Raw genomic sequence first — 68,084 nt, 5'->3', positions numbered from 1 at the left:
ATACATAATCTAAGAGTATCGTCTTTCTTCTTAACAAACAAGACTGGCGCTCCCCAAGGCGACACACTGGGTCTAATGTACCCCTTATCCACAAGTTCCTGTGACTGAACTTTTAACTTCTTCAGTTTCGTTGGTGCCATCTTATATGGTGCCTGGGATATACGTACTGTACCTGGGACTAACTCAATAGTAAACTCTATTTCCCTGTCAGGTGGTAAGCCTGGTAACTCTTCAGGGAACACATCTAAGAATTCTTGTACCATAGCTACATCCTCAGGTCTCAGCTTTTTATCCTGTGAAACTGATACATAGGCTAAATAGGCTTTGCATCCCTTACACAGCAGCTTCCTAGCCTTCACTGCTGATATTAAACTTCCTGGAAGTATTCTTTTACTTCCTACCAGGGTTATCTCTTTTTCACCTGGTTTTCTGAACACTATTTCTCTCTTAAAACAATCCATAGTGGCATAGTGTTTACTTAGGAAATCCATACCTAAGATAACATCAAACTCTAGTAATTCTAATGGAATCAAGTCAACCCATAAACTCCAATTTTCAAGAACTACTTCACAATTCCTGTAATACTCATGTACCACTAAAGTATCTCCTACAGGCATAGAGATAAACAAATCCTCATTCATACGCTCAGGCACTCTATCTATATGTAATGCACACATTCTAGATATGAATGAGTGTGTAGCACCAGGATCAAATAATGCATAAGCGGATTGATTACATAAAGTTATCGTACCAGTTATGACATCTAGAGCCTCTTCCGCTTCTTGGTGTGTCATAGTGTATACTTTACCCTGTTGCTGTTGCGGTTGGGGTCGTCCAGCTACCCCTTTCTGCTTAGTTGCACCGGATCCCTCACCTCTAGCTCCGGTTGCTCTAGGTTGGTCTACAGTCTGGGTACATCCTCTTTGCTCACTTTGTGCTCTGTGACCTACCTAGGGACAATCTCTCTTGAAATTCCCCTCTTGTCCGCACAGAAAGCACACATTCCTATTGCCATAACATAATCTTGTATGAGGCCTACCACAGTTTACACAAAGTGGTCTCCTTCCTGTACTAGCTACTGACTCGCTAGCACGATCCGATACTGATCTACCACTCGGTCTAGCTACAAGTCTTGAGCTCTTTCAACCTGAACTTTGTTGGCTCGTGCCTCTAAAACTTCTCATACCTGATTGTTCAGAGAATGGGGGTCTAAAACTCTTACCTCTCGTTTCTCTGGGCATCCTAAATTGTCCCACATCTAGCTGGAGTATATCTTCCCTCGCTACACTCCGCTTAACTCGGATAGTAGTCTCAACCAACTGACTGAAATTCACCCAATTAGATGTAGAGGTAACGAGTGTACGTATCTTCCTTCTTAGGCCATTCTCAAATCTTCTACACCTCTCTTTCTCTTCTGCAATGATCGGAAGGACATACTGAGATAACTCAGTAAATCTTTGCTCATACTCAGCAACTATCATCACTCCCTGACTTAGCCTAAGGAACTCCTCCCTCTTTGCTTCTTTAAAAGCACTAAGGTAGTATTTATCCTCAAATACTTGTCTAAACTCAGGCCAAGTCATTGATTCCGAACTACTCCTTCTGGCCTCTATCACTTTCCACCACTTCTCAGCCGCTTTCTGCAGCAAGAATGCTGCTAACCCAACCTTACGGTCCTCAGGGCATCTCACAACATTAAAACATTTCTCAATCAAGTCCAACCAGATCTCAGCATCTACTGGATCTGTGGCTCCATCGAACGTCATGGCACCTAAAGCTTTCAGCCTCTTGACACCGAATTCTCTGGATCAGTCTGAATCGATTCTACACTCGTCGCCAATCTCTGAGCGATTCTATCAAACACTCAAGCCTCCAAAATGACCAAAGATCTTTTACTGGAAAAGTTCTTAGAGCCAAAGAACCCTTAGGTCTAGTACATTCAGACCTTTGTGGTTTGATGAATGTTAAAACAAGAGGAGGGTATGAATATTTCATCAGATTCATGAATGATTATTCAAGATATGGCTTCATTTACCTAATGCATCATAAGTCCGAAACACTTGAAAAGTTCAAGGAATATAAGGCAGTGGTTGAGAACCAATTAGGTAAAAAGATAAAAACATTTTGTTTAGGTCGAGGTGGTGAGTATATGGACTTAAAATTTCAGGACTACTTGATAAAACATAGAATTCAATCACAACTCACAACACCTGGCACACCTCAACATAATGGTGTAGCAAAAAGGAGAAATAGAACCCTGTTGGACATGGTTCGTTCTATGATGAGTTATGCTCGGTTGTCAAGTTCTTTTTGGGGTCACACAATTGAGACTACGGTGTATTTATGAACATGGTTCCCTTAAAAAAAATTTCAGAAACACCTTATGAGTTATGGAAGGACGTAAAGTTAGTTTACGCCACTTCAGGATTTGGGGATGCCCAGCACATGTGTTGGTGCAAAATCCAAAGAAGAAGGAACGTCGTTCAAAAGTATGCCTATTTGTAGGTTATCCTAAAGAGACAAAAGGTGGTTACTTTTATGATCCTCAGGAAGATAAAGTATTTGTGTCGGCAAATGCAACATTCCTAGAGGAAGACCACATTAAAAATCATCAACCTTGTAGTAAGCTAATGTCACACCCCGCCCCGAGCCCGCACTCCTGAACCCGAGGAGAGGCGTGAGGGGACATCGGCAGATACCACCCTTTTGCGATACCTACTGCCCTTCTGAACCTCTTTACTACACCTAGTAAATTTAAGTCAAGGAGATAACAACAACTGATTAAGAGGCCCATTTTTTACAACAATGTACGTTTATACAACTCCAAGACTTCACTACAAAGTTTACAACAACACTGTAAAACCCTCTGGAAGTGTAATTGTGGCTTGTGGTAGACCTTGACCTTAGCAGCACCCGGAACTTCTTACCTTTCGCTACCTGGGAAAAGGAAAACATGAAAGAAAAGAATGAGCTTCACAAAGCTCAGTGAGTGGTAAGAAACTTTCTAGAGTCCAATTCAACTCATAAATAACAAGCATATCATAAATACGAGATTACATTCAAACCTCAGCCTTAAATGAGTTTGTTTCTCAAATCTATCTACACGCATGGTAGATAGCTAAACTGATAACTATTTAGAATGAGTCTACCTACACATACGGTAGATAGTTAACTAATACTAATCATGAACGTTTACTCTACTGCATTCTTTTGTTTATGTCTTGTCCTTATGTCTTCTATGTGCACATAGCTCCCGCTCATGGGCTCAGAACTAGGCCTGTAGCCCTCTGACCATTCCATACGAGGTTCCTTCCCACAGACTCAGGAAGTAGACCTCTCGGTCCCTGACCATCCCCTGAGGTTTGGCTTTCGGGCTCAGGAACTAGGTCTTTGACCTTCTGACCATCCCGATCAAATAATTTCATTCCCATGCTAGATACTCATTCATAACATAAGCATATACAATTTACTTTAAAAGAGATTCTTTAAAATTAAAGGAAATTACCACTCACCTTGGTAAGGATAGGAATCTCTCTTAGAAGTTCTTTGATCTTTCGGGCTCCTCTTTTGAACCCTAAATTCCAGATTCAGCTTAAAGCTCAGATTACTTATAGTTCCAAACTTATTTTAAGATACTTCCTTCTGCAAACATGTTCTAAAATTTTTCAGGAAGCTTACCCTAAAATCTTAGCTCAGTAATCCTCGTGCTTTAGTCGAAATCGTCAAAACATCAGACTGGCTCAGCTTACCCGATAGCTCAACCCTTCTGTCTTTTCTCATTCTCCAGCTCGATTCCTTGGAGTTTCTCTCTTCTGTAGCCCTACCTGAAAACTAGACTCACTTTTAGGTGGCTTTAGAATCACTCCAAACGCACGAGTATTCTGGGAGATATCCTCATCCCAAGTTGATGCTACTTCCTGTCCTTTCTGTCCGACACATCTTCCCCTCTTGGAACCTTTTGACCATGCATGGTCTTGCTACCACGCGCATGCGTTCCTCCATCAACGCATAGTCTCTTCCCAATCAGCCTTCATACACTCTTCTTAATGTCCTTTGAAGAGAATTTGAGTTATGGTCTGAAGTCCTTGGCCCTATTTATAGGCGTCCAGAAATCTCTCAAGGCCGACACCTCCTACTTGGCCGCATGTCCAAGTGTCTTTTCCTTACACTATTACGCAATCTTTAAGTCACCGCAACCCAAGGTGTCTTCCTCTTCCTTTAGCCAACACATAGCCCTCACATTTGCATGTCTTCTTTGTGCATCACCTCATTTGCTTAAGGCTTAAGATTTCTCCCCAACAAGCCACATGTTCGGATGATGACCTTGAATGCATCCATCCAATCTCCTATGTGCCCATCTACCGCAATGCGTCCATTCACTCTCATATGCGTTCATCCAACGTCATATGTGTCCATCCAACTTGATATGCGTTCATCTTCATATGCGTTCATCCTTCATATGCGTTCATCCTATCTTTGCGCCCATGAGGTTTTTTTAACCTCAACATAACATCCTTCAAGCTATTGCCGCCTAGCATCTTTCCCCATATGCGACTACTAACCTCGATTGTGCCATTTCCAATTAATGCAACCTTACCTTGTGCATCCCATTGACCAACTTGGTCGCATATACTAGATGCTCGCAAAGCTCTTCCTTGGTCGCATGCCCTCTACCATATGGCTTACCTTTGCCTTATGCACTCAACTAGATTATGACAACCCTCTTCACCGCATACCATTTGCTCAAGCCTTGTCCTATGCGCACATGCCCTCGGATGTCCTTGCACATAGCACATCACTAGTGCATAACAACCTTTGGGTCAACCTAGTTCTCAACTCAACACCTCATGGTATACCTTATCATCGCCTTGGCTCTTGCAACGCATTCCTTATAACCAAGGCATATATGTCCTTGTTTCCTTCAATGTCCATAGTCCTCCTTGCTCAAGACCAACGAAACCAACCTCATAAATCTTATTACCACAAGCCTTAGTAACGCAAGGACAATTCACCATGCGTCCACCATAGCTTGTTTCATCACCTAGCTTATCCTTTAGCAAGGCCGTCGCATAGCACCATCGCATAATGTTGCCACATACCATCGTGTAGCATCGCCGCATCCATCGCGTAGCATCGCCGCATACCATCATGTAGCATCGCCACATACCATCGTGTAGCATAGCTGCATACCATCGTGTAGCATCGCCGCATCCATCGTGTAGCATCGCCGCATACACGATCAACCCACGCATGCATCTCCAGCGCCTTGTGCCTATGTTCGCACAACTTGAAGCTACTGCATGCTCTACTAACCTCTCAAACATAGGCTGCTGCATGCTTGTCCTCGCATAGCCTTTCCTCTCGGCCATACTATAGCCTTTTTTAACGCCCAAATAACATCTCAAATCTTCATGGCCAACGCATGGCACCACACCAACGCTTAACACAAGGCCAATGCATTGTCAAATACTTAAACCATTTTTTTCTTGGCTTCCAACACATGGTTATACTTAACCAAATTTTCACCAGTCAAAGCTTATTTCAAAGCTACTTAATGAATCTATTTAAACACTTAGAAATTTCCTTCACCTCAACATAGGATTTAACTTTCACTTAGTTAATTCCCTTAATCACCTGCTTAAATAGGAAGAATGGAAATCCGGGTTTCACAGCTAATATTAAGTGAGATGTCCAGAGAAACTACAGATAGATTAACAAGAGTTGTTGATCGAGCAAGTCCTCGAACAAGAGTTATTGATGAAACCAGTACTTCAAATCCTTTTCAATAGTTGAGAATGCCTCGACATAGTAAGAGGGTTGTGCAATAGCCTGACCAGTACATGGGTTTAATCGAAACTCAGATCATCATACCTGATGATGGATTAGAGGATCCATTGACTTTCAAACAAGCAATGGAAGATGTGGATAAGAACCAGTGGATAAAAACCATGGACCTCGAAATAGAGTCAATGTACTTCAATTTAGTTTGGGATCTTGTAGATCAATCAGAAAGGGTAAAACCCATTGGTTATAAGTGGATCTACAAGAGAAAGCGAGACCAAGCTAGTAAGGTACAAACCTACAAAGCTAGACTTGTGGTAAAAGGGTTTATCCAAAGAGAGAGGGTTGACATGAAGAAACCTTCTCTCCGATTGCCATGATCAAGTTAATTAGGATACTCTTATCCATTGCCGCTTTTTATGATTATGAAATCTGACAAATGGATGTCAATAGAGCTTTTTTGAATGGCTATCTTGAAGAAAGTATCTATATGTCTCAACCAGAAGGGTTTATTGAACAGGGTCAAGAGAAAAAGGTTTGCAAGCTTAATAGATCCATTTATGGGTTAAAACAAGCGTCTCGATCTTGGAATATGAGATTTGATATTGCGATCAAATTTATGGCTTTGAACAGAATGTTGACGAACCTTGTGTTTACAAGAAGATTGTCAACAAAACTATAGCTTTTCTAGTTCTGTATGTTGATGATACTCTACTCATAGAAAATGAAGAGATGGCTTGCAACGCAAATCCAAATGAAATATTTGAGAGAAGCACGGTATGGTCTTGGGATCCAAATAGTTTGGAACCATAAAAACAAAACTCTAGAATTATCTCAAGTATCTTATATAGATAAGATGTTGTCTAGATATAAAATGTAGAATTCCAAGAAAGGTATGTTACCTTTAAGGATGGAATTCATTTATCTAGGGAATGGTGTCCTAAGACACCTCAAGAGGTTGAGGTAATGAAACGAATTCCATATGCATCAGCAGTAGGGAGTTTAATGTATGTCATATTGTGTACTCGTCCAGATATATGCTATGCAGTTGAAATCGTTAGCAAATATCAGTACAATCCTGGATATGATCATTGGACTGTCGCTAAAAAAATCCTTAAGTATCTTCGGAGAACGAATGACTATATGCATGTGTATGGTGCTAATTTCCAGACCAATATAGATTCTAGGAAATCTACTTCGGAGTTAGTATTCACTCTGAACAAAGAAGCTATAGTGTGGAGAGTATAAAGAAAAGTTGTATTGCCAACTCCACCATGGAAACTGAGTATATAGCTGCATGTGTAGCAACCAAAAAAGCAGTATGGCTAAGAAAGTTCCTGACTGATTTGGAAGTAGTTCCAGATATACATCTACCAATTACTTTGTATTGTGATAACAGTGGAGCAGTTGCTAACTCAAAGGAACCTAGGAGCAGTTGCAGACTCGTGGCAAAAAGTTTTACCCAAAGAGAGGGGGTAGACTATGAAGAAACCTTCTATCCTGTTGCCATGATTAAATCGATCATAATACTTTTATCCATTGCCACTTTTTATGATTACGAAATACGAAAAATGGATGTCAAGAATGTCTTTCTGAATGGTCACCTTGACGAAAGTATTTTTATGTCTCAACCAGAAGGGTTTATACAATGGGGTCAAGAGCAAAAGGTTTGCAGGCTTAATAGATCCATTTATGGATTGAAACAGGCGTCTCAATCCCGAAATAGAAGGTTTGACACTACGATCAAATCTTATGGCTTTGAACAGAATGTTGACGAACCTTGTGTTTACAAGAAGCTTTCTTGGTCTTTTATGTTGATGATATTCTACTCATTGGGAATGAGATAGGATTCATTGTTGACGTAAAGAGATGGCTAGCATCGTAATTTCAAATAAAAGATTTGGGAGATGCACAATATGTTCTTAGAATCCAAATTGTTCGGAATCACAAGAACATAACGCTAGCACTATCTCAAACATTTTATATTGACAAGATATTGTCAAGATATAACATGTAAAATTAAAAAAAGGGGACGCTACCTTTTAGACACATAATTCATTTGTCTGAGGAATAGTGTCCTAAGACACCTCATGAAGTTGAGGAAATGAAAAGAATTCCTTATGCATCAGCAGTAGGAAGCTTGATGTACACTATGTTATGTACACTTCCCGACATATGCTTTGCAGTTGGAATTGTCAGCAGGTTTCGGTCCAACCCTGGACATAACCATTGGACTGCTGTTAAGAACATCCTCAAGTATCTTTGGAGAACGATGGACTATATGCTCGTGTATGGACCTAAAGATTTGATCCTTATAGGATACACTGATTCTGATTTTCAAACTGATGGAGATTCTATGAAATCTACTTAAGGATCAATATTCACTCTTAACGAAGGAGCAATAGTGTGGAGAATCATCAAACAAAGTTTTATTGATGATTCTACAATGGAGGTTGAATATGTAGCTGCATGTGAAGCAGCTAAAGAAGCAGTATGGCTCATAAAGTTCCTGATAGATTTGGAAGTGGTTCCAAATATGCATTTTCCGATCACTTTTTATTATAATAACAGTGGAGTAGTTGCTAACTCAAAGGAATCGAGGAGCCACAAATGCAGAAAACACATTGAGAGAAAGTATCATCTCATCCGGGAGATAGTACACAAAGGATATGTGATAGTCATGCAAATAGCCTCTGAAGATAATCTTGCCAATCCATTTACGAAGGTCCTCTTGGCTAAAGTGTTCGAGGGTCACTTGGTCGGACACAAACTACGAGCTTCATAAATTAGGGCAAGTGGGAGAATGTCAAGGATATTTAGATGCCCTAGTTTATTGTATTTTCTCTAATCTCAACATTATACATTTGTATATATTAGTAACTCACTAGAATTTTAGTCCAAGTGCAAGTTTGTTGGGAATGTCTTAAAACTCGCAGTTCGTAAGTCCTTGAAACATATTCTATTTATAAATGAAAGTTTTATTAAAGTTTTTTTCAATAAAAGTGTTATTTACATTGCATTATGTAATAAAAATCCAATAAACGAATCCATGGCTATTGCATGAATACTGTAACTTTATGTAGAGACATAAAAGAGGAATAAGTTATAGTATATAGCCAAAAAGGTCTATAAGTATATGGATGAGATTCGGTATCTCATCCTAGGAACACTATGGATGCGGCCTACTTTGTATAATGATACAGATGACGTGATCCTAAAATCATTCATGTAGAGATATGTGAGTAGGGGCATCCTATACAAAAGAGTTTTGCATAAGACCGGACCAAGAAATAGTCACTTTTCTTTATATCGATTCTTCACTATTAAAACTGACTATTTCAATTCGATGATCTAAAGTAACTCGATCTTAATCCTGAGTTAACTATGAACTCCTGTTTATACGGGATTATCCTTTGATCTAAATAGGTGAGAATTGTTCAACAGCACTGCTCAACAAGCCTCCCACTTTGGGGATAAGACCGGATAGATAGTTGGGGACATAGTCCTGCAGGATAGAATTCACTCCTACCCATTTTAGGGTTAGCAGATAGGTTGTTCTCTTAAGTACTGGTTCCTAGTCTTGAACAAAAGGGCCCCGCCCTCTCATGGCCGAGAGGAATATGGTTTATTAGTTGGACTATAAACCAATTATTTAATAGAAGATCAGTGGGGGCTTAAGGAACAAGATGTATTTATAGGGATAAAATGGTATTTTTGACCCAGTTGTAAATATGAACGACCTGTGAATGATTGACTTACTGATTATGGTTAAATCAAGTGGACAGAAATATATCTACAATAAGGAGAGTACAACCATCGAGCTATAGCAGTATGTCTTGATGGTTAATGAATATTGATTGACTCGGGTTAAAGAGTTTAACCGATTAATCTCAAATCATTAGAGCTCATGATCTGTAGGTCCATAAGGTCTCTTTACTAGCTCGTAAAACATTAACACCTTGGATTAGAAAAATTAAGCGAATTTGAAGTGTTCAAAATTCGAAATTAGGGTTTTGAATTTGAAATATTAAAATTCAATATTTTTAGGGTTTGGATAATTATATTTGATATAATAAACATTTTAATTTGTTGAAATTAAACGTAAATTTGAGAGTTTAAAGTATTTAAATATAGATTACATGAATAGGATTCATGTTTAAATTATGTGCTTTATTAATTTAATATTTGATATTAAATTATTATTATTTAATTAATTAATTAAATTTGTTTAATTAATTATTTAAATAAATCATTTTCAAATTTGATAAATTTAATTTTAGGAAATTGAGTTTATTATTTAAATTCATTGAAATTAATTTAAATAAAATTTTATTCTCAAGTGGAAAAGTCCCACATTGTGTTTTTAATGGGATTTTCCAATCTTTGACACCTAGGCCACTCACTTAGTGCTTATTGAGGTGTCATTTGGTTGTATCAATGAGTGCTTGCATGTTTAAGCTTGTTAAATACTTCATAAATCAAATTTAAAAACTTCATGCAATTAAAAAGTTAATGGATTTTTTTTAGAATTCTTTTTACTCTCAAATCTCTCAAACCCTTTCAAAATCCTTCTCAATTGAGAGCTTTCATCACTCAATCCAAGGCTGAGAATAGTAGAGAAGACTCTCTTGGTAGTCTACTACTGATTTGAAGGTCAATTTTGTAGAGTTGAGCAAGGATTTGAAGAGTTACTACAAAGGTATAATTCTATGAAACCCTTTTTATTGTAAATCCATTTGATACATGCTTTTAAATTTAAATTAAAATTAATTAGAGTGCTTATTGATTTTTTTTGCTTCCTCATTATGCATATTTACTCCATCATGCCGCTAGTCTACCGCGCAGATTTACCCTTACCACGATTTTTGTCGGATTCTTGTTTTCGGTTGTTTTGGAATACCCATTAATATTGAATTAAGTCTTGGCCAATGATTGATTTTTACCCAAAATTTTGAAGTTCGATATCGAGGTTTGAAGGCATTAGGGTTGTCCACGGAATTCGAAAGTGTTTGTGTTAAAGTTTGGTGATGGGAGGGTTCTCTTGAATGCCTTGGGAGTTTTGGTTTCAACTTGTTGATACCCAATGTGTTTTTTCGGTAAAATCTTGTGTTTTTAGGTTGTATAGATTGGGGTCCTCGTGCTAAGGTGATTGTTGGAGCAAGTTTTTAGAAGATTTTTGGGGTCGTCACGCATTTGGCTAATGAAGTTTGGGTTAATCTATAGGCCCATGTTTGGAATTTAATTTGATTATAACTTTTATTAGGGACTTAATCTAGAATTCAAGCTAGGCCAAAAGAAAGACTAATTCGGTGACAAGCCTTTCCAAACATCAACGCATACGGTGACATGCCTATGGGTATCATAAGCAGTCCTATATGCCCACAAGGTATCGTCAAGTTTCATGGCCCAGTCCTTCCGTGATGGATTCACCACCATTTCTAAAATCAACTTGATTTTTCTGTTAGAAACCTCGGCTTGTCCGTTTGTCTGGGGGTGATATGCAGTGGCGATCTTATGGTGGACATTGTATTTGATCAACAGTTTGTTAATGATACGATTCACAACGTGGGTCCCTTCATCACTTATTATGGCACGTGGAGTGCCAAAATGAGGTGAAGATGTTTCTCTGTAAGAACTTGGAGACTGTTGCCGCATCGTTTGCAATGCATGAAACCACTTCAATCCATTTGGAAACATAATCGACAGCCAGCAGAATGTATTTATGACCATTTGACGATGAAAATTGTCCCATGAAGTCTATACCCCAGATGTTGAATAGTTCCACTTCCAATATGATGTTCATTAGCATCGCATTTTTTTCTGAAATGTTTCCAGTGCATTGGCACTTATCGCATTTCTTGGAATATTCTCATGTGTCCTTAAACAGAGTTGGCCAATAATACCCACTTTGCAAAACTTTTGCCGCTGTGCGCTGTCCCCCAAAATTTCCTCCATAGGGTGATTCATGACATTGAAAAAGTATGCGCTGAAAAGCAATCTCTGGAACACAGAGTCTCAATATCTGGTCTAGTCCCCTTTTGTAAAGATTTGGCTCATCCTAGTAGTAGAATTTGCATTCATGAATGAGCCGCTTCTTTTGATGGGATGTGTAATTTTTCAGAAATTGCTTGCAGACCAAGAAGTTGACAATATCTGCATACCAAGGTAGTTCTTCAATTTTAAGCAACTGCTCGTCCGGGAATGATGTGTTCACCTCCGACTGGATGCGATCCACTTCCGGGTTCTCTAACCTTGATAAATTGTCAGTGACCTAGTCCTCTGTTCCCTTGCGGTCGATTATCTCCATATTAAATTCTTGGAGTAGGAGAACCTATCGGATTTGTCTCGGCTTCGCATCTTTTTTGGTCATTAAATATCTTATTGTCAAGTGGTCGGTGTGGACTACAACTTTTGATCCCAACAAGTAAGGTCTGAATTTTTCAATCGCAAAGATTACCACTAGAAGCTCCTTCTCGATGGTGGAATAGTTTGCCTACGTGGAGTTCAATGTTCTGCTCGCATATACGATGGGGTGCAACATTGTCTTCACTTTTTGTGCTAAGACTGCCCCCATCGCATATCCATTGGCACCGCACATCAGCTCAAATGGCTTTGTTCAATCAGGTGCGATCAGAATTGGCGCTATAGTCAATACGTCCTGTAGTGCTTTGAATGCGGTGAGGCAGTATGGATCAAAGTCAAAAGGTCTGTCGGCTTCCAACAATGCATTCAACGATCGAGCTATTTTGAAGAAGTCCTTCACAAATCGTCTGTAGAACCCCGCATGTCATAAGAAACTCCTTAAAGCTTTCACATTTGCTGGAGGTGGAAGTTTTTGTATGGCTTCATTTTTTGCTTTGTCCACCTCTAGCCCATCCTTTGAAACCTTGTGCCTAAGCACATTTCCTTTTTTAACTATGAAATGGCACTATTCCCAGTTCAGCATCAGATTAGTCTCTTCACATCTTTTCAATATTTTCTCCAAGTTTTTCAGATAGATTTTATATGTTTACCCAAAGACTAAGAAATCATCCATAAAGATTTCAACTGAGTCTTCAAGGTACTCGGAGAAAATTGTCATCATACACCTTTGAAATATGTTGGGCGCATTGCATAGTCCAAAAGGCATGCGACGAAAGGCGAACGTTCCATATAGACAGATGAATATGGTCTTTTCTTGATCCTCTGGTGCGATCATAATTTAGTTATAGCCTGCATACCCTTCAAGGAAACAGAAATAGTCATCTCTGCTAGTCGGTCGAGCATTTGATCAATGAAAGATAAGGGGAAATGATCTTTCTTTGTCGCCGCATTGAGTTTCCTGTAGTCCATACAGATCCACCAACCTGTGACGGTCCCCATGGGGATCAACTCGTTGTTTGCATTGGGGACTACTATTACCCACCCTTCTTGGGAACGCATTGCACGGGGCTAACCCACGTGTTATCGACGATAGGGTATATAATGTCGGCATCTAACCATTTAATGATTTCTTTTTTAACAACATATTTCATCGCAGGGTTTAGTCTGCGTTGAGGTTCTATCGAGCCTTTTCTGGTTTTCTTTAACCGAATTCTATGCATTCAGTACGTCGGGCTAATTCCTCTGATGTCTGTGAGCGTCCATCCGATTGCTCTAATATATTTCTTCAGAATACTAAGTAGCGCAATTTCTTTTTCTTTGGGTAACGCAAAGGATATGATTACTGGCAAGGTTTCATTCTAGCCAAGGAAAACGTACTTCAGGTGATTTGGTAGAGTTTTCAGCTCCAGTGTAGGTGGTTGCTCTAAAGAGGTTTCTGTGTTTTTTTTTCTTCATCCAAATTCAACATTTCTTCATTGTTCACTATTTCTGTTATTGCATGGCAGGTTTCTAAAGATGTTGTCTTATCCTCTCTTTCTTCATTTTCTTCCTCGGACTCCCAATCTTCAATGCAAGTGTGTTCATCGTCGGAATCTGATAAGCCTTCATCTTCTAGGAACTTCATTGCCTTGATAATGTTAAACCTGAGCTTCTTTCCATTGATGCTAATTGTGATTTCTCCCTTGTGCACATCTATTTGAGCACGACCAGTAGACAAGAATGGTCATCCCAATATGATTGCACATCTTTATCCGCCTCATAATCTAGAATGATGAAGTCTACAGGTAGAATGAATTTGTTGATTGTGACCAAGACATCCTTCAATTTTCCTTCAGGGTGTACCAGGGACCTATCTGCAAGTTAGAGAGTCACCATTGTGGGTGTTAGCTAACCTACATTCAATTGTTTGATGATTGACAGGGGCATTAAGTTTATGCTTTCCCCAAGATCGCATAAGGCTTGACCAATGTAGATCCCTCCTATCGAGTAGGGTATTGTAAAGTTTCCTGGGTCGCGCATTTTTTGTGGGATTATAGTATTTGATTCTTGTGTTAATGCCACCGATTTTCCTGTGCTTCTCTTCTTCAAAACAATATCCTTCAAAAACTTGGCATACACTGGCATCTGCTCTATTGCTTCTATAAATGGAATATTGATGTGTAGTTGTGTCAATATTTCTAGGAAGCGATGATATTGACCTTCATCGTTTTCCTACTTTTTCAGTCTTTGAGGGAATGGAGGTAGTTGTACTTTCACTGTTCCATGGTCTGGAGGCTTGGAGGTGATCGCATCTTCAGGTTCCATAATCTTAGGCTCCTTTGACTTAGTTTGCGTCAACGGTTTCTTCAATTCCATTATCGGTTGTTCCTTTGAATCGGTCTTGCTAGGTTCCTTCCTAACTTCCACTATCGCTTTTCCACTTCTTAGGGTGACTGCTTGGCAGTGTTCTTTCCATGTGTTGCGTGGAAGCTCAGTTGAGCTAGGTAGCATCCCTTCCGGTCTGTTCTTCAGCTTTTTTGCAATTTTTCCTATTTGGATCTCCAAATTGTGGATGGAAGTTGCTTGGTTTTAGAGGACTGTTTCATTCTTTTCAATGTATTGTTTTAATAGGTTCTCCAGGGATGATGATGGTGGTGTTTGAAAGCTGTTGTCTTGTTGTTGCTGTTGTCCGTTACTTCTTTGAAGAAATCCTGGTGGTCCTTCTCTCTACGCCATAGGTTGACAGCCTTGTTGTTGATTGTTTTTCCAAGCAAAATTAGGGTGATTTCGCCACCCAGGGTTGTACGTGTTTGAAAAAGAGTTGTTTTTGAAAAAGTAGATTGACTGCAGATTTCGTGGACACTCCTCGACAGAATGTGATTCTTCGCATGCAACACAGCTGGGGCTTGTCTGTTCTATCGCATTGACTTGCCTACTTTGAGTTTCGGAATTATTTACTATGATGCCTTGTAATAAATTTATCATCGCATTCATCTGATTTTGCAATGATGCGATGGTACCATTACTTGCGTTACCTTCTCTGGGTTTTGCTCTTTGATCGCTTTCTTTCCAATCTTCGTGATTTTTCGAGATACAATCAAGAATGTTCTTTGCCTCATCATATGTCTTGTCCAGCAGACCTCCTACTGCAGCCGCATTGGCAGCTGTCTACGATGCAAAATTTAGTCCATGATAGAAAATCTCCATTTGGGGGCAATCCAGCAATCCATTGTGTGGGCAATCGGATACTAGTCTCTTGAATCTCGCCCATGCGTCACTGAGCGATTCATCTTCTTCTTGTTCCAAATTGGTGATCAATTTCCTCCTTCTGGCATTCTGTGTAGGAGGGAAATACTTCTTCATAAAATTCTCCACAACTTACCCCCATGAAGTTATCTCTCCTGGTTCGAGAGAGTATGCCCATTTTCTTGCTTTATCGCATAGTGAAAATGGAAATAGTGTGAGTCGAACCTCTTCTGCGGAAATATTAGAGAACACAAAAGTGTTACAAATTTCAATGAAGATTCGTGATGTGTGTGCGGATCTTCACCACGCCGTCCTCAGAACTGTCCTGTTGTTTGTATCATTTGTAACATTACTGGCTTCACCTCGAACCTTGATCCATCCAATGTTGGTCGCATGATTCCTGGGGAGAAATCATACAAGTTTGGTGATGCATAGTCCCGGATGAGTCTATAGCGATCATTTTCCAGTAGGATAGGATTTTCCATTATGTTGTTTTCGTTTGCTACTCGTTCCTCAGGTTGTTCAGCCATTTTAGGAACTCTTCCTTGTCGTCTACGTCTGTTTTTTTGTCTTTTGCAAAATGTTCTTTCGTTCTCTAGGTCGTAGTTGGGCTCAAGAGGGTGTCCTTTGCTAATGCGCCACTTGCTTCTTCCTTTACCGAAGGAATGGCAATGCAGCAAAGGTTGAAAGCTGCAAATATCAAAGAGGTTTGATGTTAGCTCAATCTATACCGTAGTCCCTGGAAACGGTGCCAAAGACTTGATGCGTTAATTTATCATGCGATGATATATGTACGTGATAATGTGCAAATGCGATGATCATACAAGTTTTCCTTACAAAGCTCAAGTATAAGCCTTCTTAGGTTCCTGGAAAGTCCAGGGTCGAACACAGGGACTACTGAATAGATATGCGACAACTCTCTAATTCTATTGCGATGGTGAAAAATAAGTAGATGGTGTTTTGATTTAGATTTTCCAATGCGATAGGGTTGAATGCGGAATGATGAAAGCGTAGAGTTCTAATAAGTATACGATGAAGGGGCTGAGATGGGATTTAGCTAACGTTTCTCAAGCTTGTGTACAAATTATGCGATCATGCTATACACAAATATTAGTACTACATTTCTCAATGCAAGATGCCACATTTCCTATTTCTAGGACGCATGCGATGTGTATGGGAAACAGCAAATAGAACTTATTTCTAAGTTTCTACTCTTGCCTATGTGGTCTAATCCGCTCAAGCCTAGATTCTATCTTTAGACTACTCTCTCAAGTACGTCCAAATGATGAATGATGCATACATAAGACAAGATGATCGCATAAAATGCATAGCTTAAGTCATGCTAGTGAAGTACTTCTCAACCCATTCAGAAATTTAGCTACTCATGCCTGGTGTGGAGAGATTGAACATAAATCGAAATGAAGTTTCCATTTTCTGCAAATAAAATATGGAGTACAAAATAACAAATGGAAATAACAAGCTAGGTAAGCAATGTCTTATTTCTCGTGGCCTTTTACACTGCTCTTTATCACTTCAACTCTGTTCTAGTTGTGGATTCTTGCTCTCGCAAGGGTTGGCCTTCTCTCCTTTGTATTGTTTATCGGCAGTCTCTCGATCTGTCCAGTAGCGATTTCTCTCGGCTTCGCCTCGTCTCCTTGTTCTCTCTCCGTATCTGTGTACGTGCATGAATATATCGGGGATCTCTTTCTCTCTGGTAGCATTGGGTATTTATAGATTTTGTCACACCCCGCCCTCTTAGCCTAGAGAAGGGCATGACTGCAGCAGTTATCAACCCTGTGCCTGACACTTACTGCCTACTAACTTTTGCGGAATAACTCTGATACTAATATATAACTCATATACAGCGGAATATATTTAGGCCAAAATTTATTAATTTAGAAGCATAACATATTTAGAGTCACTACAACACTAGATTCACAAGTCCCAAAACCCACAAACCCTAGTCCCTATATGAACAACAGTAACATGTGTACAATATTAACACTAACCATCTAACAGACGGGTTACAAATCTCGTTATCCTTTAGTGGCAGAGCAGATGCAGAGTTATCTTCAGAGGATTTGACCGCTACTTGGGGGGGAAGAAAACATTTGAAAACGGGGTGAGCTTGTGCCCAGTGAGTGACTTAAGAAAGATAATTGATTCTCATGCAAAATCTCAATAAAGAGTTTAACTGAAATATAAGCTTCTACAGTACTTGTACTATAGTATAAACATTTTCCAAGCATAAAACATATAAAGTTGTTTTAATCATAAAACAGTAAAACTATTTCTCAGTTGAGAATAACTCTTACTGTGGATAAAATAATCCCAACACCAACTACTAGTCAAGAGAGAACCCTTTTGCTCAATCTCTGACTCTAACTACCTACGTGCACGTGGCCATACTAAGTACCATCATACCTTAGGTACTTCAGCTCAGATATCTTCTCAAACGTCCTTCAATATCTAGTTGGTTTGGTACCTTCTCAAATGTCCTTCGGTATCTAGTTGGGCAGATACCTTCTCAAATGTCCTTTGGTATCGCGTTTTAAGTAAAACTAGTCATAAATGACTTTCTCTTTAAAGCATGTAAAGTATAACACATATAAAAACATGGCTTTAAAGGTACAAATGCATGTTGAGTATATTTAACACATATAAATCGCTTTTCAACAATTTCCTACACATGCATGCGTTTAACACATAACCCATGGTTTGCTTGGAAATTAGTTTGTAAGACTTGCTGGCATGAGAATAATCTTCTTTAAAACATGCTTTCTATAACACGTTGTAATTAAAAATTTTAAGAAAATGTTTTAGTCAAAACATTTAGCCACTCACCTTAATTGCTTAGGAGCTTTTCACTCTAGTAGCTCCCTTTTCTATCTCGGGCTCCCTTTTTCACCCCTAGAATCCATATTCAAATTACAGCTTAGATTACTCATAGTTCTAAATCTTATTTTGAGATACTTTCTTCTAAAAACATATTCTAAATGTCTCAGGAAGCTTACCCTAAAATTTGAGCTCAGAACTGCTCGTGGTTTGGCCGGAAACACAGAATCTTCAAGACTGGCCCAAACTGACTCGACAGCCTGACCCTTCTGTCTTCTTCTCAGTTTCCAGCCCGACCTCTTTGAGATTTTCCTCCGGCAGCCCTTCCCTGAAAACTAGACTCTCAGAGATTTCAGGTGGCTTTGGAATCACTCCAAACGCACAAGTAAATTGGGAGAACTCCTCGTCCCAAGTTGATGTGTTCTCTTCAAACTTTACTGTCCAATGCGTCCTCTATGACTAACACATGGATTTGGCTCCAACGCAAGGTTTGCTCACTCTCCCACTCTTTTTACGGTATTTCTGAATTGTGAACTAAAAATGAAGTCTCTTGGCTTTATTTATAGGCATTCAAACCTTCTCTAGATTTGGCACCACCTACTTGGTTGCATGGCCAAGTGTCTCCTTCTCATCCCATCAACGCAATGTTGTGATCATCGCAAGCTAAGTGTCTTCCTCCCATGTTGCCAACGCATGAGCCTCCAATCTGATGCCACCACCTCAAATTCTTAAGGCTTAAAGCTTTCCTCCCAAGAAGACACATGGTTTTGATGATGTTCTCATGCTTATCTCTTCCTTTGTATACGTCCAACTCTTTGATGTTCAACACATAATCCATAATGCATAGCCTATCATCAACGCATAGCAAGCCAATTCACTCTCATTACAATTCAACTTAGCCATCACAAGAAACTAACCATCATAAATGCATAGGGTGACCATCCATCCTCGACGCATGGCTCACTAGGTAGCATCGCACGGCTTGCTTGGCATGGGCACATGGTGCTGGCCACCCATCGCTCGCTCGCTCGGTCGCATGGGTTGCGCGCTTGGCTGAATGGCAAGGCACCTCGATGCACGGCATGGCTGCTCGGCAGGGCGCACAACGCATGGTCGTGCCTGCTCGACGCATTGGCAGGGTGTTCGTCCGAGGCTGCTCGATGCATGGGCAGGCGTCTGGCCGAGACTGCTCGATGCATGGCATGGGCGCTGGTCGAGGCTGCTCGACACATGCATGGGCGCTGGCCGAGGCTGCTCGACGCATGGGTTGCCTTTCCATGCATGCCTCTCCTACTCTGTGCCTACAATTGCATCATCACTATTTTCCTTCTTCAGCCGCATGCCCTCACCAACAACCCTTCCAACGCATCAATACCACCCACACGAAATTCTATAATTGGTTAAATTTTCCAAATTTTCCCCAAAAGTCAAATTTCCAAATTTCCTCTTTTCTTCTAATTTTCCACTCTTTTCTCTACCATTCACACTAGTTTCCACATCAACCTACTCATCACACTGATCTCAATAGGGAATATACTCAAGTAGAGAAATTAGGATTTGGGGTTCACAGATTTCAAGGTGAAGCAGCTCTTTTTACAAATGATTTCAATGATGGACAACATTAATTTCCCTACTTTGTTGCGTCGTTTAAAGGTCACCGAAAGTTCAATGTACTTACAATAGTAAGGTTTTTAACTGCTTGTCAACTAAATTTAAAATCGACCGTTATCAGCTTTATGTCTCATCATGATTTATTATGTTGTTGCCTTGATGTGAGGTCTTTATGCGATCACTTTTTGAGAAACTTCTCACGATCGCACAACTAACGATCGCAACTTCAAGCATGTTATCGCGTTGCGCCCTTGGATCACAATTTCCTATGCGCCATCGCATTGTACCTGCACAGAATAGGCAAGTTAACTTCTTTTATGCGATGAGCACTCGCAATCGCAATTCCTTTTAGTTTGGCGCTTTCAGACATGATATTGCCTATTTTACCATCACTTTCTCTCATTGTTTTACTAATTTGAACTGTAATAACTTGTATTTCTACCAGTTATCAACTTATTAGACCATTTAGGCTATATACTATTAGATTGATCCTATTTATGTCACCACATAAAGTTAAAGTATTCACACTACAGCCATGGATATGTTTATTAAATTTTCATAATAGAATGCAAAATCAAAACTTTATTGAATAAATTACTCAATAATATTTTATTGATAAATAGAATGTTTAACATGAACTGCGAGTTCTAGGACATTCCCACAAACATATAGTACCAGAAAAGCTAAAGTTTTGTTGACAATTTTCTTGTAAACACAAGATTCATCAACGTTCTGTTCAAAGACATAGATTTGATCGCAATGACAAAGCATATATTCCAGGATCGAGATGTTTGTTTTAACCCATAAATGGATATTTTAAGCTTACAAACTTTTTGCTCTTGAATTTGTTCAATGTGAAGGAAATCTTTACGAAGAGCATCCATGAGCGCATTCGGATTTTTCCGATTTCATTTTGACCTAAATATAACACATACATTCTGGCAGACAGTTAAGCAAATTCGCACTAATTAAAGGCATGCTTTGAACACTAAAGACAAGGGAAAGAGTTCTCATACCAGTTGAAGACCCTCTTCAAGCTTTGAACTCAGATGCAGCAGAAGACCTCTACGCGAACTTTATCGCCCAGCAAACAAGTCGGTTGTAGCAGCACAATCGTCTACACGAACGACAGCAACACGAATAGTCACGAACAAGTGAACGCAACGGGGACGACACCACCAAATGGAGCCCTTGGTATTCTTGGAGTGAAAATCCAAAGTGTGATCTTCGATGAATTTGGTAGAGGTTGGAGAAAGAACAAATCATGTAGACGATAAGCAAGTGGGAGAGAAAAGGAGCTATCATATAGCTATGTGCTTATCGTTTAGAAGAAGCTACATGATCGTGTAGGTTTTACTAAGCGGTCGTTTAGTAAATGGTAGACGATCGTTTAGAAAATGTGGCACACTATGCGATCGTTTAAGAAAGCTAAGCAATCGTTTAAGGACGAGCGTGCGATTGTCTAGGCGCTGGTGTACGACCATTTAGGCGATGAGTAACTATCATATAGGTTTTCAAGCTATGCGATCGTTACATTTTCACATCGATTGCGATCTTTTCAAACTTTTGCCAAATGAAACAAATTTTCATTTTATTCTTCGATTACAATAACTAACTTCGGATTTTCCCATTAACGCACGTCCGAGAGAAGTTTTAGACCAATTATCATATAATTAACAAATTTAATAATTAATGAATATAATCATATTATATTCTTACCCTATAGTTTGATATCACATATCTACTATAGTAATTTCTCCTCTACATGATATAAATCATATTTATATCTAAATTCCTCCATAATAATGTATTTCATACATTTAGTCAATTATATCATATGTAATCAACCAGTTCAATTATATCATATATAATCAAACTCCCTCTTGTCAATTTGAACATTTCAAACTAACCCAAACACTGATTCTCGACTTTATCCAAGCTACCCAGGGGACCTAATGGACCTGTGGTTCGAAGCTCCAACAGTACATGAATGGCTGACTACTCTTTAGCCACGAGATCCACCATCCGTTAGCTGTCAGGTATTCCACTAAAGACCAACAGTTGAACTCTTCTTACCACAAATATATTTTTGTGCCTATAGTATATAACCAATCATCAGTACGATGACACTTCACAGATGCTCGTAGCTACAGCTGGGCCAATTTACCGTTTTGCCTTTGTAGTTACATCTCACTCCTTAAGTACCATTGATTCCTCTAATCAACAATACAACATAGTCTAACTATGTGTGAACACCTCTCAGGCCAAGAGAAGGTACGTGGCGTCACATTGTTCAAGCCCTGAAATCAGCCCTTAAGGGAGCTATCTATCTACTTACCCCTACTTCAGGGAAATAGTGAATTTCATCTTGTGTAGCTGAATTCCCAGCTCCCAAATCAGACGAATCCCCAAAATGGTAGGTTTGAATCGGTGACCTGGCCATTCGCAACCATAAAAATCAAAGATCTTCCCTCAATGGCAGGAGTTCCCAACTCACTCGGGATTGATGTCATGTTATCTATGTCATCCTAGTGAAGTGAAGAATCTATCATGAACGGTGTTATATAACGAGACATTAACACTTCGTGGTCAGGTCTTATACAAACTCTTTATATAGGACGCCCCCACTCGCATGTCCCCTACACGAATGATCAGGATCATACCATCTGTGACAAGTCACAACACTTGTGACCATTCCATAAAGCGGGCCACATCCGTAGCGTTACCAAGATAAGGTTTCCCTCCTATATCCATATACTACAGACCATTTTAGTTATCACTCAAGACATGATCCACTTGTATGTCACCACATACATGCTTAAGTCACATATAGATAACCAGGGATTTTATATTTATTGGTTTATGGTAAAGAAAATAAAACGTACAACTGAGCAAAAAACAAGATGTGAAGTAAATATCATATATTATACAACACAAGCGTTCGTACAAACTGTTTACAAATTACAGGACACAAGACTTTAGAGCATCAACCCCAACATAATGAACCCTTCTAGTGAGACATGGAGATACTTTCTTCAAGATAGCCATTCAGAAAGGTTGTCTTGACATCCATTTGTCATATTTCGTAATCATAAAAGGCGACAATGGATGAAAGTATTCTATTAGACTTGATCATGGTAACAGAAGAGAAGGTTTTTTCATAGTCTACCCTCAATCTATTATTTTGCCACGAGTCTAGCTTTGTAGGTCCGTAACTTATCAGCTTGGTGTCGTTTTCTCTTGTAGATACACTTATAACCAATAGATTTTACCTCATCTGGTTGATCTATAAGTTCCCAGACTGAATTAAAGTACATAAACTCCACTTAAAGGTTCATGGCTTTTATCCATTGGTCTCTATCTACATCCTTCATTGCTTGTTTAAAGGTCAATGGATCCTCTATGCCATCATCAGGTATGATGACCTAAGTTTTTGTAAACCCATGTATCGATCAAGCTGTTGAACAACCCTCCCACTACATCGAGGTATTTTCAATTCTTTAAATGAGTTAGAATAGGTAAAATGACTAAAAGATCTTTTACTGGAAAAGGTCATATGGCCAAATAACCCTTGGGACTTGTACATTCAGACCTCTGTGGTTCGATGAATGTTACGGCAAGAGGAGGGTTTGAATATTTCATCTCTTTTACTAATAGTTATTCAAGATATGGGTACGTTTATTTAATGCAACAAAGGTCTGAAGCTTTTGAAAAGTTCAAAGAGTTTAAGGTCAAATTTGAAAATGCATTAAATAAAACAATTAAGACATTTCGATCTGATCGAGGTATAGAGCTTTTAGATCTGACATTCCAGAACTATTTGATAGAACATGAAATAGTATCCCAACTCTCAGCATCTAGTACTGTTGGGTTGTATGTCCTGAAACTCGCAGTTTGTAAAATTAAACATATTCTATTATTAGTAAAGATGTTATTCGAGATTACTTCAATAAAGTTGTTATTGAATCAATAAATTGCACTTATAAAGTCTAAATCTAATAAATTAAGATCCATGGCTATTATATGAATACTTGAAGTTTAGTGGAGACATAAAAGTGGATCAGGTTTGAGTAAATAGTCAAAATGATTCATAGTATACGAATAAGGTTGGGTGCCTTATTTTGGTAACACTATCGGATGTGGCCCACTCTGTAGTTGTTACAAGTTGTTGTAAAGGTACTACAAATGAAGTGATCCTTTTTCGTTCATCTATTGACTGAGGAGTGGGGGCGTCCTATGCAATGAGTTTGCGTAAGATCGGACCAAAAAATAAGTCACTCTTACTTTATAACGTTGTTTACTGTTCAAGACTGACTATTTCGCTTAGATGACCTGAGTAACTCGATCTTAATCCAGAGCTAATTATGAATTCCTGTTTATTCGGGATTATCCTTAGATTTTCATAGGTGAGGGTTGGCTCAACAGCGCTGGCTCAATAAGCCTTCCATTTCAGGGGTAAGACCTGGTAGATAGTTAGAGACATGAGGTGCAATAAGGAAGTCACGCCTACTCGATTTAGGGATGGAAGAGAGGTTGTTCTCTTATGTACTGAATCCAAGTCTTGAATAAGGGGTTTCACCCTCTCATTGACCTGAGAGGGGTCCGATTTAATGATTAGATCACAAACCAATTGTTCATTAGAGGATCAATGGAACTTAAAGAGTAAGAAGTAATATCGGGGGTAAAATAACATATTAACCCAATCGTTATTACGAACAACCTGTGAAGGGTCGACTTACTGATGACACAAATATATCTACAGTGAGGAGCGTGCAACTATCGAGCTATAGATATGTGACTTGATAGTTAACAAATACTGATTAATTTGATCTAAAGAGTTTTAGCCAATTAATCTTAAATCGTTGGAGCTCATGATCTGTAGGTCCATAAGGTCCCTCTACTAGCTCATAAAACATAAACACCTTGAATGATTAAATTGAGTGAATTTGGAATGACATCAATTTGAATTGTTCAAATTGAATTTCAGTTTGAAAATGTTCAAATTGAAATTAAGGTTGAATTTAAATAAGTTCAAATTCAAATTAGGATTTGTACAACTATATTTGATATAATTAATTAATTTTTAATTTATTGAAATTAAACAAAATTAGATAGTTTATAATATTACATATTGATTTAAATATTAATTACATGAATAAGATTCATGTTTTAAATTAGGTGTGAGATTAATATTTGATTATAAATTATTATTTAATTAATTAAATATGTTTAATTAATTAAAATTAAATTAATTTCTCATTTCAGAATTTGAAATTGTGTTTTTTATTTTGATTAGTTGTCAATTAATTGAAGTTTAAAACTATTAAAGTGGAAACACCCCACTTTTCACAAAAGGAAGGTGTTTCCTCCTTGAATCACCACCTAGCCCATTATCTTCATCATCTTGGTGCTGGAATTCAGATGGTCGAGAGATACCTGCATGAAAGAGTTGAATAAAAACTCTTCATTTTTTTTAGAAGAAAAGAGGTGCTTGGTTGCTGAAATTAGTTTCAGCAAAAAAGTTTATCCATCACCTTCAAATCTTTTTTCCCTTCACAAATTCACTCAAAATTCAGAGTTCCACCACTCAAATTCAAGACTGAGAATAGTAGAGAAGATCTCTTAGTGGTTCACTGTTGAATTGGAGCTGGAATCACGTGAAGAGCGGCTTGGAATTGGGAGAATTATTTTTGTTTAAGCAGCTTTTAGAACTCAAATTAAATGTAATTACAGTGCTTATTGATTATGTTTGCTTCAGTTGCATGCTAGTAGATCCCAACAGGTACACCGCAATAGAATGATGTATCAGAAAGAAGAAATTGAACCTTGTTAGACATAGTTCAATCTATGATGAGTTATGCTTCTTACTTAACTCATTTTGGAGTTATGCAGTTACACACTGCAACTTATGTTTTGAATCGTGGTCTATACAAGAAAGTTACGAGAACACCTTTGGAATTATGGAATGGTCGTAAAGATAGTTTACGCCATTTTAGAATCTGGGGTTATCCAGCACATGTGCTTGAAGCAAATCCTAAGAAATTGGAACCTCGTTCAAAATTGTGCCTATTTGTAAGCTACCCTAAAAGAATGAGAAGTGGTTACTTTTACGATCCTAATGAAAATAAAATATTTGTGTACAAATGCTACATTTTTAGAAGAGTCCCACATAAGGGAGCATAAATCCCGCAGTAAGATTTTGTTGAATGAACTTTTCAAGGAAACTACTGAACCTTCAACAAGAGTTGTTGAAGAACCCAACACCTCAACAAGAGTTGTTGAAGTTGGATCATCTAGTAGGTCAAGTCCACCTCAAGTGTTGAGGGAGCCTCGACGTAGTGGGAGGGTTGCGAACCCGTATATCCGTTATATGGGTTTAATAGAAATCCTAGCTATGGTAGCTGACAAAGATGTAGAGGATCCACTATCTTACAAGAAGGCAATGAGGGATGTTGACAAAGATGAGTGGATCAAAGCTATGGATCTCGAAATGGAGTCTTTGTATTTCAATTTTGTTTGGGGTCTTGTAGATCAACCTAATAGGGTAAAACCTATAGGTTGCAAATGGATCTATAAAAGAAAACGGGGTGCTAATAGGAAGGTGCAAACCTTCAAGGCTAGACTTGTGGCAAAGGGTTATACACAAGATGAGGGAGTCGATTATGAGGAGACTTTCTCATCTGTTGCCATGTTGAAGTCTATCCGGATCCTCCTATCCATTGCCTCATATTATGACTATGAGATTTGGTAAATGGATGTCAAGATTGCCTTTCTGAATGACAATCTTGAGAAGACCATTTATATGGAGCGACCTGAGGGATTCATAACCCAAGGTCAAGAGCTAAAGGTTTGCAAACTTAATTGGTCCATTTATGGATTGAAACAAGCTTCTCGATCTTGGAATATAAGAATTGATACTGCGATCAAATCTTATGGCTTTGATCAAAATGTTTATGAGCCCTGTGTTTACAAGAAAATCATCAACAGTTCATTAGCTTTTCTAATATTGTATGTAGACGATATCCTACTCATTGGAAATGATATAGATCTACTTATTGAAATTAAGAATTGGCTAGCGACCCAATTCCAAATGAAATATTTTGAAGAGGCGCAGTTTGTGTTGGACATTCAAATCTTTAGAGATTGAAAGAACAAAACGCTAGCCCTATCTCAAGCATCGTACATTGGCAAAGTGCTTGTCAAATTTTCGATGCAGAAATCCAAGAGGGGTTTACTCCCTTTAGATATGGAGTTATATTGTCTAAGGAACAGTGTCCAAAGACACCTCAAAAGGTTGAGGAAATGAGATAGATCCTCTATGCATCGGTTGTTGGCAGCCTAATGTATGCGATGTTATGTACTAAATCTAACATCTGTTATGCAGTGGAGATAGTCAATAGATATCAGTCTAATTTAGGATTTGATCATTGGTTTGCCATTAAGAACATCCTTAAGTATCTATGGAGAACGAAGGCATACTCGTGTATGGTTCTAAGGATTTGATCCTTACAGGATACAAGGACTTTGATTTCCATACTGATAAGGATTCTAGAAAATCTATATCAGGATCCGTGTTCACTCTTAACGGAGGAGCAGTAGTCTGGAAGAGCACCAAGCAGGGGTGCACTGCTGACTCCACCATGGAGGCTGAGTACGTAGTGGCTTATGAAGCTGCTAAGGAAGTTGTGTGGCTCAAGAAATTTTTGACTGATCTAGAAGTGGTTCCAGACATGCTAAAGCCCATCACCCTTTATTGTGATAATAGTAATGTTGTGACTAATTCCCGAGAGGCTCAGAGTCACAAGCGCGAAAAGCATATAGAGCAGAAATATCATCTCATCTGAGAGATTTTGCATCGAGGGGATGTGATCATCACGTAGATAGCTTCAGAGCACAATGTTGTTGATCTGTTTACAAAGGCCCTCACGGTTAAAGTGTTTGAGGGCCACCTGTAGAGTATGGGTCTACGGGACAGACAACATTTAGACTAGGATAAGTGGGAGATTTTGTATTGGGCACGTGTTTAGTTTATTGCTTTTTGTACTTGTATATTAGTATGACTTTTATATTGTACACTCCACTAACTTTAGGTCAAGTGGGAGATGGTTGGGGTTGATGTCTTAAATCTCATAGGGTCTTGTACTTTGTAATTATATTGTACAAATATTTTATTTATTTTTAAAATATGAGATATTTTATTTGACATTTAGTAGCATTAAACCCGCAAACCAATAAACTACTTTCAAGGTTATCATATGTAACTTAAACATGTATATAGAGACATACAAGGATCATGTTTAAGTAATAACCTAAATGGTCTGTAGTAGATGGATAAGTTTGGATACCTTATCCTGGTGACACTACCAATACAGCCTGCTTTGTAGATATTACAATTGTTGTAAGGTGCTACAAATGATCTAATCCTGATCATTCATGTGGAGACATGTAAGCAAGGATATTCTATACAAATGAGTTTGTATAAGACCGAACCACAAAATGACTAGTCTCATTATATAACACCGTTCATAATAGAGACTTACATTTCACCAGGATGACCATAGGTGACGTGACCTGAATCTTGAGTGAGTTGTGAACTCCTGCCTATGAAGGTGGTCCTTTGATTTGTATGGGTGAGAGTGCCAGATTTCCGACTCAATAAGCCTACTATTTTAAAGATTCGTCTGATTGGGGAGCTGGGAACACAGCTACACAAGACATAATTCACTCCTTCCCTAACGTCGGGGAGTAGATAAATTTCTCCTTAAGGGTTGATTTCAAGGCTTGAACAATGTGATGCCACACCCCCTCTTGGCCCGAGATGGGTTTGATCATAGTTGGACTATGACTTATTGTTCATTAGAGGAATCAGTGGTATTTAAAGAGTTAGATGTAACTACAGAGGCAAAATGGTAATTTTGGCCGAACTGTACTTATGAGCAATTTGTGAAGGGTCATTGCACTGTTGACTGGTTTTATCCAATGGACACAGAAACATATACAGTGCGAAGAGGTGCAGCTGTTAGTCTGTAGTAGAGTGTTTGACAATTAATTGATGTTGAATAATTTAACTAAAGAAGTTTAATTAATTATTCAAGTATCATTAGAGCTTCAAGCTACAAATCCATGAGGTCCCCTCTATAGCTCAACAGGAATTTATGAGAATCAATTTTGGAAATTACTATAATGTATTTGATATATTATAATATAAAATTTATTTAAGAGGAAATAAATATTTGAATGTGATTCAAATGTTAACCATGTGAATTGGATTTATAAAATTAATTTTAATATAAATGGGATTTATATTAAATATCATGTATTAATGAGAGAATGAAAACTATAGGTTATGTTGTATTTGAAACAATATTAAACTATAGGTTATTTGTTATATTTGATATAACATATAATTTAATATATGATAAGGTGGTTATCATATATTAATTAAATTATTAAAATAATAAGTTGAATTATTTTATTAAATTAATTTTGTTTTTAAATTAATTTTTTGAAGAACGTAAGGGTTGGTTTTTTCACGTCTTCATCTTCTTCACAGAAAATTGAACTATGAAGAACTTTCTATAATTTTCTCCCAAACCATCTCTCAAAATTCTTTTCTCCTCGCTTCCAAAAACTTATGAGCCCACACCTCCTTAGAGATTCTCATCCCAAAAGAGAATACAGTAGGATTTAATTGGTGGTGCCCAATTTGGATCAAGGTTTCGGGTCGTGACCGTACGTGATCCATTTTGGAGAAGAGGAAATTCGAAGAAGATCGAATCTTCAAAGATAAGGTTTTCTAAACCCAATCTTTCCTCTTCTATTTATTTTTATTTCATGCTGTAAATTATTTTTTTTTTTATGCATATTTTCTTTTGTGAAATTTTGTTACTGTAAAATAAAATTTGGGACCGATCTCCACGTTTTCGCTCAGGACTTTAACATACATAAATATTAAAATGACTCTCTCATAAAGTTTAACTAAAATCAAAAGAATTTTATTAAATAAATAACTTTTGTAAAATCTAAATAACTGAAAATCTTTGGCCGGGATCCCCCTAAAATAAAAATAAATTTCATGAAGTTTTATATATAAAAATTTTAAACAATGGAACTCTAAGTTCAAACATCAAGACTGGAATTTACAACATCAAAACATGAAAACGTGAGTGGAAGCAATTCTAGTCCCAATGACACGATCACGGATTCCTTCTGTCATTCGCCGGTGTGTCCTTAACCTACTTGAAAACATAACATAATAAAGAATGAATATAAAATACTCAATAAGTAATCCCACTACCGAGGTCAGGCTATGCATTTATATCCAATAAATGCAACTTTCTAGTGAGACATGTAAAAACCTCTACAAATTCTGGATGACCATCTAGTGGATAATTGAACCCGTTGTAGGTGAGATGTACTCACAAACCTCTAGTAGAATCCCGAAGGAAATCATTACCTCAGGTGAAGTCCTGAAGAAGTCACAAGCCTCTAGTGAATCCCGAAAGAAACAAAAACCTTTGGTGATTCACAAAGGAAACACAGACCTCTAGTTAAATCCCGAAGGAGATCACTAACCTCTGGTGAAATCCCGAAGGAGATCACTAACCTCTGGTGAATTTCGAAGGAAACACAAACCTCTAGTGAAATCCCAAAAAAGATCACTAACATCTGGTGAATCCCCAAGGAAACACAAACCTCATCCCAAAAGAGATAACTAACCTTAAGTGAAGTCCAGAAGTTAATCACTACCTTTGGTGGGTACACAACTACGGGTAGGGGGCAACTATCACTAACATAAAAATCATGCAATAAAATCAAAGTCCCACAATCATGGAAATATATCATCATGCTTATACATCCTTATAACATATCATATAAAACTTAGTTCATGCTTATTCATCCTCATAAAATATTTCATAAAATTCTAAATCATGCACATTCACATAACATGCCGCAAACAGAATTATCATTATGCTCATATATTCTCTCTAAAATTTTTCTAATGGTATCGTGACATAAAGGCGGTTCCAATAATAAGATTACTTACCTTGGAATTAAGTCCAAATAGCGAGCATTTCAACAACGCAAAATCTTGAATCCTGAATAAATCCAAAAATATAAACTAGAATTAAATCTAATTTGGGGCAAAATTCGAATCACAACTTAATCCGAATGTCTCCAAACAACTTACCCAACACATGGTTTGATTCAAAACCACTTCATGGCTTCAAAATCAACACGATCCAAAAATTATATTACCACAATCAGCTCTAATGGACAGTAGTTTTAGACCTAATTCAACCTCCAAAAATCACAATTAAAACAAAAATTAAGCCGACACTTAGTGGATATCCAAAAATTCTCAACAAAGACCCCAAACCTTACAAAAAATGACGCCGAACAAGTTTATGGTTGGAAAGCACTTGAGAGTCTGTAAAACTCAACTTCAACATCAAAACAAAATGGGTAAGCCAAAACTTAAACCAAAATTTGATGGGTATTCAAGATCTTCTAGAAAAACTCATAAAACATCAAATAACTTACCCAAAATATCAATTACGGCAACAATGGAGCTAGCGACAATGGCGATGGCGGCAATCATAGACGAGCGGTGGGCATTACTATCGAACGGCATAAATTGTTTAGGCTAGCGACTAGTAGTGAGGGTCTTTCATGAGGAGAGTTTGCGAGAGTGAGAGAGAAGGAGGAGGTTTTCAGTTTTACATATTGTATTCAGAAGCAATTACAAACAAACCAGAGCTTCAAACAACAATCAACTGTTCAAAACAAGACCCTATATGTCCCGAACAGCCTAATCAAGTTTTAGTACGGTCCAACGGTTCACAATCCAACAATCAATAATTTTATGGAAACTGCCGTTGAAAAACCGAACTACTGTCTTTCTCTCTGATTTTCTACCTCTTTTCACTCTCCTTTAATTTCAAATGTCTTAATTCTTTCATTTTTTTTCAAATTTTAAAAAGATAAATCAAATATTTTATCATAATATCTCCAAAATTTTTAAATATTATATCAAATTAATAAATCAATTAACTTCTTAAATTACCTTAATTTAGGCTCCAAAAACCAAAATTAAAGAGCATAAATTCCATCAATTTGATACAAATTAAATTCGTCCAAATATTTAAATTAATTTAAAACCACATAAAATTAATTATCTTTTAAGTTGTCTCCAAAATCCAAAAACTAAAGAAAATTAAAACCCAACAATTTAAGATTATTAACCCCAAATTATCCGGAACACGAATGTTACATCCTTCCCACCTTTAGAACTTTCGTCCTCAAAAGCTCAAATCTTGAAAAAGCTTTTGACACTTAGTTCTCACCTTGTCCTTTTGTTTTGGGATTGCTTCATCAATCTAAGTGAATAAGTACTTCAAACTTTACTTGTCCATAAAGATCATATATTCTCTCCATTTAAATAACATCTCCAAATTTCCAAAAGAAAGCCAGTACAAGTCAAATCTGAACGCTCATAAACATCCAACTCTTAACTTAAAAAGTCATACCAAACTTAGTCTTTGATCTCAAAATATGAACTTCCTTTATCTTCTCAATATAACAAAACCTTTCTTAAATACTATTATTTTCTTCACACTTATCTTTGTTGAGGCCAACAAATTTTAAGGTGCACTTTCCATTTCCCAAGTGAAATATAATCTCTATACCAAGCAATTCATGTGATTATCTATAATAATATACTATTCAATTTCAAACTTCAAACTTTAGAAGAGAGTATCCTCCACAAGTTACCATTGCTTTTAAACTCCAAATACTAATCCTCTCTCTTAGTAAAGCTAATTAAACTTGAGTCCTTTCATCACAACAAAGACATAAAACATAAACGCCTTTGAAGTATCTTGAATTCAATCCTTTACAATTCCTTGACCTCTCAAATCCACTTTTTTTCCCATTCATCAACAACTTTAGTTTTATGCTTGACATGTGTTTTACATTGGCACGACTTCCTTTATGCACCCATACTTCCATTACTCACAATAAAATCTCAATGCAAACTCATATTACATTCTATATTAGACTTTCGATTATCTCTCCTTAACCTTTTTTGTCTTAGGTACTTTTCAAATTATAACTTTCTTTTTTAAACACATCAACTAAAATAGCTTTATTCTAGAGCCAACAACTCCAACTAATAATTCTTTGTTAGGATCCTTCCTAACAAGAGCAATACTCAAGAATATAGAATAAACTCAATAACAATTCAATTATAGAATTATAGTAAAATATATTGAATTATGCTATAATCTTGCAAGCAAAATGAACAAAATTACGCAATAGAACAATGTCAAACCAGCACTTTCAGGAGGGCTAGAAATCTACTCCCAATATTCCCAAAACTAGGAAATCCCACTAAATTCTTCACACCCTCCTACCACTCCCACTCCTTCTATTTATAGTCATATTCATTAACTAACTTCCTATCTAATTACTCTTATACCCTTACTAATACCAATACCAATATTCTTCTAAAAGTCCCACTATTTCTATACTAGGGGCCTTACATTCTTCTTCCTTTTAGGCATGTTACATGAAGAACTAAAACATCTTACTCAACCCACCAATCTCCAAAAAATGATCACAACCTATTAATCCTTTCAAAATTTCTCTTGAAACATTTTGACTTTAATATCGAGTAGCCTTTATAGTCTCTTCTTCCTCTCTTTCTTATTTATAAAGCTAATGTAAGCTTATACTTGAGTGCGGGCCTTGTGAAGGGAATTTATTCGTTCTACCAGCAACTTCATTACCTAATGCCAAAACATATCACCGTTCCTTAGTGAATTCTCAACTGGACTACTTTATTCTCTTGCTTACATAGATACATCCTTCATAATACTACATAATTCATCAGGTTTAAAGATCTTTAAATTGTCTATTCTTTCTTAGCAATCCTTTTATAAGATAAGATGATGTTAAGTAACTTTTAACATCCATCGATTTCTTTTAAGTCATAACTGAATAATCATCTCATACTAGCTTCCATAAAGACATTACCAAACAGTAAAACATAACTTGTGATTTTAAACTGAACAAATATTTTTATGTAAAATATTTCATAATACTTTTACTGCTCAGTCATACCTGACGATGACGAAGAATCGTTGATGAGCCATAGAGACATTCTGAACTTACGATGTAAGTCAGTCGATAGAACCTAAAAGCTGGACTTTGATAGCAACTGTAACAACCCGACTTTCTAGGACTTATACTAGGTTATTACTACATACATGCATAAATCTCAAGACAACTCTCTCAAGTTTAACTAAAATCAAAAAAATATATTAAATAATAGCTTTTGTAAAATATAAATAACTGAAAAATCTTTGGTTGAGGTCCCCCTAAAATAAAAATAAATTTCATGAAACTTTATGAATAAAAATTTTAAACAATGGAACTCTAAGTTCAAACATCAAGATTGGAATTTAAAACATCAAAACATGAAAACATGAGCAGAAGCATCTCTCTGGTCCCAATGGCACGATCAAGGATTCCTTCTGTCATTCGTCAGTGTGTCCTTTTCCTATTGAAAACATAACATAATAGATAATGAATATAAAATACTCAGTAAGTAAACCCACTACCGGGATCAGGCTATGCATTTATGTCCAATAAATGCAACTTTCTAGTGAGACATGTAAAAACCTCTACGTATCCTGGATGGCCATCTAGTGGATAATTGAACCTGCCCTACCACAGGTGAGATGTACCCACAAATCTTTGGTGGAATTCGAAAGGAAATCACAACCTCTAGTGAAGTCATGAAGAAGTCACAAACCTCTAATGAATCCCGAAGAAACACAAACCTTTGGTGATTCCCGAAAGAAAAACAAATCTCTAGTTAAATCCCGAAGGAGATCACTAACCTCTAGTGAAATTCAAAAAGAGATCACTAACCTCTGCTGAAATCCCGAAGGAGATCACTAATCTTTGGTGAATTCCAAAGGAAACACAAACCTTTAGTGAAATCACGAATGAAATCACTAACATCTAGTGAATCCCTAAGGAAACACAAACCTCTGGTGAAATCTCAAAGAAGATCACTAACCTCTAGTGAAGTCTTGAAGGAAATCACTACATCTAGTTGGTACACGACTATGGGTAGGGGGCAACTATCACTAACATAAATATCATGCAATAAAATCAGGGTCCCACAATCATGAAAATATATCATCATGCTCATACATCCTTATAACATATCATATAAAACTTAGTTCATGATTATTTATCCTCATAAAATATTTCATAAAATTCTAGATAATGCACATTCACATAACATGCCTCAAATAGAATTATCATTATGCTCATATATTCTCTCTAAAATTTTCCTAATAGTATCGTCCGGCACAAAGGCGGTTCCAGTAGTAAGATTACTTACCTTGAAATTAAATCCAAATAGCGAGCATTCCAATTTCACGAAACCTTGAATCCTAAATAAATCCAAAAACATAAACCAAAATTATCCAACGTTTGGGGCACAATTCAAATCACAACTCAACCCGAATATCTCCAAACAACTTACCCAACACGTGGTTTGATCTAAAACCACTTCGAAACTTCAAAATCAACACAATCCAACAACTATATCACCAATCAACTCTAATGGACACCAGCTTTAGACCTAATCCAACCTCCAAAAATCACAATTAAAACAAAAATTAAGTCAACACTTAGTGGATATCAAATAATTCTCAACAAAGACCCCAAACCTTACAATAAAGGACGCCGAACAATTTTAATTTGTTTGGAAAGCACTTGAGAGTCTATAAAACCCAATTTCAACATTAAAATAATATGGGTAAGCCAAAACTTAAACGAAAATTTGATGGGTATTCAAGATCTTCCAAGAAAAACCATAAAACACCAAATAACTTACCCAAAATATCAATTTCGACAACAATGCCGCTAGCAACAATGGCACGGACAGCAACCTAGACAGGTTGCGGGTGTTACTGTCAAACGGCATGAATTGTTTAAGCTAGCAGCTAGTAATGAGGGTCTTGCATGAAGAGGGTTTGCAAGAGTGAGATAGAAGGGGAAGGTTTCCAATTTCACAGATTGTATCCAACGACAATTACAGACAAACCACAGTTCCAATGATCCAACTGTTCAAAACGAGACCCTACATGTATCAAACAGACTGACCAAATTTTAGTACGTTCCAACGATTCAAACTCCGACAATCAATAATTTTATGGAAGTTGTCGTTGAAAAACCGAATTACTGTCTTTCACTCTCCTTTAATTTCAAATATCCCAATTCTCTCATTTTTTTCAACTTTTAAAAAAGATAAATTAAATATTTTATCACAATATCTCCAAAATCTCCATAGATTATGAACTTAATTAATCATTTAACTTCTTAGATTACCTTAATTTAGACTCCAAAACCAAAATTAAAAAAAAACATAAAATCCATCAATTTGATACAAATTAAATTCTACCAAATATTTAAATCAATTTAAACCACATAAAATTAATTATCTCCTCAATTGTTTTAAATTATCTCCAAAATCCAAAAACTAAAGAAAATTAAAGCCCAACAATTTAAGATAATTAATCCCAGTTTATCCAAAACTCTAAATGTTACATTGAGTATGTGAAATCAAAAGTAAATTGATAAGAACTTATGCTCAAAACGGTATCATATCATTAGTTAAAAGAAGCTTAACAAAAGATACACGCATCGCCTACTAGAATAAAATGCACATTATTATCTAAAGCTCAATTCTCCTTTGGTTTGATAGGATAGTAAAACACTACCAAAAGTTAGAAATTAGAGCATGTTCTTATGCTTTATTTCTCCACATTATTCCTCAAGCTAGAACAGTTTGTTCTAGATATGGTTTAGCAATTGGTGCAACACTTGGATTTGCTTTCCTGTTGCATATCCCATAAGCAAAGGCAATTGTTTTCTTCAGCCCAATTTGATTGCTAAAGCACATTTAATAACAAAAAATTGTTAGAAGTACAAGATATAAATAGATGTCCAATTTCTTCACGGGCCCCATCGGACCCGCCCGAACGGGGCAGGGATTCCCCGATTAGACAAGAAATAGGGGAGGCAGTGGGAAAAAAATTCTCCATGAACTAAATGGGGACGAGAAATGCATTCCCCGTCCCCGCCCCCATCCCGTTCTCCATCACCATCCCGATTAGTTTTTACATATTTATTTAATATAGTTATTAATATTGTTATTATTATTATTATATAAATATTACATTTAAATTTCAAATTTAATTATTTATTAGGAAAGGTAATAAATATGTTTAAATTGAATGTTAAAATTTAGATTATATATGTGAATAATTTGATTTATATTTATTTCTTTCTACTAAAAAAAATAATTAACTTTTTTATGACAAAATTTGACTAATTTATCTTTAAATTCAAATTGTCATATAAAACTAATCATTTCTGAAACTTTTGTCAAAAGTATTTTTTTTTTTTTAAGATATTGTAATTAAAGTATGAATGGGAAAATTGAACCTCAAACCTCGAGGTCGATAATATGAACACCATGTCAATTAAGCTACGCTCTTGTATTATTGAAATCTCCATATTTAAATTGAAGATGAATTTAATAACTAGGCTTTCACCAGATGGGGTACCAATTAAGAACTTCCCGTTACGAAAAATTCCATGGTACTTTTATGCACCTAATTTTTCTGTATACTGCATGTTAGGAAATCTTTCCAGCTGATCTAAGAGAAGCTTACTGATGAAGGACTACACATCATCCCCTATCACTATTTTTTTTCATGAGAAACATGAACCATAATCTCATTGATAGTATAAAATTACAAGATGACATAAGATATCATGTAGAGTTACATAATGGTATCACATTGTGTAATGAGATGTAAGGTTTATGATCACGAAAGAAATGGGTGAATTTACCCCAAGTTAAAAATGTATACAAGAGGTTATCAAAGAATTCTGGGAAATCCTTCATTTTCTCTTCAAAGATGCGATGGTTACATTCATTCTAGATGAACCAAAAGAAAGCTGCGATGATGAAGGTACATAAAGTTCATTCCAAATCATTCCCTATCACTATCACCCATATGATTTTTTATTCTTTAATCAACAGTAATGGACACTAATGTAACTGTAAGCAAAAATGAGAATTCTTCCCACTAGGTTTATGATTTACATACAAATGGATTTGCTCATTTAGGCAATGTGATTACAGAGAAGCTCTTCACTTGGGTTGAATCGAAGGAAGGCCGGCGATTTTCTTCAGGTCCCGGTGGAATGATAGAATAATAGTAGTACTTCGATTGCCTAGCGGAGGCCCACCGTATTCTCAATTATAGTCAGAGGAATTGATGTGGAATTAACCCATGTCAACAGGTCTACCAATCGACATGCTGATTCTTTGGCCACTGACACTTCAAAGATCAAGTTCGAAGATGATGTTACAAAACCTAACTATAAAAGGCATCACCTAGTTGAAAGGGTAAAAAACTTTTATTTTCACTAAAAATCCAAACTTGTCCATCAGGGTCTCAGAAACAATGCCATTATACGACATACTAAATGATTTCCAGGAAGGTCACAGTCATATGGCTGTTGTCGTAAGAGAAAAAGAAAATCCAGAGAGGTCTGTTAACGGAAATCAACTTGAGGGTAAGCATTGACCTTCTTCATTTCTACTTAACTTGGCTTCTTCACTTTGACGATGATATATATAACACAAATGCACATGCAGCAAAAGATGTGAAAGTGGACATCGATGGGGAAAATCATCTACAGGAAAGAGGTTTAAAGACCAAGAGATCACTGAAAAGGCTTAACACATTTTCCGATCGTAGTAATTCCTATCGGAATTCTCTGGAAGTAAGAAATGGTCTAAAGACATGAACTCAGAGGTCCTCCATATTGCTGATGACCTGCTGCCCAAGCTCTCTGAAGAGGGGGAAGCAATCGGCATCATAACACTTGAAGATATGAGGAGCTGTTACAGATATAGCATATTCTCTTCCTGTATTCCTATCAATGTTACAAAGTTAGATTACTCTTAATTTTTGTTCAGGGCAGGAGGAAATCTATGATGAGACAGATTATCATACTTAGAGATCATTTGCTAAAAGTCAACAGAAAGGAACTCAGAAAAAAAAATGAAGTGGATGATACGAGACATTTGATTTAATTAGATTAGAATAGCAATTGATATAGGTAATGCTTGATTTCTTCTACGAGAAAAGGAATCAAATATTACTTTGGACATGATCATTTGAAAGGTTATACCTCACTTTTCGGCAGACAGATGTATAAGATCAGTTTCCTGTTTCCCTTGTTCCCTTGTTCCCTGTGACGCTACCAGATGCAATACGCATGCAAAAAGATTTTAGCTCAATCCAGAATTTTCTTCAAGGTATAGAAACATAGCCCTGCAAAGATTGCCAGACTGAAGGAAAGGTAGAAGTAGTTGCCTAAATTGAAGGAAAAGTAACAGTTATCGGGTAATTGGTCTATTGAGAAATTTACATACCTGAAGTTGTTGGTGTCAGGAATTTTATAATCCTTGAGAAGTGAATTTCTCACATAGTGATAGAACCATATAGTAGTAATACGCTTTGGCATAGAACTTTCACGCTATTTGTTGGATCAAATGGATATACCTATTTTAAATTGATCCGAATGCTTTCTGCACCAAGCTGATATATCAAAACTGCAAAAATAGAAACTATACCGATGAGAATGCATACATTTGAAACCAAAAAAATGAGGCTAAGGTAGAGATAAATCATATTAAGGATAAAACACTAAGCAAGATCTCGACAGAATCAGATTGAATCACAATCTTACATGTTTCAGGCTTTCCCCTGTAGTAATTAAATTCCTGCACACACTGTATGATTTAGAATTCATGTTGTAAAGACAAACATTTGAAATCATGTTGTTCTGGCTAATGCCGAGTCATTTGATTGGAAGATCAAGAAAGTTCAGAACAAAAGTGAGATTATTGAATTTCTTCAATAGAGTTTAGCTGTATAGAATATAAAATCTTTCATTATTTGGATTCGTTATGCTCTAGATGGATAAAAGTAAAACTGCGTTGTAAATTTGTTTTTATGAAGAAGATTCTTTATCCTCTACAACTACCGTGGTTATCTTTGGCTTATCATTTTTTAAATGAATGTGTACGGAACCAAATATCGTCTATTTTCTTGCTCTATCAGGCAATGATCACTTTTCAATCAGTGCAATAAACACAGTTGCATAACAGATGGTTATAGACATCCATCTTCATTTTTTAACAATATCTCCATCCTGAAAAACAAACACCCTCCTCTATGAACGTACATAAAGCAGGAATTTGCTTCATCAGGTGATCAACAAGAATCACAATATGAAATCTAGCAATAAGCAAAAATAAAAAACACAGTTCCTAACCCTCCACCTGAGCAGTAAATCTTTTACAGAAACTGCAAAATGAAGCATTCATCAAGACAAGGCTCTTACATTACAGGGTTTTAGTTTTCTTGTGCACTCCACTCCAGCGGCGTCTATGTGCTCTTCTTTTCCTTCCATCTATTTTGGCTTTGATTTTCTCTTTCAAATCTCTCTCCCCCCGCCTCTTATACATCTTGAAAGTGATTTGCCTGTCTGCAGCCATCTTCCTCACCTTCTCTGTGATCTCAACAGCTAGTTGTCTATGGAAAAGTTTCTTCAGGCCACGCATTAGCTTGGCAAAAGTGTCTGGCTGTGGCATTAAGTCCGCATCCATCATGTCCAAGCAATACGAACAAGCTTCCTTCACATGCCCATTTGAAAAAAGTGCGTGAATCCAAATTGTCCAAGCATTGACATTAAGTTCACATCCTTTAGTAGTTATACAACTCCACATGTTTTTTGCCATTTCAAGCTTTTGAGCTCTCAAAAGAGCATTTGTTAACTCCTTCAAAGTACCATACTGTGGAGCAGATAATAGACCTCTTTCAACCATTTCTTTGAAGAAATCACAAGCTTCAACTAGACAACCTTGACTGAGAAACCCATGAACCATCACAATATATGTGTCAAGACCTGGATTAAGCCCACCTGCTTCCATTTCACCCCAAAGTTGAACAGCTTCCTTAAGCTCCCCCAACTTGCATACTAACCTTATCACTGTATTATAGATGTTAAGGTCTGGTAAGCAACCAATCTTCCTCATTTCTTCTATGAGTTCCATACACTCTTCCAGCTCTTCCTTCTTTTCATGAGCCATCATTATACACAAATAACTCAACTGACTAGGATCATGGCCTTTCTGAATCATATCACCCAGTATCTCATAAGCTCTGTCTGTGTTCCCCCACTTGCAAAATCCACTAATCAGAGTTGTATAAGTCACAACATCTGCCTCGCATCCACTCCCTTGCATCTCAATGAAAATACGCATCGCCTCATCCATCTTTTCCATTTTACAGAAGGCCTGAATCAAAATTGTAAAAGAAGCCGCATTTGGCCCACAGTTCACTTTCTTCATCTCTGCCAAAAGATCAAAAGCATCCCGCATTTTTCCTACTTGAGCATACCCACCAAGTAAATTGTTATAAACCACAATGTCAGGCTCAAAACCAGATTCCTTTATTTGGACCAATACATGCTTCGCCTCCATAATCTTGCCTTCACGGCACCAGCCATACAACAATGATGTGAAATGTCTCAAACTTGGATTGAATCGAACTCTCATATCCTCAAATAGCGAAGCTGCTTCTTTAACACTGCCATTTTTGCACAAAGCATCAAGAAGACACCCAAATACGTATTCATCAGGCTCGCACCCATACTTAGGCATTTCATCAAGCACCTCAACTGCTTTCTTTACCATTCTGGCGGAAGCGAACCTCCTCATCAAAACAATAAACACTTCGGGGGTTAACATGTATGGATTCTCTTTTCTCATTTCCTCAATCAATGCCCAAACAGCTCCGAACTGTCTCATCTTCCCTAAAGTTTTGATCATAGCTTTGTACACTTCATAACTATGCCTATAATCCGGTTGCTTCGAAGCCCAGACGAAGAACCGGTAACCCAAGTTTCCAGCATCGCCACACCGACTTAAAACTCGTTCCGGAAGACCGGAGCGCAAAATTACACCAGATTCTTGCAGAGCAAGCTCGAGTTTTGGAACCCTGGTGTGAAATTTCCTTAGAATCCGGTACACCTTTTCGACGTCGATGGAAAATTCATCGGCGTCTCTATCACGGGTGGATTCATGCGGAGTTGTTTTCAGGTGAATAGGCCCAAACCCTCCATGCTGTGTTGTGCCATTTGGACTGGTCTGAGAGCTTATTAGAGAAAGAGACAAGTGCGGTTTTTTTAGAAGGAAGATTAATGGACTGTTCGATTTCGAAGATTGCTTGTTGAAGACATGAATGGTTCTCCAGTAAAATCTGTGCATTTTTTGTCAGCGTAATTGGAGTGAATGTCAATACATAAGACACTGTGAAATTGCTTTGACAATCATACATTTTCTTCTTCCTCCATCATCCTCCTTCCACCTAACCTTGTCGCAACAGCAGTTTCGCTTTTATTTATTTTCAGGTATTATATACCTGTGGCCACTCATGTCTATGCCTCCCCCACTTCCAATATCCCAACCGAACAAAATCTCAGAGTGAACTTCCACAACCAAATCAGCAAACAACACGGACTGCAAAGCTCAATCTGTTTTCCAAATCATCATCTATAGTCTCTATAACCAGAACACTTATTTATAACCTAGAATTTCAGAGACATAAAACCCATAAGATAAAAATCCGAGAAAGAAATGTGATAGGCCTCGAATCACGAGGGTGTATGTACGTAAGAAAAAAAAGGGGGTGTACAGGATATGTAGTACGTGTGGGAGAAAGTGGTGAGAGTGTGTGGGGCTCAAGGGAGAAATTAGTACGATCGTGTCTCAGGGGAAGGAGGTTGTGAGTTGAGGGCCCGAGGAAAGAGTGTATATCATGAAGGTGTGCACTTTTCAGATTAAAATCGTCTCTGTAAGAGATGTTGGAGAGATAGGGGAGCTCTCTCCCTCTACTGTTGATAAATAAATTGATTTGGTTGAATCCTATCAATTTGGAAGGAAGTGTAGTAGCTGTGGAGGAGAAGCTGGACGATTGGGAGAGAGACAACCGGCGTTGGAGACTAAGGTGGATCGTGGGTTCAAGGAGTCGAACGAGAGGGTCGAAGAGATGAGGGAATGAATGAATTTGGTCGTGTCTCGTATGGATGTGTGGATGACCGAGCGTGGGTCGATGTCCTCTGAAACCGCAAGCCGAAGGAGAAGAAAAAGATGAAGTTCACGTACCTGGAACCAAAGAAATCCCACTGTTCGACATGAGACTAATGAAGTTAGAAGTGGGGATATTCGACATGGGTGGTTACGCCTTGTAGAACGCTACTTTGTGGTCAATCGAATCGGCTCTCGGAGAAGGACAAGCTGGAAGCGGTGGTGCTGTGCTTGGAGGGAGAAGCGTTGGATTGGTATCGATAGGAGAATGATTGGGATTTCGCGAACTGCTGTTGGAGAGGTTCCGGCCGGTCTACCGCCCGCATTTTGAGAGGTTTTCGGCTGGGTTGAAGGAAGTTGGAGAAAAAGCCCTAGAGAGCAACAGCAAACTTGGGTGTGGGTAAGAGGAAATTCAGATGGAGATGAGGAACTTGAACAGTAAATTTGTACGAATGACTTAAAAATTAGGTCGAAAATGTCAAATGATCCCATTTTTAACAAAATACTCAAATTCAAGTAAAATTACCAAAATATCGCACATCCGAAAAAGTATCTTGGTCTCGCTCTTTCTCTCTCGCTCTCTCCGTCTCTTTCTCACTCACCCTCTCTTTCTCTCTTTCTCGCTCTTTCTCTCTTTCTCGCTCTCGGTCTATTTCTTTCTCGCTCTCTCTCATTCTCTCTCCCTTTCTCTCTCTCACTCTATCCCCTTTCTTTCTCTCTATCTCTCTTTCTCACTCTCTCTTAGTCTTGCTCTCGCTTTCTCAGTCCCGCTCTCGCTCTTTCTCGATCTGGGCCTCTCTCTCGCTTTCTTTAATTTTATCAACTTTGGTTTTGTTGAAGTTGGTCAAAGAAGAAGTTGCAAGCAACATCGGTAGAACAAGAATAAAGAATAAAATATTTTTGCCGAGTTCGTCCGCCGAAGAAGAAGAGGAAGTAAAAAGGAAAAAAGAAAAGAAAAAAAAAAGCCAAAGGTCACGCCAGAGAAGAAAAAAAGAGCAAGAGAGAAATAAATATAAAGGATAAATTTGTAATTTCATTCATCTATGGCATCAGCAGAAAGTCATTTGATATTTTTTTTAAAATTTTGGGTCATTTGCCATTTTGGGCTCAATTTTTCGAGCATCCATATAAATATTCCAAGTTGAACCCAATGGGCTCAAAGACTAAAATGCACGAGGAGTCTATATTTGATCATATATTTTCATAAATGTCTTTAAATTTGATTTTTTTTCAAAAAGGTCTTTTAGTGTTATTTTTGAACAGTTTTATCTTTTCTATATTTATCTGTATTCATTTTATATATTTTTTTCTTATTTTCGAAGTTACTTTAATGATGAAGAGAGAAAATACATTTATTATAAAGAGAGAAAATTCATTTAATATAGTTTTTCTCATTTATCAATTGGAGAGAGAAAATAAAATTATTTTAATTTTTTCTATTTTTTAATTTGGGAAAAATGCATTTAATAAATTTGATTTTCTATTTACGTTGGTTTTTACATATCAATTTATTGAGTTTTTTTCTACAGATTAATGGTTATTTTAAATATACCTTAGAACATTTTGTTAAGTATTTGAAAATATTCTAACCAATACATAAAATATACTACATGTAACATCCCAAGCAGTAGGAAGTTTTAAATTAGTTATCACTAATTATTTAGTTTTAGTTTACCTAAGTTTTAGTTTACTTAATATTTGGGGTATTATAGTTGAAGAAGTTTTATTAGTTAATGTGGATTCTTTGAGTTTTTGTGAAATTTGAAAGGGAAAAGGGGAAATTATGGTTTTAAAATTCTACCCCTTTAATTTTAGAATTTAGATCCAAAATTTAAGTAAAGAATTAGGAGAAGATTTGTAAATTTGGATTTAAGTTATTTTGGAAGGTTGGAATTTAATTTTGGGATTTAGGATTTTTGGAAAGTAGTGATTTAAAGTTGGTGGATTTTTTTTAGGTTTATTTAATTAATTGGGGAAGTGGTGAAAGATTTGAGTTTGATGTGTTATATTTATTAAGGAAAGGAAAAGGAATAAATAAATATATATATAATATATATATATAATATATATATGTATATATGGGTTTTGGAATTTAAGAAAAGGAAAGGAAGAAATATATTTTAGATATATATATTATTTATATATTTGTGGTTGAGATTTAAAAGGAAAAAAAAAGAAGAAGATTGAGATTTTTTTTATTAAAGTTTATAAAGAATTTGAAAATTTGGAAAGAGATGATCTCATACCAGAGAGTTCCCATGAGCGTGTTCTAAGATCGCTCCGATTTCACAGTGACCGAATATATGAAGATAGTACATTCAACACATACAGTTATGCACATAAAACTAATTATCGCATGCTCAGAATAAAAAGAATAATAGGGAAGGGTTCCATACCAGTTGAAGACTCTCTTCGAACTTCTAAACCCTAACGCAGCGGATCCCTCTCAACAGATCTACCAACACACCGTGGGAATGTCAACTACAACAACACGATCAATACGGAACACGAACACGAACACTGCAGCAGGGACGACACCACCACTAATGAACCTCGGGTATTCTCAGAGTGAAAACCCAAAGAGTGGGCTTTGGTGAATTTGGTAGAGGACAGAGGATAACGAGTCGTGTAGATGATAAGCAAGTAGGAGATAATACAAATGTTATCGTATAGCAGGAATGCTTATCGCATAGAGGAGCTACACGATCGTGTATGAAAAGCTGAACGATCGTTTAGGAAAAATGTATATGATCATTTAGAGAAATCGTAGGTAGATGATCGTTTAGACGGAAGAGTTACTATCGTATAGGCTCTCAAGCGATCATTTTACGAACTCTTTTTGGGCGGTCGAAAAAATGAATGCGCTATATGAAAATGAAAGCTCTTTTCATTTTTAACACAGTCGTTACCATAACCAACGCTGCCACTACCCCACGTCCGAACGGTGGAAAATTGGTTAATTATCATATAATTAATCAATCAATTAATTAATAAATATAATCATATTATTTTATATCCTATAGTTTGATATCACATATTTACTATAGTATTTTCTCCTCTACTTGATATTAAATCATATTTATATCTAATTTTCTCCAAAATAATGTTACTCATACATTTAGCCACTTTATATCATATTTAATTAACCAGTCCAATTATATCATATATAATTGAACTTCCTCTTGTCAATTTGAACATTTCAAATTAACCCAAACACTGGTTCTCGACTTTATCCAAGCTACTCAGGGACCTAATGGACCTGTGGCTTAAAGCTCCAACGGTACGTGAAAGCTGACTAAACTCTTTTAGCCTCGAGATCCACCATTCGTTAACTGTCATGATTCCACTAAAGACCAACAGTTGAACTCTTCTTACCACAGATATATTTCTGTGTCCATCGGATATAACCAATCATGAGTACGATGACCCTTCACAGATGCTCGTAAGTACAACTGGGCCAATTTACTGTTTTGCCCCTATAGTTACATCTCACTCCTTACGTACCACTGATTCCTCTAATGAACAATACAACATAGTCCAACTATGTGTGAACACCTCTCAGGCCAAGAGAAGATGTGTGGCGCCACATTGTTCAAGCCCCGCAATCAGTCCTTAAGAGAGTCATCTATCTACTTACCGCTGCCTCGAAGAAGGAGTGAATTCCATCTTATGTAGCTGAGTTCCCAGCTCTCAAATTAGACCAATCCCAAAAATGGTAGGTTTGAATCAGCGACTTGGCCACTCGCACCCATACAAATCAAAGAACTGCCCTCAATGGCAGGAGTTCCCAACTCACTCAGGATTGAAGTCATGTTACCTATGGTCATCCTAGTGAAGTGAAGTCTCTGTCATGAACGATGTTATATAACGAGACGTTAACACTTCGTGGTCAGGTTCTTATACAAACTCTTTGTATAGGATGCCCCCGCTCGCATGTCTCCAACATGAATGATCAGGATCATACCATCTGTGACAAGTCACAATACTTGTGACCATTCCACAAAGCAGACCGCATCCGTAGCATTACCAGGATAAGGTTTCCCTCCTATATCCATTTACTACAGATCATTTTGGTTATCACTCAAGACATGATCCACTTATATGTCATCACATACATGCTTAAGTCACATACAGATAACCAATAATTTTATGTTTATTGGTTTGTGGTAAAGCAAATAAAACAATTAACCGAGCAAAATACAAGATGTGAAGTAAATATCATATATTAACAACATAAGTGTTCGTACATACTGTTTACAAACTACAGGACACGAGATTTTAGGGCATCAACCCCAATAGAGATAACATGAGAAGATTGAATTGAAGAATTTACTATTACTGTGGGTCTACATATATAGAAAATAAAAGAAAGCTAGGTTTTATTTTCTTTTATTTAGAAGCTCATGCAGACCCCCAACCACCCAATTTTCTCTGTTTCACGTAACTCCACATCACCTCTCTAAGCCACACGTCTACTGTCTGGGGATCTTACTACTTGTCTCCAATTTCCATCCACAATGACTTTCTCTCTCCCCCTTGCAACCACATCTATCGCCGGTCTTTAACCAAATACACCTAGCCGTCCGACGCTGCCCAAAGCTGCCATGTCAGTTTCTTCTTCACGTCCTCCATTCAGTCACTACTCAAGTGTCGTTCACTTTTTTCGTCACCGGATCTATCGATTTGGGTAAGATTTATATCGTTTGGGTTGTTTTCGGTTGATTCTTGAATGCCCATTTACTTTTGACATTAATCGGTTATGTTTCAACTTTGGATTCAAGTTTTTGAAGGTATGAAGGTGCTGTTCAGTGAAGTTGGAGTTTATTTTAGCGAGTTTTGGTAAGTTTATGCTTTGATGATCCTCTTGTGGATTAATTTTGGTTGTTAAAAAATTTTGGTAGTCTTTTGGAAGTGATTTTTTTTTTTTTTTTTTTACGAAGCTACATATGGATAATTTATTTGAGACATTGGTAGTGAAGTATGTGTATGATTCAGACTTTAATTATGTAAGCCTAATTTCAAATTATGATTTGGGAGTTGATTTAAGAATTTCATTCAAGATGAAGAAGAGTTTGTAAGCTAATTATTTGGGCTTAAAATTGGAGATTTGGAAGGTGAATTCGAATTAGACCATACCTTAGGTAAGATTATCTGGAAATATTTTGTAATATTTGGGTGTGTGGAATTTGGCCTTAGTTATTAATTTTAAAGCTTGGTTTATTTAGGCTTGAATAAGGATTCAAGAATTTCACAAAGATTCAATTGTTTTTTGGTTCGACTTAATATCAAAGTATGTAATCTTACTATTGGAACCGCCTTTGTGCTGGACGATAAATTTAAGATTTATTTTGAGGATTTTAAGACTATTTACAAGGATAGTTTTGATTGTTCTGAGATTGAATGGACTGTTTAGAAAAGATGTATGGGCATGTGATAATATGTCTGAAACATGTTAATGTATGAGCATGATTTAGAATTTTATGAGACATTAAAAGGACGATTGAGCATGACCCTAAATTATGAGTTAAGTGACACTACTACTAGAATGTCTTAAAGTTAGGTGAAAGTTGGAGCATATTTGTTGATGTACATATTTATGGCATTTATTATGAAAGTATGTATGCTATATGATGTATTATGAAATTCCGAACGTGTGATTGTTTACATGATTTAGTGCATGAGTGTGATGTGCTACAGTTGATCCATTTAAAACTAGATTAAATATGTATGTTGAAGTTAATTAACATGAGGTTGATGAGGAGATTTTAGAGGACTCATAATTAAGTGAATGTTACATGTAATATGAAGTTAGATGCAATCTCATTTCCTTTCCAGACTATGTGACTACATGAAAGTGATGCATGCCCAAGGGCATTAGTACATGAAAGAGATGTACTAAGGCGCGTGTGTATGAAAGTGATACACATCTAGAGGGTACTGGGGTGTACGTAAGAGGTGCACGCTCAGTAGGTTATGTGTACACAAAAGAGGTGTATACATAACCATGTATACGAAAGAGATATGCATCTCTACATTCATAGAGAGGATCTGAGGTGTACGAAAGAGGTACACACTCAGTGAGTTATATGTATACAAAAGAGGTGTATACATAATCACGTGTACGAAAGAGATATGCATCCCTACATTCATAGAGAGGATATGAGGTGTACGAAAGAGGTACACACTCAGTGGGTTATGTGTATACGAAAAGGTGTATACATAACCATGTGTACGAAAGAGGTACACACTCAGTGGGTTATGTGTATACGAAAGAGGTGTATACATAACCATGTGTACGAAAGAGGTATGCATCCCTACATTCATAGAGAGGATTTGGGGTGTACGAAGAGGTACACACTCAGTGAATTATGTGTATACGAAAGAAGTGTATATACAACCATGTGTACGAAAGATGTACACACTCAATGGGTTAATATGTATTGATAACTTGTAGAAATACAAGTTATTTATACCGTTTTATTTAGATTATGCGGTAAAAAGAAGAAAAGTTGCATCGACAGTATAGAAATTGGCTTAGAATCGCGAAAATTATAAAGTGTCGTAAGCACACCAGATCACCCATTGCGATGGCAAAATGGAATATCCAAGTCTTTGTTTTGCAGGAAAATAGGTTACCGCATGCAAAAATCGCTCGAGGACAAAAATGAACAACGCATCCACATTGCATGCGACAATCATTCAAGACAGAGAAAGAACAACGCAATTGCAGCGCATGCGACGATCGATCAAGGACTCAAACAATCAACGCATTTCCACCGCATGTGGCAATCGATAAGAGATCAAAACAATTATACCGTATATGGCGATCGATCGAAGATGTAAAGAGCAATGCACTTGCAAGGACTTCTGACATTGTACCACTTTTCTGTTGTACGATTCTGACAAATTGATCGTGGAGCAGAGCAGACATTTCCACTATGCCATGGCAGGAATTATCAAATTTTCAAAGCGGGACCACTAATGCAGAAGAAGCCAAGGTCTATAAATAGCTTCATCAAATTCGAAGAAAAGAGGATGGTCTGAAGAGACAATTTAGAGAAAATCCGGGAGACAGACGAGAAAAGACCGAGAGGTAAGTCTTTGAAGAAAGCAATTATTTCCATTCCCAAAGAAGAAGCTCTGTGCGAAAGGTCACTTCTATCTGGAAAGCAAACCTGAGAGGGAAGCTTTCCACTCCATTTCTTCCACACGCCAGCAAGCAAAGCGTCTCCGATCGGGATCCGTGTCAATACATTGACACTCTTTCCATATTTGTTCTTATTTTCTATTCATCTACTGTGTTCATCTTTAATCATTCATTCACTATCTATAACAAACGCTTCTCTTTAGATTTCAATGGCATTATCGTATTCATCATCATTTATCTGTTCTTCACCATACATTCATCATCCATTTCTTTCACTATGTGTAACTCATCTTCCAGAGTAAAAGGGAAGGATTAAGCGAGTAAGTTAATCTTTGTTGAGGAAATTGGCTAAGTTTAGCTAAAGCATGCTCAACGACATCTTCACCTGTGAGAGTAGAAGTGAAGATGTTATTCCACCTCTCAAAAGAAGGTTGGAAGAATGCGTTAACTAAAGCGAGAAGTATTTCCAGAGATGGAAACAACCTTGCGTTCATCACGTTCATCCCTGGTTCACCATAGATATATGGAAATGCGGCCGATCACTGAAAGGTGTAAGCCAAAGGAAAGCGGAACCTTAGTTGCATCCTTAACAAGATTGACGAACTTGCGATGTTCTTTCTCTCAATCCATTCTTTTTCTGATTCATTTCACAAGACTTGCCACCACATTCATTCGATACTCTTGCATAACTTCACAGCCAATCCTCAACCTGTATATTAATAGTTTATTCATTTAATTTATCACCGCAATTCATTTTACCGCAATTCATTTATCATCCCTTTGCTTTTATTACCGCATTTTATATTTCTGCAAACACAATTCATTATTCTTTATGTTAACCAGTCGTATATACCACATTAGTATCACATTAATTACAACAATCCCCGTGTTCGACCTCAGATCACTCTAAGAAACTTCCGTTGGAATTATACTTGGTTCCAGCGTAAGAAAACTTGTGACACGCACTACACGAACACATACTACGAAGCATTTAAGCATCATCGCATACATTTAGAACGTAGTATGGCACATTATCATTATCGCATAATATCATAAATCATAGCACATAACCATAAAATCATCAATTTTATTATTACATATATACGAAAGAGGTGTATACATAACCATGTGTACGAAAGAGGTACACATTAAGTGGGTTATATGTATACGAAAGAGGTGTATGCATAACCATGTGTACGTAAGAGGTACACATTCAGTGGGTTATGTGTATACGAAAGAGGTGTATGCATAACCATGTATACGCAAGAGGTACACATCCCTACAATCATAGAGAGGACCTGGGGTGTACGTAAGAGGTGCACTCTAGGGGAAAGGGAAAAAAAAGAGTGAGCCATGTAAGGGAAATCTTCAGATCCCACTAGTAGAGAGTTTCAGTTTATATTGCATTTATTGGATATAAATGCTTAGCCTGACCTTGTAGTGGGGTTACTTACTGAGTATTTTATACTCACCCTTTCTCATGTTTATGTTTCAAGTAAGAGTAAGGACGCGCCGGCGAATAACAAGCGGAATCCATGATCGAGCCCCTGAGACTAGTTTTATGCTTCCACTCATGATATTTAGATTTCTTTCCTGTTTTTCCACTTTCAGTCTTCATGTTTGAAACTTACTGATTGGTATTCGTTTCCAAACTTTTACAATTTTCTAGACTCAATAAATTCTAATTATGATTAATTGGTACTCTGTTATTTGACTTTTATTTAGTTTTAATGAAAATCTTTTATTTGACTTTATTTATTTAGCATTTATTTCACTATGAAAATGTGTCATTTTAAATTCTATGCATGCATGTGTATAGTAACGACCTAGCTCAAGTCCTAGGGAGTCAGGTCGTTACACTATAATTTATAAATTAGAAATTGACTCAATGCTTGACATAAATTACGGTATAAACCAATATATGAATATATCACACTATATAAATCTTCATAAATTTCATTTACACCACAATATATATATCATAATACAATAAGTCTAAATAATATCAAATAAATGAATACATATAACACAGTATATATCAAATATTCTACAATAGCTAAAAAACATACATATATCACAGTATATATAAAAAATAGGGGAAAAAATAAAGTTCATCTTCATATGTGAGTTTATAATACATAACCTTCCATCTTCATCTCTTATTCTTTAGCCATGGCCACCATGGATCTCTCTCCCCATCGTCGTCGACTGGATTTTCTCACCCCACCATACGGTCGACCGAATCTGCTCGACTCGTCATCGTCGATTCGTCCCACGCCGTCCGTGCCATTGATTCATCCCAAGTTGTTCGTGTCGTCTCATGTCAAGCCATCAATGCGCCCCACATCGTCGTCTACCGCCTGCAACTCACACCATCGGAAGGAGAAAAGAGAGGGAGGGGGAATGAGAAAAAAGAAGGAAGAGAAAGAAATAGGTGTGAATTATGGGAGAGAGAATATATATGGGGGAAAGAGAGTATGCATGGGAGAGAGAATATGCATGGGGAAGAGAGTATGCATGAAGAAGTGTATATATATATATAATAGGTGAAGGCTAAATTGTAAATATATAGGGAGACCAATAGGTATTTTTTTGTAAAAAAATGAAATGTTCAAGACATTAACATAGTATGTGCCTATTCTTTAGGCCTTTGTATGTAGAAATCCAAAATGATAAGGGTCACAACAAAAATAGCAAATTCTAAAGTTCTATTTAGAAAAATGATAAAAAAAATATTTTAAAATTATAAAAATAGTAAAACAAATTATATAATAGAAAGTATTAATTTGTAAATGACAAAATTAAATACAAACAAGAATGCAAAGATAAAACTTTCAATCGACCATACCAGGTGCAGTTATGAGCTCTGATAAGATATTTGATAGTATGAGATTCATTCTCAAAACCAACCAATTGACAATGAGAATAGTAGTCCGTCTATCTTATAAGGAGCATGAGATCTCTTGATTTTTTCCACATGAAATTCTCGACGAGATTCATGGTTGATTTGTTTGACGGTGAAACAACTATATGGCTTGGGCATGAGTGTTCTTACATCGCAAGTTAAATTGGATTATGTGTCGAAGAGAAAGACAAGGACATGCTGGTTATACGAAGATGATTACAACTTGAGTGGTGCAGCAATTGGAAAATAATAGTAATTCATAAATTTAGAAAGGTAGAATAAATAGCTTAGCCCGGAGGAAAGACAGTTTTTCTCCTTGAATGGGTAAGAATTCTATGATTTTTCCTAATATTAACCCTTCATACATCAAATTATTAATTACATTTTTAATGTAATTTTCTTATTTTTCAATTTATCCTTTCTAAAACCTATTAAATAAGGATATTTTTGTCATTTTAGTAAGGTCCATGATTTAACATTCGGGATTTTTAGACGCTATTAAAGTCTTGCCTTTAGGTTGCTTTGATCAATTTTAATGATGAATGAGTTCAGCCTTTGTGTTTCTTTCAAATTTAGCTAGGAGAGCTTCTCGAATTTTACAATTTTAAGTTGAGAGTTGCATGTTAAGAATATTCAAATGGGATTGTTTGAATCTTAGGTCAAGAAACTTGTTATTTGTCTCAAGAGCTTTGATGTTAAGGCAATATGTGTCTAACCCAATTTTTAAGATTGAAATCGAATCAAAATTTGAGATTTTAGTGATTGAGAATTAGGGGTAACTATGTGGTATGTGACTAACCTTTGTTTGCTATTTTATGCTAATAATATTATGTGAGTTATGTAAGCTTGTAAATTAGTTCTACCTTGTTCAAATCGTCTTTGAAATTTATAAATGAGGAAGAAATGGGTAAACCAGCTACTCCTATTTAGTTACAAACATATCAAGGGGAAGAAAAGGAAATAATAAGGGAATTTTCAAAAGTAAAAAAAATAAGGGAAACTATTTTTCATAAAATAGCAAAATTTAATTTAATTTTTTTATAGAAGCTAATAGAGGCTGATTGAAGTCTATCAATGTCTACCAGTGATAAAAACTGATAGAAGTCTATCATTGATACTATGTGATAAGACACTGATAAAAGTCTAATACTGATAAAAGTCTATCAGGGTTATTAATATTTTTTTTATTATTTTCGTAAATAATTTGACATTTTTTCTATTTGTGAAAATTTCTCAAAATAATATCCTAATTAATTGCTAGTTGTACAAGTACAAGAACTTGGGCCTTGGATTTGAGGTTTTTTCTTAATTAAATTTCAGATATAGTTTTGTGCTTTTTAAGTTTCTTAATCTATGGTTAGATTTAACTTGTTAAGTGGTGTTGAGTTTCCACTTTAAACGTTATGGTTTTTAAGTTTTCAATTGTGAACTTCCATGAGAAGTTTTGTACAGTTCGATTTTGATAGATAAAACTAATATGCAATGGAAGAAATCAGAATCAATAAGTACTACACTTACACTTAATTTGAGTTTATAAAACATGCTAAAACAATTTTGCAGAAAAAAGAGTTTCATGTTAGAATACCTTTGATGAACAATTAAAATTCTTCTTCTCTCCTACGAATTTGATCTCCAAAACACCAATGGACCGCCAGAAAAATCTTCTCTACTATTCTCTAACTTGGAATGAGAGGTGGAATCTCATAATTAAGGTCAATTGTATTAGAGAAGATAAGGGTTTGAAGAGAATTTCTGGGAAAAACAATTTTAGCTTGCATACCTCCCTAAATCTGATCAAATCAGATGTATTTAAGCAAATTAATCATGTAATCATTTTAATTTTAGTTTAATAGCACCTCAAAAAGCTGATTGTGAATGGGTTGTTTTAAATGGGTGAAACCACCCCAATTAGAAAGGAAAAAGTTTGATAATTTCACTCAAAGTGGAATTTTCCATTTGAAAAAATCAATTTTGAACTTAATTCTTATTTTCACTAAAATTAAAACTGAATTTTGATTTTTAGAATTTAAAAAAGTTAAAGAATTAATTAAACAATTTTAATTAATTAATTAATTAATAATTTAATATCAAATATTAAATTAATCAAACACCTAGTTTATACATAAATCCTATTTATGTAATCCAATATTTAAATCAATATTTAGACATTATAATCTCTCCGATTACGTTCAATTTCGATAAATTAAATGCATTGTATCAAATAAAATAAAACAAACCCTAAATTGAATTTGAACACTTCAAGTTCAAAACCCTAATTTTGAATTTGAATTTTTTCAAATCCACTAATTCACTAATCCAAAATATAATTTTACGAGCTAATAGAGGGACCTTATGGACCTACAAATCATGAGTTTTAAGGATTTGAGATTAATTGGCTAAACTCTTTAGACCAAATTAATTAATATTGGTTAACTACCGAGACACACCACTGTAGCTCGATAGTTGTACTCTCCTTACTGTAGATATATTTTTGTCCAACCATAATCAGTAAATTGATTCTTCATAGGTTGTTCGTATTTGTGGCTGAGTCAAAATTACTGTTTTACCCCTGTAAATACATCTTGCTCCTTAAGCTCCCACTAATCCTATATTGAACAATTGGTTTATAGTCTTAACTTATAAACCATAACTCTCTCGATCATGAAAGGGTGGGGCCTTGTTGTTCAAGACCAGAAATAAGCGCTTAAGAGAACTACCTATCTACTAACCCTAAGTTGAGTAGAAGTGAGTTCCATCTTGCACAACTATCCCCAACTATCTTTTTGGTATTATCCTAAAAATTGAGGCTTATTGAGTAGTGTTGTTAGATTACTTTCACCTATGTAGATCAAAGGATAATCCCAAATAAATAGAAGTTCATAGCTAGCTCAGGGTTAAGATCGAGTTACCCTAGGTCATTGAATTTGAAATAGTCAGTTTTAACAGTAAACGGTCGTTAAAAAGAAAAATAACTATTTTGAGGTCAAGTCTTATGCAAACTCATTACATAGGATGCCCCCATTCACTTGTCTCCACATGAATGATTTTGAGATCACATCATTTGTATCAGTATACAAAATGAGTTGCATCCAATAGTGTCACCAGAATGAGGTACCTAATCTCATCCATATACTTATAGACCATTTTGGCTATATACTAAAACTTGATCCTCTTTTATGTCGCCACATAAAGTTGAAGTATACATATTATAGCTATGGATTCACTTATTGGATTTTTATAATAAAATGCAATATCAATAATAATTTTATTGAATAGAATACTCAATAATACTTTTATTGATCAATAGAATATGTTGTTAACATTTACGAACTGTGATTTTAGGACATTCCCGACAGATTTTACCAAGTTTTGTACCATACTGTTGGAAATATTTTATAATATAACAAAATGTCACTCTTTGTCAATGATAAACATAGATATATCACTCTCTATTATTGATAGACAGTGATATGTTGTTGTACGTGTAACTAAATTGGTTCGTTTTATTATATTTCAAAACAACCCTATTCTTTTTTTTTTTTTTTTTTTTTTTACTAACATTGAAGTTTATTTATCTATTAGCTTCCACTTCCTCATTTCATTTTTTTTTCTTTGTGTTAACAAACATTGAGGAGCTATTTGGGGGCCCAAGTTGAGATGAGATGAGATGAGTTTTTAACCCAACTCACTGTTTGACCCACTAACATTTTAACTACTCATATGTGATATTCCACATCCCCACAGTACATGGTTTATGCCTACTGATATTGCGACTCCTCTTCCCACAATACATGATTTTCACTCTGTCTGACGTTTTGATTCTCTCATTTCTCTCTCATCAAACATTTCGCAAAATCATTAGTTCTTCCATAGAGAAGGGTTTCCTTTCTCTAATCATTACTCACATCTTGCCATTTCACTCCCCTTGCCACTTCAACCAGGCACCCATGAAAGATCCTTGTTGATTTCTTTGTTTTTCTTGTGTTTTTTATATTCCCTTCATCCAAGGTTGTTCTTTATTTGAGTTTGTGGGTCCGATGCATGACCAATCTATGTTAAAGGTGTTGAAAAATCACTATAAGGGCCCATGGTGTCCAATTTGGAGTTTAATGGGAGGAGTTGATTCTCTGATTCTCAAATCTGTTGAATTATAGATCCGTTGATTTTCAGATTTGTTGATTCTTTTGTTCTTTCTTTTTCTCACCCTCTAAAATTGCTTCAATTCCCCTTTTCATCCTTGCCGCTTCAATGAAAACTTAAAACCAGTCTTTTGCCGATTCGATGGTCCTCTGTTCACCCATGACCTGTTCTTTGTTTGGTTTGTGGGACTCGATGCATGTTGCTTCTCGAATGTTCAGCATTAAAGTCTTGGTAGGGGACTGGTTAGTCCTTGGAGCTTGGTGGGGGAGAATACCATCCACCTCAGGTTTGTTTTCTAGACCTCAATCGGCCGATGATGAGTACCTATCTATGAATTTTTATTCAAAAATTTCAATGATGTGTACCTATCCATGAATTTTTGTTCAATTTTTTTTTTTACCTTATAATGGTTGAGTTCTTCATGCGTTATTTCTCAGATTCAAACCTTTGTTTATTATGATTTCTTATGAAATTTCTTCACTATTTTAATATTCGGTTTGTTTTTTTTATTTATTCCTTCTCATTCATTCAGTTTCATACTTTCTTTTGTTTGAATCATTGTTAAATTTGGGCTTGATTGACATGTGTTTCTAGATAAGATATTTATTCTAAACTCCAATGTTCTTCATTATTTACATTTTCAATTCTTCGTTTCTTATTATTTCTTATGAAATTTGTTCATTATCTTTTCATGTTTGATTATTTATTTTGATTCCTTTTTATTCGTTCTATATCATGCTCTATTCTATTTGAATCTATGTTGTGTTTGGGCTCGATTGAATATTTTTCTGGATACGATACGTATCCCATCCCACCTCAAAAAGTTCTTCATTGTTTACATTTTCAATCCTTTATTCATTATGGTTTCTAATGAAATTTCTACATCATTTTTCATTTTCTATTTGTTCATTTCGATTCATTCTCATTTGTTCTGTATGATTCTATGTTCTCTTTGATCCTTATTGGTATGTGTTGATTGCACATTTACTAAATTTAAACAATTTGTTCGATGTAGTTAATTTTTAGTGCTTCTGTTTGCTGACTAAACTCCACTTGCTTGCTTTAGTTTTTATACTTGATTAATGACTCAACTATTGAGAATATCCTAGAATTCGCAGTTCTAAATTCTGTGTTAAACATTCTATTTATTAATAAAATATTATTGAGTATTTATTCAATAAAGTTGTTGACTTTGCATTCTATTATGAAAATCCAATAAACATATCCATGACTATAGTATGAATACTTTAACATTTTGTGGTGACATAAACAGGATCAAGTTAATAGTATATAGCCTAAATGGTCTATAAGTATATAGATGAAATTGGATATCTCATCCTGGTAACACTATTGGATGAGATGATCCACATATCATTCATATAGAGACATGTGAGTTAGGGCATCCTATGCAATGAGTTTGCATATAGACTGGACCACAAAATAGTCACTTTTCTATATAACGACTGTTTACTGTTAAAATGGACTATTTCATTTTTAAGTAACCTAGGATAACTCGATCTTAATCCTGAGTCAGCTATGAACTCCTGTATATTTAATATTATCCTTTGATCTGCATGGATGAGAGTAGTCCAACAGTAATGCTCAATAAGCCTTCCATTTTGGGGATTAGACCGGATGAATAGCTGGGGACATAGCTCTGCAAGATGGAATTCACTCCTACCCATTTTAGGGTTAGCAGATAGGTTGTTCTCTTAAGTACTGATTCCAGGTCTTGAACAATCGGGGCCTCGCTTTCTCATGATAGAGAAAGGACATGATTCATAAGTAGTATTATGAATCAAATTGTTCATTAGAGGGTCAGTGAGAACTTAAGGAATGAGATGTATTTACAGGGATAAAATGGTAATTTTGACCCAACTGTAATTACGAACGACTTGTCTATAGTGGTATGTCTTGATAGTTAACGAATAGTAATTAATTCGATTAAAGAGTTTTGATGAATTAATTACAGATCGTTGGAGCTCGTGATCTGTAGGTCCATTAGGTTCCTCTACTAGCTCATTAAATTGGAATAACAAATTAAGTATTGATGTATGAAATTCGGGTTGCGAATTTGAAATGTTCAAATTCAAAGGGTTTTCAATTGATTGTATATGATACAATTATGAATGTTTCATTTAATTGAAATTAAACAAAATTGGAGTATCAATTAACATTTAAATTATGATTTAAATATAAAAAATTGATTTATTGGTGATATTGATATTTTATTAATTTAATATTTAGATATTAAATTAATATCATTTTAACTAAAAATTTAATTAAAAATCATTTAAAAAATGGTTTTATATAAATTAATTATTTTGAATTAATTTTATAAAATTAATTTAAACATTTTAAGTTAATGGGTTTTTCCAAATTAAAAATTAAAAAAAAAAAAAACCCATTAACATGGTTTGATGTTAAATTCCAATTGATTTGATGATGATCTTTAAGCTGGAGTTGCCCACCATGTAACCCTATATATTTGCATGTTATTTACCTATATATTGAAGTTCTATGCATGAAGATCAACGAAGATGCTTAAATATATTTTTTTGAATTGATAACCTGAAAACCCTACTCTCATTCTTCATCAATTTAACTTGTTCAAGTGTTTCCACCACACATTCCTGCTTGAGCATAATAGAGAGGATCTCGGTGGTAGTTCTCTCGGTGATTGAAGCTTTATCTTGGTATTTTTCAGCTGATTTCATGGAGGAATCTTGAAAAGTAATATATGTTTCAAACCCTCTTTTGAACACCATATCAACAAAATATTTAAAACTTAAATTAAATGTAGTTTAAGTGCTTATTGATTCTGTAGTCTTCCATTGCATGATATTTCATTCCTTCATCAACCACTTCATTAATGGGAGTCAGTTCATTTATTCATGATCAAAAAATAAATCATGAGGCTGGTTCCTTTCACCATTGTTTTGATTATTTTAACTATTGATGTAATGTTGAACTACTTTTTCCTCACTTATTCTACCAAGATCTATTACTCTCCATTATTACGGTGAGTGAACAACCACCCCCTTTCACTTCTCTCCCTCTATAAAACCACTTCCATCCAGCTTGAATCATTTGAGAATCTTCCGTTGTTGTATGTTTTTTCTCAAGCAAGTGAGTTATTCCATTAACTTACTTCTCTTCTACTTTTTTATTCTCACTATCATTTATTAGGGTTTCATATATTAATGTGGTAGTGGTTTGTTTTTCTAGGGTTCTATTTGCAAACTTGTTATATTAATACTTTAGTATTTGAAAAGTATTTCTATGAGTTGTTTTTTGCTTGTATGTGTGTTCAATGAACTTGTATATGCATTTGTATTATATTTCCTATATCATGATGTCAACTATCCAATGTTTATTTTTTTGTAATCATGAAATACATGTCATGGATGTCTGAGGCTGGCTATATTTATATATATTCTACTTGAGTTTAAATGTGGTTCATCACATCTATTCTCCTATAAATCACTTGTATCCCACATTGTGTACATTTGATGAATCTTTACAATCTACTACCCTTCTTGTTAGTCTGGTGAGTTATTCCTTACTGTCATTATTGTTGGATTATATACATTTTCTTCCTATTCACTTCTGTTTATCTATGTGTTCATGGTTTCTTTGATGGGCATTAACGGTATTTTGTTTGACGAGTGTTAGGGTGGCTCATCGTTGACACCATTTCGGTGCTAGAGTCGATCCGGTGTTCCTCAAACTATAATCCATAAGTAAAATAGGTACGTATACATTTATCCAAAATGTATTCCTAAATTATTAGTCTTACATACCGTGAGTGTCTAACTAAATACTTTCTTTGTTGTTTTGCAGCCCAAACTAGTAACATTGCCATTAGTCTGAGGTTCGTGTTTTACATATGTTTTTTCTAATTTTAAATGTTGTATATTTGGATTTGACTTGTAGTTGAAGTACACTATTCTTTGTGGTCTTTACCTGTAATTTGTGGTTTTTTCATATACTGCCCATTGAACATGGACATTTGACCGTTGACTCATAGCTTATATTTTTTTGTGTGTTTGATAATCATGATGTATGAATATTTACAAGTGATACATCTCAAAACAATTTTTTATTAATCATTATGGTTAACATCTTTTGCATTTAAACAATTATAAATGAAGCATCAAATTATGAAAGAATAGAGAGTATTTTGAACAACAATACACTTAAAAAATTTCTTAATATAGTGCAATTGATACACCTTATTCAATTTAAGGTACAGTTTAATGAATGAAATTTTTAGCTGAAAATTTGATACACCTTATTCAGTATTAAAGTGGAAAAGGTTTTAGAAAAAAAAGTTGGTACATCCATCCCTAGCATAGAATTAAATTTCATATTTTTAAATGTTGGTATTTCGTTGTATTTACGATTAATCTTAAATTTTAACTGAGTTTTTTTAAACAACAATAATAAAGAATTATTTAAAAGACATTGGGAAGAAAGGGATAATAATCAAAATAATCTTAGGTAATGATTCTAATATAAGACGTTGGAAAGTAAGAGAGAATAATCAAAATAATCTTAAGTACTAATTTTAATATAAATAATGTATTTCAATTGAGACCCAATCCCTAATAAAACTATTTTTCCTTTGTATCCTAGGGTTTTAGGTTTCTATCCCAAAATATGAAAAATGAAGAAGTCTTTACTATCCTTTCAATTATCACCACGTCCCAACGACAACTATTCCTAACATTGGCTCTATTACTAAATGATCATCGCATAATAGAGAACCAACCCTCCTACATTAGACATTGGATTAGATAGCTAAACTTCTTTCGACTTATTTATGAGAATGACATCTGCTGTCACGGGAGCATGCGAATGGATAGACGGACTTTCGCCATCCTCTGTAACATGCTTAGGACGACCGGTGTCTGGCACCTACTCAATGCATTGATGTCCAAGAGATTGTGGCAATTTTCCTCTACATTTTGGCGCACGACGTTAAGAATCGAGTAGTTGGACGACAGTTCGCATGGCCTGGTGAAATTGTTTCGAGGCATTTTAGTACTGTTCCGACCGCAATACTACAACTTCATGAGTTATTGCTGAAAAAACCAGAGTCTATCACAAGCAACTGCACTGACAATAGGTAAAAATGGTTTGAGATATTACAACAATTTTAATTCCACTCCCAGTTAAATATTAGATTCTAGATTTTTAGGAAACTAGGAAATGTTTATCCTTTTGTTAATATATGATCCCATACAGAACTGTCTAGGTGCATTGGATGACACATACATCAAGGTCAATGTAAGTGCAACTGATCACCCCCATTATCTTACCCGGAAGGTGAGATAGCCACAAATGTGCTTGCCATCTGTTCTCCAACTGATGAGTTCATATTTGTGCTGCTAGGGTGGGAAGGGTCTACAACTGATTATAGAGTACTTAAGGATGCAATTTCTCGACCACACGGGTTAAAGGTTCCCAAGGGTATAGACTTTTGTGATTGCATTGTCTGGATTCAAGAGAAAATAGTTTGCCAACTAATTTTGTGTATACCATGCCTAAGTTACTATTACCTATGTGATGTTGGATATCCCAATGCCCAAGGATTCTTTGTACCATATAAAGGGAGAGCAGTACCATCTTTTAGAATGACGTGGTACTGGAAATGCACCAAATTTTTCAACATGAAACATTCATCCGCTAGAAACTAAATAGAAAGAGCATTTGGCATACTCAAAAGTCGTTGGGAAATACTACGTGGGAAGTCCTACTACCTAGTTAAGATCCAATGTAGAACAATAACGACATGTTGTCTGCTGCACAACCTGATAACGAGGGAGATGGGCCAAACTACAATGTCTAAAACAATGGATGATGAAGATTCTGCATCAAACGAGCTCGGTGATGAAATATACAATTTATTGAAACGTCCGATGAATGGACCAATTTCAGGGATGAGTTCGCGATGCGAATGTTCGATGAATGGGAACAAGCATCATGAGCACACAGTTTCTTGTTCAATTTGCTTTACTATGAATAACTTATTTCTACTTTTATATTATGTTATCTTTTGGTTCAAATAATCTACTATATTGAATTATCTTAATTTATGTTGTGTTAATTAGTTCATGTGAATTATGGAATATGTTCTACGCTATTCGTCCTCAAAAGTTAGTTTATCTAATTGTGCCCAATTTATTTTATTAAGTTATACATATGTATATATGTAGCTAAATGATAGGACGTGAGAAAATGACAAAACATATTTGGACGAAGGTTGAAGATGCACGGTTAATGGAGTCATTATTGCACTTGGTGGAAACAAGTTGGCAAGCTGATAATAGAACCTTCAAGCATGGCTATCTACAACAACTACAACGTCTACTTAACGAAAAGATTCCTAGTTGTTCCACCGGGCTGTCAAAAATAGAGTGCAAGGTTGGATTTTTAAAGCGATGATATTGTGCAATCACTGAGATGTTGAGTAATGCATACAGCGGATTTGGTTAGAATGACGAGTTCAAATGTGTGGAAGCAGAGAAAGAAGTTTTCGATGTATGGGTTCGGGTAAGCAAAAACATTAAAGTATTATTATCTTACATTGGTGAACTCTTTCTAATAGAATATTATGTTCTAACATAAAATATGTTCCCATTTGTAGTACCATTCTAACGTGAAGGGTTTGAGACACAAACCATCCCCCCAATATGATGAGCTTTCAATCGTCTTTGGGAAAGATAGGGCCACTGGTGAAGGTGGTGAAATCCTATACAATCAAGCATCTGCAATAGATGAAGATTTTGAGAATATTCGGCTGGGATCACAGGTTAATGAGCAACAAGAAAGTATACCTCACATGAACATATCGACAGTTGATGGCATGGATGAAGTTTTCCCAGATACACTCATCAGTAGATGTTGGGTTTTATGTCCTAAAACTCATGGTTTGTAAACAATAAAACTTATTCTGAAAATTCAATAAGTTGTTTTTGAATATATGAATTGCTTATTTTATTTCAGAAATAAATCCAATAAACTAAAAGATCCATGACTACTACATAAGTACTTGAACTTTATGTGAAGACATAAAAGTGGATCAGGTTCGAGTAAATAGTAAAAATGATCTATAATATATGAATAAGGTTGGGTGCCCTTTTCTGGTAACACTATTGGATGCAGCTCACTCTATAGTTGTTACAAAGGAGTTGTAAAGCACTACCAATGATATGATTCTAATTCGTACATGTTATGACATGAAAAGTGGGGGCGTCCTGTGCAATGGGTTTGTACATGGTCAGACCACGAAATCAGTCACTCTTACTTTATAATGCTATTTACTATTTAAGACTGACTATTTCAAAGTGATGACAAAGGTAACTTGACCTTAATCATGAGCTAACTATGAACTCCTATTTATTTGGGATCTTAGATTTGCATAGGTGAGGGTTGACTCAACAGCGTCCGCTCAATAAACTTCCATTTCAAGAGTAAGAACGGGTAGATAGCTGGAGATATAGGGTGCAAGATGGAATTCACTCCAACCCACTTTTAGGGATAGTAGAGAGGTTGTTCCCTTAAGTGTTGACTCCAAGTCTTGAACAAGGGGTCCCACCCTCTCATTGGCTCGAGAGGTACTCATGTTGTTGATTGGATCACAAACCAATTGTTCATTAGAGGATCGGTGGGACTTAAGGAACAAGAGATAATCTCGAGGGTAAAACAGACATTTGACCCAACCGTTATTACGAACAACCTGTGAAGGGTTAACTTACTAATTATGATTATATCGAGTGGACATAATATATCTACAGTGAGGGGAGTGCAACTATGGGCTTTAGTGGAGTGACACATTAGTTAAGAATGAGGGTTAATTTGGTGTAAAGAGTTTAGCCAATTAATCTTTGATCGTTAGCGCTCATGATCTGTAGGTCCACGAGGCCCCCCTACTAGCTCGTAAATGGATTAGCCTTTAAGTAGCATGATAAGTTAATTTGAAACGTTCAAATTAGAATTAAGAGAATTAGTAATTATATGTGATATAATTACGCATTTAATTTTGGAATTAAACGAAATTGGAGAATCAATTAATATTCTAATATGATTTAAATATTAAATTCATGAATAGAGATTCATGAGGTGGAATTTGTGTAAAATTAATTTAATATTTGATATTGAATTAATTAGAATTAATTAAATTATTTATTATTAATTTTATTAGAAAATTAATTAATTAATTAATTTTGTAAAATTAATAAAGTTTTCAATTTTTGAAATCAAAATTGATTTTGGAAATTATTTTGAAATTGGAAAAAGATTGGAAAACACAAATTGAAAAAGTGGAAAATCTCCACTTTCTCAACCAAGAAGCTCACACAATTCCCACTTGATTCTTGATTAAATCTTCCAAGCATGAGGTGCTCTTCATGCAACCTTCTTTTTTGCATGATGGTCTTGCAATAAATAGGAAAGATTGAGTCGAGAATCGAACATGCAAACTGTATGAACTTGCTGAAGTTTGTTGAAAACTTGTGACGTTGAAAAATGTGTTCTTCAAGTTGCATCAGTGAGCTTCTTCTCCAAATTTCCTTCATTCCAGCTTATTTTGAGTCCCACAACTCAATCTAAGGTTCCAAGAGAATAGTACGGAAGATCTTGAAGTGGTTCACAAGAAGATTTAGAGAAGATTTGCAGCTGAATTCGAGTTTCAAAAGGTTCTACAAAGGTATGACTTGAAACTCTCTTATTATTGTATGAGCATGGTTTATTTATAGCAAAAATTAATGAATTAGAATGCTTATTGATCCTTGTTGCTTCCGCTGCATGTTGATATAATCCTACAGTAGGCATACTAGATCAAGTAACGATACGAGAGGAACAAAACGCAAGAGGACTCCCTTCCAATCTAAAATACTTGATATTGTACGCACAACAATGAATGTGTAGGAAAGTAAAATGGAGAAACTTGTCCAATGGCAGAAAGAGAAATATGAATGGAGGCTTAAGAGGTGTTAGGAGGTTATCGAATAGATTTACCAAGTTGAGGGTTTAAAGGAGGATGGTGAGTTGACCCTCATAGATCTGTTGGTGAATGATATTTAACGAATAGACGTTTTTCTAGCCATTCCACCATCATTAAGGAGAAGGTATTGCATGCGTTTGTTGGGCATATTAACTAATTACGTTCTCGATGTTTTCAAGTTGCTTTGTTATTATTTTTTGTAACTTTCCTAGTCCCTTATTGCATAGGTATCATATATTTGTTGATTTGTTGTGATATGTACAAATGACCCATGGCATATGGCCCTTAGATATGATGATAAATTTTTTTTAAGCAAGTTGTAAAATGGCCATGTATAAAGCCATCAAATTATGTTAAATCTTTTGAGGGGAATGAATTTAATGAATCTCATATTCGGTCTAGATTTTTTAATAAGTGGAATGAATTTAATGAATTTCATATCTGTCTAAATTAACACTATTTTGTAAAATCATTTGACTTTTTTTAACGAGAAGTTTGGAATGAATAGTACAAAATTGAACTGTATACCATATCTTAAGATTGGAAAGAATAAAAACAATGCAATCAATGTCTTATTCTAAATAGAATGGATACAATAATTGAATTATAAGATTAAAAAAAATAGTGTTCATATAGGCAAATTATTTTAGAGTATAAAAAACTAAACTAGATAACATTGACATATGAACTCTGCACACCCAAACATAGACGTATGAATAGAGATGTCCATGGGGTGGGGCGAGGTTAGGGATGCCATTCCCCATTCCTGTCCCCGCTCCCCATTTCATTCCCCATCCCTGTAAAATTCCTAGAGATCGAGGCGAGGATTCTCGTGGAGAATTCACGGGGATCGAGTTCCCCGAGGGAAATTTTTTCCCATTACCTTTTTTTTTTGTAAAATACCAATTAATTTAAATCACTGATGTAAGCAAATTTTAATTAAATAATTAACTTTATCACTAAATTGTTTATTATAGTTAGTTTTATATGACAATTTGAATTTAAAGATAAATTACTCAAATTTTGGTCTAAAAAAGCTAATTAATTTTTTAGTAGAAATAAATAAATATAAATCAAATTATTCAAATATATAATCCAAATTTAAACATTCAATTTAAACATATTCATTATCTTTCCCAATAAATAATCAAATTTGAAATTAAAGGTAATATTTATATAATAATAATAACAACATAATATTAGATAACTATATTAAATAAATATGTAAAAGCTAATCGGGGCGGGGACGAGGAACGGTGTTGGGCCCGGGACGGGGAATGCATTCCCCGTCCCTGTCCCCGTTTAGCTCACGGGAAATTTCCCCCTTCCCCATTCCCCGCCTAATCGGGGAATCCCCGCCCCGCAGGGCCCCGTCCCTGTGGGAAAATTAGACATCTCTATGTGTGAACTCAGACAATACAACTCTATACCCCAAACACAGATATCAAAACTCCCAAGACATCAGAACTCCATACATCTTATATCATCTCAGCGACCCAAACAGCTCCTAAGGTTTAATTATTGCTTCCGCAGTAATATATCTTCTTTTATCTTTTTTTTTTTTCTTTTTTTTCACAAAACTAGTATTAAAGCCTTCAATTCATAAATTTGCGATTTTATTTGAGCATGAAAAATTTCATATTTAGGAGCTATTTGGGGCACTGAGTTGAGATAGGATATATGGAGTTTATATATTTGTGGAGTTTATATGTCTGTGTTTAGAGTGCGGAGTTGAGTTCATATGTCTACGGTAATTGATACAATTTTTTGAACTCTAAATAATATGCATTACTATTTTTGTTTTGAAACT

General features: G+C 35.9%; 1 protein-coding gene and 1 non-coding gene across 6 annotated transcripts; one reads left to right on the top strand and one right to left on the bottom strand.

The window, feature by feature from the left end:
* The first annotated feature begins 15,346 nt into the window (after positions 1-15,346).
* LOC120070026 lies at positions 15,347-15,453 on the top strand. The gene has a single exon (XR_005479762.1). It is a non-coding gene; the product is annotated as a small nucleolar RNA R71 (small nucleolar RNA).
* A 22,328-nt stretch (positions 15,454-37,781) lies between these two features.
* Positions 37,782-43,517, bottom strand: LOC120070024 (pentatricopeptide repeat-containing protein At3g49730-like). Of its 5 annotated transcripts, none has more exons than XM_039021872.1 (5): positions 40,327-43,517; positions 39,670-39,703; positions 39,353-39,532; positions 39,109-39,251; positions 37,782-38,850 (listed from the first exon to the last, which is right to left on the bottom strand). In XM_039021872.1, exon 1 carries the CDS (start codon positions 42,251-42,253, stop codon positions 40,328-40,330), a length of 1,926 nt encoding a protein of 641 aa, XP_038877800.1. In that variant the 5' UTR covers positions 42,254-43,517; the 3' UTR covers positions 37,782-38,850; positions 39,109-39,251; positions 39,353-39,532; positions 39,670-39,703; position 40,327. The 5 variants fall into 5 exon arrangements, with proteins under 5 accessions (XP_038877800.1, XP_038877799.1, XP_038877801.1 ...); XM_039021871.1 differs by lacking the exon at positions 39,670-39,703 and having other exon boundaries at positions 40,327-42,573; positions 43,151-43,516; XM_039021873.1 differs by lacking the exon at positions 39,670-39,703 and having other exon boundaries at positions 39,109-39,268; positions 40,327-43,516.
* Between the last annotated feature and the right edge of the window lie 24,567 nt (positions 43,518-68,084).

Source organism: Benincasa hispida, unplaced genomic scaffold (assembly GCF_009727055.1).
Source record: "Benincasa hispida cultivar B227 unplaced genomic scaffold, ASM972705v1 Contig761, whole genome shotgun sequence".
Lineage (NCBI taxonomy): Eukaryota > Viridiplantae > Streptophyta > Magnoliopsida > Cucurbitales > Cucurbitaceae > Benincasa > Benincasa hispida.
This window is presented reverse-complemented; position numbering and strand designations above follow the sequence as displayed.

Bases quoted from the DNA above. Each gene is read 5' to 3' on its own strand.
- LOC120070024 (XM_039021872.1), bottom strand. From the start codon at position 42,253: ATGCACAGATTTTACTGGAGAACCATTCATGTCTTCAACAAGCAATCT.